The following is a 72089-nucleotide window of genomic DNA, read 5'->3' as shown; positions in this document are numbered from 1 at the left end:
AACTTGTGACATATCAAGATTAATAGCATGTGGTGGTGTTGCAAGTCTACTCAAAACAGAAGGTGAATCAAGTGCAGAGTGTGATGGCAGTTCCTTTCCTCCCCTCGTCCTAGAGGGAACGATCTTGGTCTTTGTATTCTTCATAATGATAAATAAATAATAATCCCAAGTGACTCGACAAATATAGCTATGCTCCCCGGTAATGGCGCGAGAAAAAAGTCTTCATAACCCACAAGTATAGGGGATCGCAACAGTTTCCGAGGGTAGAGTATTCAACCCAAATTTATAGATTCGACACAAGGTGAGCCAAAGAATATGTGCAAGTATTAGCAGCTGAGTTGTCAATTCAACCACACCTGGAGATTAATTATCTGCAGCAAGATGACCAGCAGCAAAGTAATATGATAGTTTTGATAGTAGTAGCAGCAGTAGCGGTAACGGTAACAATGATAGTAATGATTTTGTAGCAGTTGTGACAGCAGCAATAGCAATAGTAACTTAGCAGAAACAATATGTGGAAAATTCGTAGGATTTGGATCAGTGAATTTGTTGGATGATATTCATCATATAACAGTCATAACCTAGGGTGATACAAAACTAGCTCCAGTTCATAAATACAATATAGGCATGTATTCCGTAAATAGTCATATGTGATTATGGAAAGAACTTGCATGACATGTTTTGTCCTACCCTCCCGTGGCAGCGGGGTCCATAAGGAAACTAAGGGATATTAAGGCCTCCTTTTAATAGAGAACCAGAACAAAGCACTAGCACATAGTGAATACATGAACTCCTCAAATTACGGTCATCACCGGAAAGTATCCCGACTATTGTCACTCCGGGGTTTACGAATCATAACACGTAATAGGTGACTATAACTTGCAAGATCGGATCTAGAACATAGATATAATGATGATAACATAAACGGTTCAGATCTGAAATCATGGCACCCGGGCCCAAAGTGACAAGCATTAAGCATGGAAAAGTCATAGCAACATCAATCTCAGAACATAATTGATACTAGGGATCAAGCTCTAACAAAACTAACTCAATTACATGATGAATCTCATCAAACTCCCTCACCGACCAGCGAGCCTACGAATGAATTACTCACTCTTGGTGGGGAGCATCATGGAATTGGCGATGGAGAAGGGTTGGTGATGACGAAGATCAAAGGCCCCCCTCTCCGGAGCCTCAAAGGGTTCCAGATCGGGCCTCCCGATGAAGAACAGGAGGTGGTAGCGGGTCCGTCTCGTGAAATGCGATAATTCTTTCTCCCTGATTTTTCTCCGAAAATAGGATTTTATAGCGTTGGAGATAGGGTTAGCGGGGCCACCAGGTGGGCACAACCCACCAGGGCGCGCCAGGAGGGGAGGGCGTGCCCTGGTGGGTTGTGCTCCACCAAGGACCCCCCCTCTGGTGGTTCTTGGCTCTAATATTCTTCTTTTATTGTATAAAAATTCTCCAAAAAGTTTCGTTCCATTTTGAGAACTTTTATTTCTGCACAAAAACAACACCATGGTAGTTCTGCTGAAAACAGCGTCAGTCCGGGTTAGTTTCATTCAAATCATGCAAATTAGAGTCCAAAACAAGAGTAAAAGCATTAGGAAAAGTAGATACGACAGAGACGTATCAATTATCATCGTCGGCCATGCGATTCTAACTATTGTGAACTGTAATTTGCTTAGGAGAAGGCAGAAAAACACGACAAAAATAGCACATGATTTGCAAAGATTTGAACAAACAAAATTAATGATCACAATATACATAACAAATGAAAACAACATATGTAATTTCCCCAGGCAATAAACCAGCACACCTATATGGCCCTACCCCCTCCCACTGGCAACACACAAAAATGTCTACCGCATTTTCAAGCCAAATAAAAATTCCCCTTGATTTTGCCATATTGATGGCCCGGTGAATTCGCCATCTATTATGTGAAAGCATGGCAACAATCCACGAGTGTATGGCAAAATTCACCAAAAAGTGAACAAGCAAACCCCAAGACTCGCTGCAAAATTTTCTACCTATTTATGAACAAAATGGCAAACAATCAATGGATACATGGCAACTTTCACCTAAAAGCATCATGGAAACCAGCTATATGAACAAAAAAGGCACAATCAACATCCAAAAAAGGCCAACCAACACCCCAACCCTTTCCGAGAATAAGAAATCACCCTGCATTTTAATGTAGATGAGAATGTCGCGAGAATGTGCCATCTATGTGAACACACAACAACAAAATGCATCTTATAGTGGGAAATTCTCTATTAGTAAACAACCCCAGACCACCCTATAATTACCATCTATTAGATAGAACAGGGCAACAATCAATAAATACATGGAAAAAATCAGAGTAGTAGCATGAAACCTCCTATCAACAAGTTTCAAACCTACTCATCATCTCGGCTCTGCACTGCATCATGTGGCCACCATAAAACTACCAACCAAAACACATGAAACTCTCGGCAACAGCCACAAAACCGCCACCCAAAATTGGAAATAGAGACTGCCGTGAGAATCTCCTATCACGGAGAGCGAGAGGGGGAGAGACGACTGATACGTCCATTTTGCATCATGCTTTTATATCAATATTTATTGCATTATGGGCTGTTATTACACGTTATGTCACAATACTTATGCCTATTCTCTCTTATTTTACAAGGTTTACATGAGGAGGGAGAATGCCGGCAGCTGGAATTATGGGCTGGAAAAGGAGCAAATATTAGAGACCTATTCTGCACAACTCCAAAAGTCCTGAAACTCCACGAAAGTTATTTTTGGAAATAATAAAAAATATTAAGCGGAAGAAGTACGTCAGATGGGGCCCCACCTGGCCACGAGGGTGGGGGGCACGCCCTACCCCCCAGGGCGCGCCCCCTGCCTCGTGGGCCCCCTGTTGGCTCTCCGGTGGCCATCTTCTGCTATATGAAGTCTTTCGTCAAGGGAAAAATCATAAGCAACCTTTCGGGACGAGACTCCGCCGCCACGAGGCGGAACCTTGGCGGAACCAATCTAGGGCTCCGGCAGAGCTGTTCTGCCGGGGACACTTCCCTCCGGGAGGGGGAAATCATCGCCATCGTCATCACCAACGCTCCTCTCATCGGGAGAGGGAAATCTCCATCAACATCTTCACCAGCACCATCTCCTCTCAAAACCGTAGTTCATCTCTTGTACCCAATTCTCGTCTCCAAGTCCGGGATTGGTACTAGTAGGTTGCTAGTAGTGTTGATTACTCCTTGTAGTTGATGCTAGTTGGTTTATTTGGTGGAAGATCATATGTTCAGATCCTATATGCATATTAATACCCCTCTGATTATGAACATGAATATGCTTTGTGAGTAGTTACGTTTGTTCCTGAGGACATGGGAGAAGTCTTGCTATTAGTAGTCATGTGAATTTGGTATTCGTTCAATATTTTGATGAGATGTATGTTGTCTATCCTCTAGTGGTGTTATGTGAACGTCGACTACATAACACTTCACCATTATTTGGGCCTAGAGGAAGGCATTGGGAAGTAATAAGTAGATGATGGGTTGCTAGAGTGACAGAAGCTTAAACCCTAGTTTATGCGTTGCTTCGTAAGGGGCTGATTTGGATCCATATGTTTCATGCTATGGTTAGGTTTACCTTAATACTTTTGTTGTAGTTGCGGATGCTTGCAATAGAGGTTAATCATAAGTGGGATGCTTGTTCAAGTAAGAACAGCACCCAAGCACCGGTCCACCCACATATCAAATTATCAAAGTACCGAACGCGAATCATATGAACGTGATGAAAACTAGCTTGACGATAATTCCCATGTGTCCTCGGGAGCGCTTTTCTCTATATAAGAGTTTGTCCAGGCTTGTCCTTTGCTACAAAAAGGATTGGGCCACCTTGCTGCACTTTATTTACTTTTGTTACTTGTTGCTCGTTACAAATTATCCTATCACAAAACTATCTGTTACCACTTATTTTAGTACTTGCAGAGAATACCTTGCTGAAAACCGCTTATCATTTCCTTCTGCTCCTCGTTGGGTTCGACACTCTTACTTATCGAAAGGACTACGATAGATCCCCTATACTTGTGGGTCATCAAGACTCTTTTCTGGTGCCGTTGCCGGGGAGTGAAGCGCCTTTGGTAGGTGGAATTTGGTAAGGAAAATTTATATAGTGTGCTGAAATTTACTGTCACTTGTTACTATGGAAAGTAATCCTCTGAGGGGCTTGTTTGGGGTATCTTCACCCCGACCAGTAGAGCAAAGAGTTGCTCCTCAACCTACTGAACCTACTGAAAATGAAAATGTTCCCTTTGAAGTTCCTTCGGGTATGTTAGAAAAACTGCTAGCTAATCCTTTTGCAGGAGATGGAACAAAGCATCCTGATGAGCACCTAATCTATGTGGATGAAGTTTGTGGATTATTTAAGCTTGCAGGTATACCCGATGATGTTGTTAAGAAGAAGGTCTTCCCTTTATCTTTGAAGGGAGATGCATCGACATGGTATAGGCTATGTGATGATACGGGGTCATGGAACTACAAACGATTGAAATTGGAATTTCATCAGAAGTTTTATCCTATGCATCTTGTTCATCGTGATCGCAATTATATATATAATTTTTGGCCTCGCGAAGGAGAAAGCATCGCTCAAGCTTGGGGGAGGCTTAAATCAATGTTATATTCATGCCCCAATCATGAGCTCCCAAGAGAAATAATTATTCAAAGTTTTTATGCTCGGCTTTCTGAAAACAATCGCACCATGCTCGATACTTCTTGTGCTGGATCTTTTATGATGAAGACTATTGAATTCAAATGGAGTTTATTGGATAGAATTAAACGCAACTCTGAAGATTGGGATCTCGACGAAGGTAAGGAGTCAGGTATGACACCTAAGTTTGATTGTGTTAAATCTTTTATGGATACCGATGTTTTCCGTAAATTTAGCACTAAATATGGACTTGACTCTGAGATAGTTGCTTCTTTCTGTGAATCTTTTGCTACTTATGTTGATCTCCCAAAGGAGAAGTGGTTTAAATATCATCCTCCCATAGAAGTAAAAGTAGCTGCACCTATTAAAGTTGAAGAAAAGACTATCACTTATAATGATCCTGTTGTTCCTACTTCTTATGTTGAGAAACCACCTTTCCCTGTTAGGATAAAGGATCATGCTAAAGCTTCAACTGTGGTTCGTAAAAGCAATATTAGAACTTATACACCTCCTGAGCAGATTAAAGTTGAACCTAATATTGCTATTGTTAAAGATCTCTTGGCTGATAATATTGATGGGCATGTTATTTATTTCTGCGGTGAAACTGCTAGAATTGCCAAACCTTGTGCTAAAGATAAACATAGACCTGTGGTAGGCATGCCTGTTATTTCTGTTAAAATAGGAGATCATTGTTATCATGGCTTATGTGATATGGGTGCTAGTGCTAGTGCTATACCTCATGACCTATACAAAGAAATTATGCATGAAATTGCACCTGCTGAGATAGAAGGTATTGATGTTACCATCAAACTTGCTAATAGAGATACAATATCACCCATTGGAATTGTTAGAGATGTTGAAGTCTTGTGTGGGAAAACTAAATACCCTGCTGATTTCTTGTTCTTGGTTCCCCACAAGATAGCTTTTGTCCCATTATATTTGGTAGACCCTTCTTGAACACAGTTAATGCTAGGATAGACTGCGAAAAGAGTGTTGTTACTATTGGCTTGGGTGATATGTCTCATGAGTTTAATTTCTCTAAATTTAGTAGACAACACCGTGAAGAAGAATTACCTAGTAAGGATGAAATTATTGGTCTTGCTTCTATTGCCGTACCTCCTAGTGATCCTTTAGAACAATATTTGCTAGACCATGAAAATGATATGTTCATGAATGAAAGAAGGGAAATAGATGAAGTATTCTTTAAACAGGAACCCATTCTGAAACACAATTTGCCTGTTGAAATCCTAGGGGATCCTCCTCCACCCAACGGTGATCCCGTGTTTGAGCTTAAACCGTTGCCTGATACTCTTAAATATGCTTATCTTGATGAGAAAAAGATATATCCTGTTATTGAAAATTCTGAAGAAGCACCGAGCTGCTATTGGATATACTCTTGATGATCTTAAGGGCATTAGTCCCACTCTATGTCAACATAAAATAAATTTGGAAGAAGATGCCAAACCAGTTCATGATCATCAACGACGGCTGAATCCTAAGATGAAAGAAGTGGTAAGAAAGGAAATACTAAAGCTCCTTGAGGCAGGTATAATTTATCCCGTTGCTGATAGTCAGTGAGTAAGTCCTGTCCATTGTGTCCCTAAGAAGGGAGGTATTACTGTCGTTCCTAATGATAAAGATGAATTGATTCCGCAAAGAATTATTACAGGTTATAGGATGGTACTTGATTTCCGCAAATTAAATAAAGCTACTAAGAAAGATCATTACCCCTTACCTTTTATCGATCAAATGCTAGAAAGATTATCTAAACATACACATTTCTGCTTTCTAGATGGTTATTCTGGTTTCTCTCAAATACCTGTGTTAGCCAATGATCAATCAAAGACTACTTTTACTTGCCCTTTTGGTACTTTTTCTTATAGACGTATGCCTTTTGGTTTATGTAATGCACCTGCTACCTTTCAAAGATGCATGATGGCTATATTCTCTGACTTTTGTGAAAAGATTTGCGAGGTTTTCATGGACGATTTCTCCGTCTACGGATCCTCTTTTGATGATTGCTTGAGCAACCTTGATCGAGTTTTGCAGAGATGTGAAGAAACTAATCTTGCCTTGAATTGGGAAAAGTGCCACTTTATGATTAATGAAGGTATTGTCTTGGGGCATAAAGTCTCTGAAAGAGGTATTGAAGCTGATAAAGCCAAGGTTGATGCTATTGAAAAGATGCCATGTCCCAAGGACATCAAAGGTATAAGAAGTTTCCTTGGTCACGCCGGATTTTATAGGAGGTTCATTAAGGACTTCTCAAAAATTTCTCGGCCTCTGACTAATTTATTACAAAAAGATATACCATTTGTCTTTGATGATGATTGTGTAGAAGCATTTGAAATACTTAAGAAAGCATTGATCTCTGCACCTATTGTTCAGCCACCTGATTGGAATTTACCCTTTGAAATTATGTGTGATGCTAGTGATTATGCTGTAGGTGCTGTTCTAGGGCAAAGAGTTGATAAGAAATTAAATGTTATTCAATATGCTAGTAAGACTCTAGACAATGCTCAGAGAAATTATGCTACTACTGAAAAAGAATTCTTAGCAGTCGTATTTGCTTGTGATAAGTTCAGACCTTATATTGTTGATTCTAAAGTAACTATTCACACGGATCATGCTGCTATTAAATATCTTATGGAAAAGAAAGATGCTAAACCTAGACTTATTAGATGGGTTCTCTTGCTACAAGAATTTGATTTGCATATTGTTGATAGAAAGGGAGCTGAGAACCCCGTTGCAGACAACTTGTCTAGGTTAGAAAATGTTCTTGATGACCCACTACCTATTGATGATAGCTTTCCTGATGAGCAATTAAATGTCATAAATGCTTCTCGTACTACTCCATGGTATGCTGATTATGCTAATTACATTGTTGCTAAATTTATACCACCTAGTTTCACATACCAGCAAAAGAAAAAGTTTTTCTATGACTTGAGACATTACTTTTGGGATGACCCACATCTTTATAAAGAAGGAGTAGATGGTGTTATTAGACGTTGTGTACCTGAGCATGAACAGGAACAGATCCTACGCAAGTGTCACTCCGAAGCTTATGGAGGACACCACGCTGGAGATAGAACTGCACATAAGGTATTGCAATCCGGTTTTTATTGGCCTACTCTCTTCAAGGATGCCCGTAAGTTTGTCTTATCTTGTGATGAATGTCAAAGAATTGGTAATATTAGTAGACGTCAAGAAATGCCTATGAACTATTCACTTGTTATTGAACCATTTGATGTTTGGGGCTTTGATTATATGGGACCTTTTCCTGCCTCTAATGGATACACACATATTTTAGTTGCTGTTGATTACGTTACTAAGTGGGTAGAAGCTATTCCAACTAGTAGTGCTGATCATAACACTTCTATTAAGATGCTTAAAGAAGTTATTTTTCCGAGGTTTGGAGTCCCTAGATATTTAATGACTGATGGTGGTTCACATTTTATTCATGGTGCTTTCCGTAAAATGCTTGCTAAGTATGATGTTAATCATAGAATTGCATCTCCTTATCACCCACAGTCTAGTGGTCAAGTAGAATTGAGTAATAGAGAGCTCAAATTAATTTTGCAAAAGACTGTTAATAGATCTAGAAAGAATTGGTCCAAGAAACTTGATGATGCATTATGGGCCTATAGAACTGCATATAAAAATCCTATGGGTATGTCTCCGTATAAAATGGTTTATGGAAAAGCATGTCACTTACCTCTCGAACTAGAACATAAGGCATATTGGGCTATTAAAGAGCTCAACTATGATTTCAAACTTGCCGGTGAGAAGAGGTTATTTGATATTAGCTCACTTGATGAATGGAGAACCCAAGCTTATGAAAATGCCAAGTTGTTTAAAGAAAAAGTTAAAAGATGGCATGACAAAAGGATACAAAAGCGTGAGTTTAATGTAGGTGATTATGTATTGCTATACAACTCTCGTTTAAGATTTTTTGCAGGAAAACTTCTCTCTAAATGGGAAGGCCCCTACGTTATCGAGGAGGTCTATCGTTCCGGTGCCATAAAAATCAACAACTTCGAAGGCACAAATCCGAAGGTGGTGAACGGTCAAAGAATCAAACATTATATCTCAGGTAATCCCATAAATGTTGAAACCAATGTTATTGAAACCGTAACCCCGGAGGAATACATAAGGGACACTTTCCGGAACGTTTCAGACTCCGAAAAGGAATAGGTATGTGGTACGGTAAGTAAACCGACTCCAAAACAGTTTTTAAGGCAATATTTCTCCGTTTTGGAATATTTAGAAAAATAGAAAAATAAGAAGCAGTCCGGGAAGGACACGAGGGCTCCACGAGGGTGGAGGGCGCGCCCTACCCTACTGGGCGCGCCCCCCTACCTCGTGGGCACCTCGTGTGCTCTCCGGACTTCGTTTTCTTGCACGATACGTATTTTGGTCGGTAAAAGTTCATTATATAATCTCCCGAAGGTTTTGACTCCCGTATCACGCAATTATCCTCTGTTCTTGTTTCGAGCTGTTTTCTGTCAGGGTTGTCAAGGCAGGCATCATGTCGTCCCCCTCCTCCAACAATGGTGACAACGATGCTTGGCTAATGAAGATAGAGCTAAAGAGGGAAGAACCCATGGAGATCAACAAGGATGAAGGGATCAAGAAGGCCACAAGGGATCAAACTCCGGCAGCAGAAGACATCCTTCAACTTGATCATAATCTTCTTACCCCAACTGAGATTGAAGCTTTCAAGATGATTAAGTTAGCTCGTATACAGAACAAGTATCTCACACGTGAAAATATTTTGTTGAAGGAGCATATCGTTGCACTCAAGGGCATTATCCGCAAGCTACAGGACCTCTTATGTTCGATGTGCGACTATCCATCATCACCTCCACCTTCCTCACCAGCAAAGGAGACATAATCACATGGGTATGGGAACTCCCCTTGGCAACTGCCAAGCTTGGGGGAGATGCCCCGGTATCGTATCACAACCACACTCCTATCTTTACCGTTTTTCTTAGTTCGATCATATTAGTAGTATCTTGATCTAGTAGAATAAAGTTTATGGCATGATCTAGTTTTGAGTTTTGCTTTATGATCTCTCTATGTAATCGAGTCCGTGAGCTATATAATAAAGATTAGTGTTGAGTAAAGGGCTTGATTATCTTGCTATGATCTTGAGTGAATAAAAGAAAGAATAAAAAGAAACAAAGAGGTCATATTGATCTTATCGAGAGTAATGACTTCACATAGAAAGAGTATGATGATTAAAAATTGTTGAGAGTTGGCAAACATAGCTTTGGTCATCGTTGCAATTAATAGGAAGTAATAAGGAAAGAGAGGTTTCACATATAAATATACTATCTTGGACATCTTTTATGATTGGGAGCACTCATTAAAATATGACATGCTAAAGAGTTGATGTTGGACAAGGAAGACAACGTAATGGGTTATGTTTTCTTATATCTGAGATAAAGTATATTGTCATGGATCATCCAACATGTTGAGCTTGCCTTTCCCCCTCATGCTAGCCAAATTCTTAGCACCAAGTAGAGATACTACTTGTGCTTCCAAAAACCCTTAAACCAGTTTTGCCATGAGAGTCCACCATATCTACCTATGGATTGAGTAAGATCCTTCAAGTAAGTTGTCATCGGTGCAAGCAATAAAAATTGCTCTCTAAATATGTATGATTGATTGGTGTGGAGGAAATAAGCTTTATACGATCTTGTGATGTGGAAGAAATAAAAGCGACGGACTGCATAATAAAGGTTCATATCACAAGGGGCAATATAAAGTGACGTTCTTTCGCATTAAGATTTTGTGCATCCAACCATAAAAGCGCATGGCAACCTCTGCTTCCCTCTGCGAAGGGCCTATCTTTTATTATTATCTTCTACCTTATGCAAGAGTCATGGTGATCTTCACCTTTCCTTTTTACATTTTATCCTTTGGCAAGCACAGGGTGTTGGAAAGATCCTGATAGATATATCTAATTGGATGTAAGTCAGCATGAGTTATTATTGTTGACATTACCCTTGAGGTAAAAGGTTGGGAGGCGAAACTATAAGCCCCTATCTTTCTCTGTGTCCGATTAAAACTCCGTAACCACAAGTATTGCGTGAGTGTTAGCAATTATGAAAGACTAAATGATAGTTGAGTATGTGGACTTGCTAGAAAGCTCTGACATAGACTCTTTCTGATGTTATGATAAATTGCAATTGCTTCAATGACTGAGATTATAGTTTGTTAGTTCTCAATAAAGTTTCTGATTCATACTTTGCATTGTGAATAGATTATTACTTGAGCATAAGAAATCATATGACAATATCCATATATGTTGCTGTTATGAGAATAATCATGATGCCCTCATGTCCGTATTTTATTTTATCGACACCTCTACCTCTAAACATGTGGACATATTTATCGTTATCGGCTTCCGCTTGAGGACAAGCGAGGTCTAAGCTTGGGGGAGTTGATACGTCCATTTTGCATCATGCTTTTATATCGATATTTATTGCATTATGGGCTGTTATTACACGTTATGTCACAATACTTATGCCTATTCTCTCTTATTTTACAAGGTTTACATAAGGAGGGAGAATGCCGGCAGCTGGAATTCTGGGCTGGAAAAGGAGCAAATATTAGAGACCTATTCTGCACAACTCCAAAAGTCCTGAAACTCCACGAAAGTTATTTTTGGAAATAATAAAAAATATTGAGCGGAAGAAGTACGTCAGAGGGGGCCCCACCTGGCCACGAGGGTGGGGGCGTGCCCTACCCCCAGGGCGCGCCCCCTGCCTCGTGGGCCCCATGTTGGCTCTTCGGTGGCCATCTTCTGCTATATGAAGTCTTTCGTCAAGGGAAAAATCATAAGCAACCTTTCGGGACGAGACTCCGCCGCCACGAGGCGGAACCTTGGCGGAACCAATCTAGGGCTCCGGCAGAGCTGTTCTGCCGGGGACACTTCCCTCCGGGAGGGGGAAATCATCGCCATCGTCATCACCAACGCTCCTCTCATCGGGAGAGGGCAATCTCCATCAACATCTTCACCAACACCATCTCCTCTCAAAACCCTAGTTCATCTCTTGTATCCAATTCTTGTCTCCAAGTCCGGGATTGGTACTAGTAGGTTGCTAGTAGTGTTGATTACTCCTTGTAGTTGATGCTAGTTGGTTTATTTGGTGGAAGATCATATGTTCAGATCCTATATGCATATTAATACCCCTCTGATTATGAACATGAATATGCTTTGTGAGTAGTTACGTTTGTTCCTGAGGACATGGGAGAAGTCTTGCTATTAGTAGTCATGTGAATTTGGTATTCGTTCGATATTTTGATGAGATGTATGTTGTCTATCCTCTAGTGGTGTTATGTGAACGTCGACTACATAACACTTCACCATTATTTGGGCCTAGAGGAAGGCATTGGGAAGTAATAAGTAGATGATGGGTTGCTAGAGTGACAGAAGCTTAAACCCTAGTTTATGCGTTGCTTCGTAAGGGGCTGATTTGGATCCATATGTTTCATGCTATGGTTAGGTTTACCTTAATACTTTTGTTGTAGTTGCGGATGCTTGCAATAGAGGTTAATCATAAGTGGGATGCTTGTCCAAGTAAGAACAGCACCCAAGCACCGGTCCACCCACATATCAAATTATCAAAGTACCGAACGCGAATCATATGAACGTGATGAAAACTAGCTTGACGATAATTCCCATGTGTCCTCGGGAGTGCTTTTCTCTATATAAGAGTTTGTCCAGGCTTGTCCTTTGCTACAAAAAGGATTGGGCCACCTTGCTGCATTTTATTTACTTTTGTTACTTGTTGCTCGTTATAAATTATCCTATCACAAAACTATCGGTTACCTCTTATTTCAGTACTTGCAGAGAATACCTTGCTGAAAACCGCTTGTCATTTCCTTCTGCTCCTCGTTGGGTTCGACACTCTTACTTATCGAAAGGACTACGATAGATCCCCTATACTTGTGGGTCATCAACGACTGGGAGGAGGAACGACCTAGTTAAGGGGCCCATCCGTGCGGTTGTCCGTCCAGGTGAACGGTTGCTAGCCGTGACGTGGCAACGCTCCCTGCGCCAAGATTCCTGCAAGTCAATCGACAACACAGAGAGCGTTGCTTTGATTCGTCTGAAAGCTGACGTCAGTGAGCATCTATGGTTGTACTGTGCTCTCATGGCTAACTATGTTATTGCTTCCTCCCAAAAGTCCACCACAAAAAGGGGGGGTTGGACTCGCCCACTTGTGAATTTTTGTAAAACTTAATGTTGATGCATCTTTTGATCAAGATTTTCTTGGGGCCCAGCGGGGGCGGTCCTGAGGGACGACAAAGGTAGATTTATTGCTTGGGGAACAAAATTGACTACTGTGTGGACGTCTTGACGGCTGAAACTTTGTCACTCAAGTTTGATTTATCCATTGCGCAAATGGCGGGTTGCAATCAAATTTTTATTAATTCTGATAACTTGGAGGTCATTGATGCCATGAAGATTGGAGCTTGATCTACCGAAGCGATTGCGGCAATTTACGACTATTTTGTTATATTGCTTGTAATTTTTCTATTTCTAGATTCAAACATTATAATAGAGAAGCTAATAAGGTTTCTCATGAGCTTTCTAGATTGGCTAGATTTTCTTTGACTAGTGATTGGTTTGAGGAGCCTCGTAAACGATTTAACTGTTGTTTCAAATGAATAAAGTTTCAGTTGTTAAGAAAAAAGGACCAGTCCTTCTGTACCGCCAAAGTTCTTGTCAAAGACGGTGTTGAATTTTTTTTATGATGAGTACAAGCTCACGATAGCAAGTGAATACTTCAAAACCCTATTCGGACAGACCTCTCCTTCTATACCAGGAGTCGATATCTCGACACTTTATGATCTAGTTGACCTAAGTTTGCTAGAGGAGCAGTTTTCATGGGCCGAGGTTGTGTTGGCAATCAATCGTTCCCCAAACAACCATAGCCCTGGGCTAGATGGTTTCACGAACGAGTTCTACAAATACTTTTAGGAAACTCTGAAATCTAATCCGCTGAAGTTTTTCAATGACTTTCATGCCAACAATGTTAATCTCTCAGGCGTCAACTCTGCATCAGTAGTGTTGCTGCCTAAAAAAGACATCTCAATGGATATACAAGACTTCTGGCCTATATCTTGGGTGCATAGCCTCCCCAAGCTAGCCACAAAGGTCTTAACTACTAGGCTCCAACTATGGATACCGAGACTGGTGCATCCACTCCAATATGGTTTTCTCGCAGTAGATGCATTCCCGAGAACTTTGCCCTTGCTGCGGAGCTTGTCCAATATGCCAAAAAGAAGAAGAAGCCAATGATTGTCCGGAAGCTAGACTTCAAGAAAGCCTTTGATAGTGTTAGCTGGGATGGCCTGTTTGCAGTTCTGGCTACCGGGGGTTTTGGGCAGAAATGGATCCTTTGGATCAAGAAACTGCTCTCTACAAGCTCATCGAGGGTTGCTTTGAATGGATAACTGGGTGAGCCAATCTTCTTGAAGTGTGGCCTCCGGCAAGGAGATACATTATCGCCCTACCTATTTATTCTAGTGGTAGATGTGCTACAACAGATGTGTTGTGAAGAGTTCAAGAGAGGCAATTTTCTACACCCATTGGGAATTGATTCCTTTTTCCCAGTGCTATAGTACGCCGACGACACTTCGATGCTCATAAAAGGGACCGTGCAACAAGCTACAATTGTCAAGAGGCTGCTTAATCTTTTTTCTGACTTTACTAGTCTACAGATCAACTTCAATAAAAGCACTTTTGTGCCCATCGGCATGGATCAATCTCTTAGCCAACAGATTTATGAGCTGCTAGAGTGTCCGGCCTCAGCCTTTCCTTGTAACTACTTGCGCCTGCCGCTCTCAATGAACAAGATCACTATGCAATGTTGATGGCAGTCATACATCAAGTGGACAATAGACTCTCTGGCTGGCTGGCAACCTTTTTGTCTTGGGGAGGAAGGCTGACTATGATAAACTCCGTGATGGCAGCTATACCAAATTATTATATGGCTTGTTTTCTCTAGCCATAGGAGTCGCTGGAAAAACTTGAGCAAATCCCAGGGGCCTTTTTGTGGCAAGGAAAGAAATCTGCCCTTGTGGGACAATGCTTGGTGGTCCGGGATATTGTAACCCTCCCCAGGACAGTGGGAGGCTTGGAATCAGAGATCTTCTTGCACATAATTTGGCCATGATCTGTCGCTTCACCACAAGAGTGTTGTAAGTGTTGGGAACGTAGTATTTCAAAAAAATTCCTACGATCACGCAAAATCTATCTAGGAGAAGCATAGCAACGAGCGGGAGAGTGTGTCCACGTACCCTCGTAGACCGAAAGCGGAAGTGTTTAGTAATGCGGTTGATGTAGTCGAGCGTCTTCGCGATCCAACCGATCCAAGTACCGAACGCACGGCACCTCCGCGATCTGCACACGTTCAGCTCGGTGATGTCCCTTGAACTCTTGATCCAGTTGAGGCCGAGGGAGGGTTTTGTCAGCATGACGGCGTGGTGATAGTGATGATGAAGTTACCGACGCATGGCTTCGCCTAAGCACTACGACAATATGACCGAGGTGGAAAACTTTGGAGGGGGGCACTGCACACGGCTAAAGATTAACTTGTGTGTCTATGGGGTGCCCCGCTCCCCTGTATATAAAGGAGGGGAGGAGGAGGCCGGCCGTCCACAAGGGGCACGCCCAAGGGGGGGGGAATCCTACTCCAAGTAGGAATTGGTCCCCCCCTTTCCTAGTCCAAGTAGGAGAAGAAGGAAGGAGAGGGAGAGGGAGAGGGAAAGAGGGGCCATGCCCCCTCCCCTAGTCCTATTCGGACTCCCCTTGGGGGGGGGGGCGCCACCTCCTGGCTGCTGCCCTCTCTCTCCCCTAAGGCCCACTAAGGCCCATTACTTCCCGAGGGGGTTCCGGTAACCCCTCCGGCACTCCGGTTTTATTCGATACTACCCGGAACACTTCCGGTGTCCGAATAACATGGTCCAATATATCAATCTTTATGTCTCGACCATTTCGAGACTCCTCGTCATGTCTGCGATCTCATCCGGGACTCCGAACAACATTCAGTCATCAAATCACATAAACTCATAATACAAATTGTCACCGAACGTTAAGCGTGCGGACCCTACGGGTTCGAGAACTATGTAGACATGACCGAGACACGTCTCCGGTCAATAACCAATAGCGGAACCTCGATGTTCATATTGGCTCCTACATATTCTACGAAGATCTTTATCGGTCAAACCGCATAACAACATACGTTGTTCCCTTTGTCATCGGTATGTTACTTGCCCGAGATTCGATCGTCGGTATCATCATACCTAGTTCAATCTCGTTACCGGCAAGTCTCTTTACTCGTTCCGTAATGCATCTTCCCACAACTAACTCATTAGTCACATTGCTTGCAAGGCTTATAGTGATGTGCATTACCGAGAGGGCCCAGAGATACCTCTCCGACAATCGGAGTGACAAATCCTAAACTCGATCTATGTCAACTCAACAAACACCATCGGAGACACCTGTAGAGCATCTTTATAATCACCCAGTTACATTGTGACGTTGATAGCACACTAAGTGTTCCTCCGATATTCAGGAGTTGCATAATCTCATAGTCATAGGAACATGTATAAGTCATGAAGGAAGCAATAGCAATAAACTAAACGATCATAGTGCTAAGCTAACGGATGGGTCTTGTCCATCACATCATTCTCTAATGATGTGATCCTGTTCATCAAATGACAACACATGTCTATGGCTAGGAAACTTAACCATCTTTGATTAACGAGCTAGTCTAGTAGAGGCATACTAGTGACACACTGTTTGTCTATGCATTCACACATGTACTAAGTTTCCGATTAATACAATTCTAGCATGAACAATAAACATTTATCATGATATAAGAAATATAAATAACAACTTTACTATTGCCTCTAGGGTTTATTTCCTTCAGTCTCCCACTTGCACTAGAGTCAATAATCTAGATTACACAGTAATGATTCTAACACACATGGAGTCTTGGTGGTGATCATGTTTTGCTCGTGAGAGAGGCTTAGCCAACGGGTCTGCAACATTCAGATCCGTATGTATCTTGCAAATCTCTATGTCTCCCTCCTTGACTTGATCGCGGATGGAATTGAAGCGTCTCTTGATGTGCTTGGTTCTCTTGTGAAATCTGGATTCCTTTGCCAAGGCAATTGCACCAGTATTGTCACAAAATATTTTCATTGGACCCGATGCACTAGGTATGACACTTAGATCGGATATGAACTCCTTCATCCAGACTCCTTCATTTGCTGCTTCCGAAGCAGCTATGTACTACGCTTCACACATGTATCCGATTTGTGACTTAGAGTCATCCGGATCAGTGTCAAAGCTTGCATCAACGTAACCATTTACGACGAGCTCTCTGTCACCTCCATAAACAAGAAACATATCCTTAGTCCTTTTCAGGTATTTCAGGATGTTCTTGACCGCTGTCCAGTGATCCACTCCTGGATTACTTTGGTACCTCCCTGCTAAACTAATGGCAAGGCACACATCAGGTCTGGTACACAACATTGCATACATGATAGAACCTATGGCTGAAGCATAGGGAATGACTTTCATTTTCTCTCTATCTTCTGCAGTGGTCGGCCATTGAGTCTGACTCAACTTCACACCTTGTAACACAGGCAAGAACCCTTTCTTTGCTTGATCCATTTTGAAATTCTTCAAAACTTTATCAAGGTATGTGCTTTGTGAAAGTCCAATTAAGCGTCTTGATCTATCTCTATAGATCTTGATGCCCAATATATAAGCAGCTTCACCGAGGTCTTTCATTGAAAAATTCTTATTCAAGTATACTTTTATGCTATCTAGAAATTCAGTATCATTTCCGATCAACAATATGTCATCCACATATAATATCAGAAATGCTATAGAGCTCCCACTCACTTTCTTGTAAATACAGGCTTCTCCAAAAGTCTGTATAAAACCATATGCTTTGATCACACTATCAAAGCATATATTCCAACTCCGACATGCTTGCACCAGTCCATGAATGGATCGCTAGAGCTTGCACACTTTGTTAGCACCTTTTGGATCGACAAAACCTTCTGGTTGCATCATATACAACTCCTCTTTAATGTATCCATTAAGGAATGCAGTTTTGACATCCATTTGCCAAATTTCATAATCATAAAATCCGGCAATTGCTAACATGATTCGGACGGACTTAAGCATCGCTACGGGTGAGAAGGTCTCATCGTAGTCAACTCCTTGAACTTGTCGAAAACCTTTCGCAACAAGTCGAGCTTTGTAGACAGTAACATTACCGCCAGCGTCAGTCTTCTTCTTGAAGATCAATTTATTCTCTATGGCTTGCCGATCATCGGGCAAGTCAACCAAAGTCCAAACTTTGTTCTCATACATGGATCCCATCTCAGATTTCATGGCCTCAAGCCATTTCGTGGAATCTGGGCTCATCATCACTTCCTCATAGTTCGTAGGTTCGTCATGGTCAAGTAACATGACTTCCAGAACAGGAATACCGTGCCACTCTGGTGCGGATCTTACTCTGGTTGACCTACGAGGTTCGGTAGTAACTTGATCAGAAGTTTCATGATCATCATCACTAGCTTCCTCACTAATTGGTGTAGGAATCGCTGGAACTGATTTCTGTGATGAACTACTTTCCAATAAGGGAGCAGGTACAATTACCTCATCAAGTTACTTTCCTCCCACTCACTTCTTTCGAGAGAAACTCTTTCTCTAGAAAGGATCCATTCTTAGCAACGAATATCTTGCCTTCGGATCTGTGATAGAGGGTGTAACCAACAGTCTCCTTTGGGTATCCTATGAAGACACATTTCTCCGATTTGGGTTTGAGCTTATCAGGTTGAAGCTTTTTCACATAAGCATCGCAGCCCCAAACTTTAAGAAACGACAACTTGGGTTTCTTGCCAAACCACAGTTCATATGGTGTCGTATCAACGGATTTAGATGGTGCCCTATTTAACGTGAATGCAGTCATGTCCAAAGCATAACCCCAAAATGACAGTGGTAAATCAGTAAGAGAAATCATAGATCGCACCATATCTAATAAAGTACGATTACGACGTTCGGACACACCATTACGCTGTGGTGTTCCGGGTGGCGTTAGTTGCGAAACTATTCCGCATTGTTTCAAATGAAGACCAAACTCGTAACTCAAATATTCACCTCCACGACCAGATCGTAGAAACTTTATTTTCTTGTTATGATGATTTTCCACTTCACTCTGAAATTCTTTGAACTTTTCAAATGTTTCAGATTTATGTTTCATCAAGTAGATATACCCATACCTGCTTAAATCATCTGTGAAGGTCAGAAAAAAACGATACCCGCTGCGAGCATCAACACTCATCGGACCGCATACATCAGTATGTATTATTTCCAATAAGTCTGTTGCTCGCTCCATTGTTCCGGAGAACGGAGTCTTAGTCATCTTGCCCATGAGGCATGGTTCGCAAGCATCAAGTGATTCATAATCAACTGATTCCAAAAGCCCATCAACATGGAGTTTCTTCATGCGCTTTACACCAATATGATCTAAACGGCAGTGCCACACATAAGTTGCATTATCATTATTAAACTTATATCTTTTGGCTTCAATACTATGGATATGTGTATCACTACTATCGAGATTCAACAAAAATAGACCACTCATCAAGGGTGCCTGACCATAAAAGATATTACTCATATAAATAGAATAACCATTATTCTCTGATTTAAATGAATAGTCGTCTCGCATCAAACAAGATCCAGATATAATGTTCATGCTTAACGCTGGCACCAAATAACAATTATTCAGGTCTAAAACTAATCCCGAAGGTAGATGTAGAAGTAGCGTGCTGACGGTGATCACATCGAATTTGGAACCATTTCCCACGCGCATCGTCACCTCGTCCTTAGCCAATCTTCGCTTAATCCGTAACCCCTGTTTCGAGTTGCAAATGTGAGCAACAGAACCAGTATCAAATACCCAGGCGCTACTACGAGCATTAGTAAGGTACACATCAATAACATGTATATCAAACATACCTTTCACTTTGTCATCCTTCTTATCCGCCAAATACTTGGGGCAGTTCCGCTTCCAGTGACCAGTCCCTTTGCAGTAGAAGCACTCAGTCTCAGGGTTAGGTCTAGACTTGGGCTTCTTCGCTTGAGCAGCAACTTGCTTGTCGTTCTTCTTGAAGTTCCCCTTCTTCCCTTTGCCCTTTTTCTTGAAACTAGTGGTCTTGTTAACCATCAACACTTGATGCTCCTTCTTGATTTCTACCTCCGCAGCCTTTAGCATCGCGAAGAGCTCGGGAATTGTCTTATCCATCCCTTGCATATTATAGTTCATCACGAAGCTTTTGTAGCTTGGTGGCAGTGATTGAAGAACTCTGTCAATGACACTATCAACCGGAAGATTAACTCCCAGCTGAGTCAAGTGATTGTGGTACCCAGACATTCTGAGTATATGCTCACTGGCAGAACTATTCTCGTCCATTTTGCAGCTGTAGAACTTATTGGAGACTTGATATCTCTCAATCCGGGCATTTGCTTGAAATATGAACTTCAACTCCTGGAACATCTCATATGCTCCATGACGTTCAAAATGTCGTTGAAGTCCCGGTTCTAAGCCATAAAGCATGGCACACTGAACTATCGAGTAGTCATCAGCTTCGCTCTGCCAGGAGTTCACAACGTCTGGTGTTGCTCCTACAGCGGGTCTTGCACCTAACGGTGCTTCCAGGACGTAATTGTTCTGTGCAGCAATGAGGATAATCCTCAAGTTACGGACCCAGTCCGTGTAGTTGCTGTTGGAAATATGCCCTAGAGGCAATAATAAAATGGTTATTATTGTATTTCCTTGTTCATGATAATTGTCTATTGTTCATGCTATAATTGTATTAACTGGAAACCGTAATACATGTGTGAATACATAGACCACAACATGTCCCTAGTAAGCCTCTAGTTGACTAGCTCGTTGATCAATAGATGGTTATGGTTTCCTGACCATGGACATTGGATGTCATTGATAACGGGATCACATCATTAGGAGAATGATGTGATGGACAAGACCCAATCCTAAGCATAGCACAAGATCGTGTAGTTCGTTTGCTAGAGCTTTTCTAATGTCAAGTATCATTTCCTTAGACCATGAGATTGTGCAACTCCCGGATACCGTAGGAATGCTTTGGGTGTACCAAACGTCACAACGTAACAGGGTGGCTATAAAGGTGCACTACAGGTATATCCGAAAGTGTCTGTTGGGTTGGCACGAATCGAGACTGGGATTTGTCACTCCGTATGACGGAGAGGTATCTCTGGGCCCACTCGGTAATGCATCATCATAATGAGCTCAATGTGACCAAGTGTTTGGTCACGGGATCATGCATTACGGTACGAGTAAAGTGACTTGCCGGTAACGAGATTGAACAAGGTATTGGGATACCGACGATCGAATCTCGGGCAAGTAACGTACCGATTGACAAAGGGAATTGTATACGGGATTGATTCAATCCTCGACATCGTGGTTCATCCGATGAGATCATCGTGGAACATGTGGGAGCCAACATGGGTATCCAGATCCCGTTGTTGGTTATTGACCGGAGAGTCGTCTCGGTCATGTCTGCATGTCTCCCGAACCCGTAGGGTCTACACACTTAAGGTTCGGTGACGCTAGGGTTGTAGAGATATTAGTATGCGGTTAACCGAGAGTTGTTCGGAGTCCCGGATGAGATCCCGGACGTCACGAGGAGTTCCGGAATGGTCCGGAGGTAAAGATTTATATATGGGAAGTCCTATTTTGGCCACCGGAAAATGTTCGGGATTTTCCGGTATTGTACCGGGAAGGTTCTAGAAGGTTCCGAAGTGGGGCCCACCTGCATGGGGGGACCCACATGAACGTGGGTAGTGGGGGCAAGGCCGCACACCCCTGGTCAAGGCGCACCAAGATCCCACCTTAGAAGGAATAAGATCAAGATCCCTAAAAAAGGGGGATAACAATCGGTGGGGAAGGGAAATGATGGGATTTCTTTCCCCCACCTTTGCCAACGCCCCAATGGACTTGGAGGGCAAGAAACCAGCCCCCTCCACCCCTATATATAGTGGGGAGGCACATGGGAGCAGCACCCCAAGCCCTGGCGCCTCCCTCCCTCCCGTGACACCTCTTCCTCCCCGCTTGCGCTTGGCGAAGCTCTGCCGGGATCCCGCTACTTCCACCACCACGCCGTCGTGCTGCTGGATCTCCATCAACTTCTCCTCCCCCCTTGCTGGATCAAGAAGGAGGAGACGTCCCCGCTCCGTACGTGTGTTGAACGCGGAGGTGCCGTCCGTTCGGCGCTAGGATCATCGGTGATTTGGATCACGACGAGTACGACTCCATCAACCCCGTTCTCTTGAACGCTTCCGCGCGCGATCTACAAGGGTATGTAGATGCACTCCCCTCTCTCTCGTTGCTAGATGACTCCATAGATTGATCTTGGTGATACGTAGGAAATTTTAAATTTCTGCTACGATCCCCAACAGTTGCTACCATCATCTTTCAACTTAGCTTTCTTTAGGAACGCATTAAAATTCAACGGAACAGTAGCACGGGCCATTTATCTACAATAACATAGACATGCAAAAACTATCAGGTACTAGGTTCATGATAAATTAAAGTTTAATTAAACATATTACTTAAGAACTCCCACTTAGATAGACATCCCTCTAATCATCTAAGTGATCACGTGATCTATATCAACTAAACCATGTCCAATCATCACGTGAGATGGAGTAGTTTTCAATGGTGAACATCACTATGTTGATCATATCTACTATATGATTCACGCTCAACCTTTCGGTCTCAGTGTTCCGAGGCCATATCTGCATATGCTAGGCTCATCAAGTTTAACCCGAGTATTCTGCGTGTGCAAAACTGGCTTGCACCCGTATGTGAACGTAGAGCTTATCACACCCGATCATCACCTGGTGTCTCGGCACGACGAACTGTAGCAATGATGCATACTCAGGGAGAACACTTGCATCTTGAAATTTAGTGAGAGATCATCTTATAATGCTACCGCCGTACTAAGCAAAATAAGATGCATAAAAGATAAACATCACATGCAATCAAATAAGTGATATGATATGGCCATCATCATCTTGTGCCTTTGATCTGCATCTCCAAAGCACCGTCATGATCACCATCGTCACCGGCTTGACACCTTTGATCTCCATGGAAGCATCGTTGTCGTCTCGCCAACTATTACTTCTACGACTATCGCTACCACTTAGTGATAAAGTAAAGCAATTACATGGCAATTGCATTTCATACAATAAAACGACAACCATATGGCTCCTGCCAGTTGCCGATAACTATTACAAAACATGATCATCTCATACAACAAATTATATATCATCACGTCCTGACCATATCACATCACAACAAGCCCTGCAAAAACAAGTTAGACGTCCTCTACTTTGTTGTTGCAAGTTTTACGTGGCTGCTATGGGCTTAGCAAGAACCGTTCTTACCTACGCATCAAAACCACAACGATTTTTTGTCAAGTGTGATGTTTTAACCTTCAACAAGGACCGGGCGTAGTCACACTCGATTCAACTAAAGTTGGAGAAACAGACACCCACTAGCCACCTGTGTGCAAAGCACGACGGTAGAACCAGTCTCATGAACACGGTCATGTAATGTCGGTCTGGGCCGCTTCATCCAACAATATCGCCGAATCAAAGTATGACATGCTGGTAAGCAGTATGACAATTATCGCCCACAACTCTTTGTGTTCTACTCGTGCATATAACATCCACGCATAGACCTGGCTCGGATGCCACTGTTGAGGAACGTAGTATTTCAAAAAAAATCCTACGATCACGCAAGGTCTATCTAAGAGAAGCATAGCAACGAGTGGGGAGAGTGTGTCCACGTACCCTCGTAAACCGAAAGCAGAATCGTTTAGTAACGCGGTTGATGTAGTCGAACGTCTTCGCGATCCAACCGATCCAAGTACCGAACGCACGGCACCTCCGCGATCTGCACACGTTCAGGTCGGTGACGTCCCTCGAACTCTTGATCCAGTTGAGGCCGAGGGAGAGTTTCGTCAGCATGACAGCGTGGTGACGGTGATGATGAAGTTACCGACGCAGGGCTTCGCCTAAGCACTACGACAATATGGCCGAGGTGGAAAACTGTGGAGGGGGGCACCACACACGGCTAAAGATTAACTTGTGTGTCTATGTGGTGCCCCCTCCCCCGTATATAAAGGAGGGGAGGAGGAGGTCAGCCGGCCACAAGGGGCGCGCTCAAGGGGGGGTCCTACTCCAAGTAGGAATCGCCCCCCCCCCCTTTCCTAGTCCAAGTAGGAGAAGAAGGAATGAGAGGGAGAGGGACCGCGCCCCCTCCGCTAGTCCTATCCGGACTCCCCTTGGGGGGGCGCCACCTCCTGGCTGCTGCCCTCTCTCTCCCCTAAGGTCAACTAAGGCCCACTGCTTCCCCGGGGGTTCCGGTAACCCCTCCGGCACTCCAGTTTTATCCGATACTACCCGGAACACTTCCGGTGTCCGAATAACATGGTCCAATATATCAATCTTTATGTCTTGACCATTTCGAGACTCCTCGTCATGTCCGTGATCTCATCCGGGACTCCAAACAACATTCGGTCATCAAATCACATAAACTCATAATACAAATCATCATCGAACGTTAAGCGTGCGGACCTTAGGGTTCGAGAACTATGTAGACATGACCGAGACACATCTCCGGTCAATAACCAATAGCAGAACCTAGATGCTCATATTGGCTCCTACATATTCTACGAAGATCTTTATCGGTCAAACCGCATAACAACATACGTTGTTCCCTTTGTCATCGGTATGTTACTTGCCCGAGATTCGATCGTCGGTATCATCATACCTAGTTCAATCTCGTTACCGGCAAGTCTCTTTACTAGTTCTGTAATGCATCATCCAGCAACTAACTCATTAGTCACATTGCTTGCAAGGCTTATAGTGATGTGCATTACCGAGAGGGCCCAGAGATACCTCTCCGACAATCGGAGTGACAAATCCTAATCTCGATCTATGCCAACTCAACAAACACCACCGGAGACACCTGTAGAGCATCTTTATAATCACCCAGTTACGTTGTGACGTTTGATAGCACACTAAGTGTTCCTCCGGTATTCGGGAGTTGCATAATCTCATAGTCATAGGAACATGTATAAGTCATGAAGGAAGCAATAGCAATAAACTAAACGATCATAGTGCTAAGCTAACAGATGGGTCTTCTCCATCACATCATTCTCTAATGATGTGATCCCATTCATCAAATGACAACACATGTCTATGGCTAGAAAACTTAACCATCTTTGATTAATGAGCTAGTCTAGTAGAGGCATACTAGGGACACTCTGTTTGTCTATGTATTCTCACATGTACTAAGTTTCCGGTTAATACAATTCTAGCATGAATAATAAATATTTATCATGATATAAGGAAATATAAATAACAACTTTATTATTGTCTCTAGGGCATATTTCCTTCAGTAATATAGTGAAGTGCCCTGCTTTACTTGGTTTGGGCGACAATATTGTGAAAACACCACCCCAATAGTGGCCAACAATGGTGACATAGCCATGTGGAGATGTCTGAAAAGCTGGATGCCTCTGGTCATTAACGCGACAAAGTGTTCGCTAGGGGACGGCTCCAAGATTTCTTTCTGGTTCGATAATTGGTCAGGTAATGGCCGGCTAAGGGACTCCTTTCCTGCGCTTTTCACTTTTGTCGGGAAAAAGTTGTGCACGGTGGCCTCTCAGTATGCTGGACAATGGAACATTCAATTGCATCCCAACCTCTCTATGACCGCTATACAACAACTGGCTACCCTGCTGAAGAAACTATGTAACATAAGACGGACCTAGCACACAACGATAAGAGGCTTTCCTCTGTTTATAAGGGTGAAGCAACAATGGCGTACTTTTACGACTTGCTAACTTTCAGAGGTATGAATTGGCCACATGCTTCTTTCAATGGGACAACATCATTCTCATGCGACACAGAGTTTTCTCTGCCTGGCCTTCCATGGAAGGTTGAATACTCGAGATAACATGGTTAAAAATAAGTGAAAAGCTATTGCATCACATGACGGATGTGATGTTTGACCTGCCACTTAATCCATTACCCATCTGGTGCTGAGATGCAAGGCTACAGATGTCCTTTGGAGAAAATCGGGGTGCTAGACTTGGCTGTGAAGGCAAATAGCCTCTTTGATTTTGTCTCATCACCACAAGCTTCGTGCAAAATTGACAAGCTATGGCATATGCTTTTTGCTGCATGCGTAGTTATATTATGGAGCCCTAGAAATGCCCGAGTATTTGATAACAAACGATGGCCTAATGCTCTCATACTCTGTGAGGTCTCAAAGACGATTCATCTATGGCATCACCTGTCATGCTTCGCTGGGTGGAGAGTTTTAGATAGGTTCTCATGTACCTTCACAAGTACTCCTACTCCTCTGTTTCTAACTTAGCATGGTTTGGTAATGGCCAGTTGCACCTTTCGTGCAGCGCTAACGTTGCCTTCATGTAGTTGACCTCGGTCACTCAGGTTTCATACCTATTTTGAAAGAGGTAATATCACCCAAAGTCATAGAACTTGCGTCGTATGTTCAGTTTGGTGCTAGAACTTTGAAAATACGGTATTGTAGTCATCTAACTTGACTCAAACGTGCAAATATGGTCATAGCACGCGTATACAAGTGTATCCATATGTATAGACCCACCTGCGAGTGAACAATTTTACTGAGTATGAGGATAGTATGCGGTCGTCGGAGCTCAGTTTTGACAAACTCCAGATGTGGGCTAGGGTTTTGAACCTTCCCTTCAACATGCAAAATGAAGTCAGGGGTTTGGCGGTGGCAAAACAGATTGATAAACAGGTGAAGTCAGTACAGTTTGATCCCGTGGGAGGGGGGTTTCTGAGAACCCATGTTACAATTGATGTATCTAAACCCTTGCGGCAATGGATCTTAATTGACTCTGCAAAGAGACAGGGTAGGGACTGGTATGATGTGCAGTATGAGCAAGTCCCCAATTTTTGTTTTTCCTGTGGTAGACTTGGCCACGTGGATATTGTCTGTCCTACGCCTGGTACTCGAGATGAGAATGGAGATTTGCCGTTTAATACAAGTCTGAGAGCACCGGAGGACAAGAAACCTGCTGCCTCAGGGGATAGTGCATCAAAAGAGCAGCAGAGCTCAAATAACTGCAGGACTGATGCAAATGCGCCAAAGAAGAAAGCTATGGGTTCAGCTGAGGTTACTTCCCCAGTAAAGTATAGAGAGAATACAAATAAAAAAAAGGGAGGCCCACAGCAGAATAAGGTCTACAGGAGGGTGGATCCAGAGGCATTGGCGGACGGTGCAAAAGATCATGGTACTGGCACAGTTGCGCAAATGGATATAGTGGTTTTCAATTCAGGTGGAAAGGCCAATAACGTAGGGCCAAAGGTTGGGGAGGATTCTGCAGTTGAGCCTGATCCAAAGAAGAAGAAACCTACGCCCCTAACTTCGGAAGACTCGGCAGCGGCTGATAGTCAGCCCTGCCGGAGCCAATGAATTGTTTAAGCTGGAACTGCCGGGGGCTTGGGAACCCCGAGGCAGTTCGAGAGCTTCGCAAAATTGTGAAGCAAGAAGGGCCTTCCCTAGTTTTTGTTATGGAGACAAAGATTAGGGCGAAGAGAGTGGAAAGATTACAGCAAACACTTAGGCTTGCGGGATGTTTTGCGGTGGATAGTAATGGGCTTAGTGGTGGAATTGGACTGTTTTGGTCCAAAGACATGATAGTTGATCTCAAAAACTTCAGTTCTGGTCATATCGATGCTATGGTCCGGAAAGCTGATAATAGTGCTCCGGAATGGAGATTTACGGGGTTCTATGGAGCTCCAAGAAGTGAGGATAGGCATCAAAGCTGGAGATGTCTATGCACACTGCACGCTATTCAACATCAGGCATGGATGTGTGTTGGAGATTTTAACGAGACGTTGTATGGCACTGAGCACTTCAGTCGAGCAGCTAGACCGGAGTGGCAGATGCGGGCGTTTCGAGAGGCTCTGGAAGAGTGCGCTCTGCAGGACATGGGCTTCTCAGGCGTACCCTTCACATGGGATAATAGGCAGGCGGGTGGAGCTAATGTTAAAGCCCGTCTTGATCGAGGTGTAGCAAATGCTGTATATCTGCAAAGATACGAGCTTTCTCGTGTACGTCATATTAGTTCTATAGAGTCAGACCATTGCTTTGTACTTGTTGAAACTCGTGATTCTTTGAATATAAGGGGACCAAAGCAATTTCGTTATGAGGATGTATGGCAGTCTCATGCGGAGTATGACAATGTTGTAGCAGAAATGTGGCGACGGAACCATACCGAGCATGGTCTTGCATCGATATCAGCTACTTTGCAGTGTATGCAGAGGGAGCTGGGTTCTTGGGGAGCAAGGGAGTTTGGTTGCCTAGCGAGAACTGTAAGGAAATTACAGAAAAAAACTTGAGATGGTTCGGAGGCAGTCTGTTGGCAAGGGACCCTCCGAGGAGGAGAAATCTATCGTTGTTAAATTGCGGGAGGCTCTCCGGCAGGGGGAAGTGTGGTTACGACAGAGGTCGAGGGTGCCATGGCTGCGTGAGGGCGATCGCAACACAAAATATTACCAGGCCCAAGCAGCTCAGCGTAAGCGTATGAACAGAATTTCCAACCTTTAGCGAGCGGACGGTTCAGTCTGTACTTCTGAAGATGAGGACAAAAGTGAGGTACAATCGTTCTACCAAGCGTTGTATACCTCGCAAGGTTTCATGTAATGGATGAACTGCTACAGTTTGTTCCTGAACGGGTTACGATGGAGATGAACACCTCCCTGGATAAACCGTTTGAGGCAGATGAGGCACGGACATCACTCTTTCAGATGTCGCCATCCAAAGCTCCGGGTGTTGATGGATTCACCGCGGGGTTTTTTCAGAGGCATTGGGAACTCATACAAGATGATCTGGTGCCGGCGATACTTGATTTTGTTAACGGAGGGGAACTTCCACCAGGCTTTAATGATACATCAATTACCCTCATACCGAAGGTACGTCACCCTAGCCCATTACACAGTACCGTCCTATATCCTTGTGCTCAGTTCCCTATAAAATTGCTGCGAAGATGATTACTAATCGTCTCAAAGTATTGATGGATATAGTTGGGGGTGAGGAGCAACGTGCGTTTGTTCCTGGTCGTCTGATCACAGATAATGTGCTTGTTGCATTTGAGAGTGTACATACGATGAGGAGACGAAAGAAAGGGAAAAACTATTCGTGTGCAGTTAAGTTAGACATGATGAAGGCTTATGACCGTGTGGAATGGCATTATCTAGAAGCAATCATGTTGAAACTTGGCTTCAGTGCAAATTTTGTGCGGCTGGTTATGAAATGTGTTTCATCAGTGAGATACACAGTTAGAGTTAATGGCGAGCTGCTGCCTTTTTTCACACCTTCAAGGGGTTTCCGACAGGGGGATCCAGTGTCACCCTTTTTGTTCCTTCTTTGTGTTGAAGGGCTTACTTCTCTACTGAAGTTCTATGGAGGTGATCATATTGACAGAGGTATATGGGTGTCCTTCAGAGCTCCTTGGGTTAACCATTTACTGTTTGCAGATGATTGCTTAGTATTCATCAGTGCAACTATGGATAGCGCAGATAGACTCAATAGAATCTTACGGATCTATGCCTCATGTTCGGGGCAGGCAGTCAGCCGTGACAAAAGTGCCATATTTTTCTCTCCCAATATGCCTACTAACAGGCGAGAGGCAATTAAGCAAGTTCTAAGTATTCTGGTGGAAACGTTCAGTGATAGATATTTGGGCCTTCCTACTGCAGTCGGGAGGATCACCAGTGATACGTTTGAGCATATTGGTGAAAAATCAAGAAGCAAAATGCATGGATGGGCTGAACGGTTGTTAGCTTGTGCAGGGAGAGAGATCCTTATAAAATCAATTATTCAGGCTATTCCAACCTTCAGCATGAGCTGTTTCAAATTGACGAAGAAGGTTTGCAAACAGCCGACGTCTTGCATGGCGAAATTCTGGTGGAGTGGTTCCCTTGATAGACGATCCTTGCACTGGATATCATGGGACAGTCTCGCATCTCCAAAAGTTAATGGTGGCATGGGCTTTCGAGATTTGCAACTGTTTAACTTGGCTCTACTTGGAAAACATGGATGGTGTTTCATCTCCAATCCAGATTCCCTATGTGGTCGTGTTATGAAGGGACGTTATTTCCCTGATGGAGAGTTCATGGATGCCGCTGTTCCGCGCTCATCTTCAGCTGTGTGGAGAGCCATTGTGGCAGGCCGTGAAGCTCTTGAGGAAGGCTTAGTGAAACGTGTGGGGACTGGTACTACCATCTCCATATGGGAAGACCGATGGGTCCCGGGGCTGTCATCTCTCGGGCCAACTGTTATACCTGGTGGGACTACTCTAGCATGGGTGAGTGACCTTATAGATGAAGAGAATTGGTCTTGGAAGAGAGACTTGATTCGGGACGTGTTCATCCCCCCGGAAGCAGAATCTATACTTAATATGCCGCTGCGTCACGGAGGAGGCCATGATTTCCTTGCTTGGGCCCATGAAAGGAATGGCAACTACTCTGGCAAACCTGCGTACCGTGCTCTCGTGACTTGCAAAGAGCGTGTAGCTCTAGAGGAAGGGACGGCTACAAGTACCTCACAGACTGATGGACAGATGTGGAAGCGATTATGGAAGCTTAAGGTTTTGCCAAAAGTGCGTGTATTCTGGTGGCGAGTTGTGCGGGAAATATTACCAGATGAATGCACTCTGAGGCGTAGACATATACAAGAAATTGGAAGATGCAAAGTGTGTTTGGCAATGGATGAGGATTTGATGCACGCTCTAGTGCATTGCTCCCATGCAAAAATGTTCTGGGAGGAAGCTTATGCTTGGCTGGGTGTGCGCCGGCCTCAGCTTCATCCCGATACGTGGGCGCGAGACATCTTGTCTGACCCACAGTTCACGGATATGCAAAGATCTCAGATGATTTCCGTTATGTGGGCGATCTGGTATTCAAGAAACAGAATTACACATGACGGAGAGAAGCTGGACCCAGTAATGACTATTAGGCGGATCAAGGATGATCTGGCCGTTTTGGATATACCCCAAGCTGCAGATGTTATACTACCAGGATACGGTTGGATTCCTCCGGATCCGGGAGTGATTAAGATTAATAAAGATGCAGCAATGAGTTTGGTCTTGGTAAGGTGTGGTGCAGGAGGAGTTGCTCGTTCTGACAATCGCTTGCTGGGTTCTTGGAGTAAACCTCATCATGGGGTTACAGATCCGTTCATTGGTGAAGCACTAGCACTGAGGGATGGTGTTATTTTTGCAAGTTTGCGTGGGTTTTCACACGTGATCATGGAGACCGACTGCCTGGAGGTAGTGAACCTCTGGACATCTCGCCACAATAATCGCTCTGTTGTGGCACCTTTACTTGTAGAAATTGAAGAGCTAGCGGCAAATTTTACTTCCTTTTGTATTCAATATGTAAGCAGGTCAGCCAATGTACCGGCCCATCTTTGTGCTAAGCATGCATGCTCACTGATGGTAACCGAGAGTTGGACTGACACTAGACCTTCCTTCCTGCTCACTAGCCTAATGGCTGATGATGGCAGGTTTTCTTCAGTTGAATAAAGCTCTCAAGTTTGAACGCAAAAAAAATGATGTATTTTTATTAAAAAAACACCAACATTTTTTAAAATTTACGGAAAAGTCTACTTGCGACCCATTTATGCAAAGCGACCAATTCTAACAGGGAACGCTCTAGCCGCTCCAACCTTCAAGTCTTTATATCTTTTTTTCAGCGGTTCAAGTATGTATATCTAATATTGATAACGATTGTGTTACACATGTGGAGCTTAAATGGGCTGCGTATATCGCCGCCTATTTTGCACGTGCTATTTTTTAAAGATATTTGTAAAACTGTGTGTTATATAAATGTGTTTATTACATACTTTTGCACATAAATATTTCCGCATAATAAATAAAGCATGTTTGGACTCAAAGAACATACTTTTGCACATGTTTTTATATATAAATGGATGATCCCTCAAAAACATATTTTCGCACTTATTTTTTAAGATAAAATTATTTACTGAATATTTTAGAAACCTGAGTATTATATAAATCAGTGTGTTATATAAATGTGTGTATTACATATTTAGTTTTCAAAATATAATTCAGAAATATTATTTTAATTATTTAAACATTTAAATAATGGTACACACATTTGTATAGTTCAATGTTTGTATAATTAAAAATATTTATAATTTAAAATTTAAACTATTAATATGGACATTCAATCATGGCTAATATTTAATTTATATATTTTTCCATATAAGTGTTGAGTAAAATTTATACACAAGTAAATGTTTGTATTCGTCATTTTATATAATTTAAATATAACCCGCAAGTTCATATTTTTTTAGATGCATTAAGCATACTTATTTTATATAATATACAGATTTATATTTAAATGTTTTTTACTAAATAATCATGGTTTGCATGTATAGTATTTTTAACACGCAAACATTTGAACATAATTTTATTACTTATGGTTTTACAAATATCTTAAATATATTTATTGCTTACGTTTTACTAAATATTTCATATATAATACACAGGTTTATATTTAAATGTTTTTATTTACTAATCATCATCTGTATGTATAGCACATAAATATTTGAATATAATTTTATTACTTATCATCTACAGGTATCTAAAAAAATAGCGCGTGCAAAGTGGGCCGCAGTATGCGCAGCCCATTAAAGCTCCACATTTAAATATAAGTTTTTTTTTGTTTCACATTAGATATAAGTTATTTAACGTGCGTACTGGCCTGGCTCTTGTAGTAGCTAGATCGTCCGATTCTCAAAGAAAAATGCTAGATCGTCCCGTATTAGAAGTCTTGGTTGTTGGTTCGAGTCCCACCGAGGCACCGACCCTGTTTTTGTTGTCAATTTTCCGGCAGCACTGTGGTCAGGGTTTTTCTGTAAATAAAAAATGTGAATATTTTGTGCAAATATGTGTCCCGGTGGTTGACTTTTTGTTCAACTAAAAAAATATGAGGGTGTTTTTTTTGTAAAGCTATGTCGCGCCTAGTGCTATCACTCACTGATAGGTGGGGTCATATACATGGATACGACTGCATATGCATACTGTGACCGTATTTGCACGCTTGAGTCAAGTTAGGTGACCATAAAAACATATTTTTGAAAGTTCTAGCACCAAACTAACATGCGATGCAAATTGTGTGACTCCGGATGATATTACCTCGTTTTGAAATGCATAGGGCAGAAACTGCTTGCCTTTTCTTTAAATAAAAAAGAGAAAGAAGAAAAAAGGACGCCGATAACGCGCGTACGTTCGGCCTGGAGGCACCCCATCCCGAACAAATCGTTCGTACTGGAAGGGTGCTGGAACGAACAAACTCGTTCGGTAGAAGTACCCCTCCAGCCCGAACGATCCCGCATCGCACAAACTTGTCGCTAGCGATCTAGCTCCTCCCCTCCAGCGAACCAGCCCAAAATGGGACAAGCCCAGAAACATCATTGCCTTCAAGAATTAAAAAAACAAAGAATTACAATATTGAAGGCCCAAAACTGCTTTTGTCCCAAAAAAAAGAGAACACACGAAAAGGCCTAAAAATGCACTTGATGAAGAAAAATACTGCCTGAAAAAAATCCAGAAACAAAAAGTTGCCATCCTTTAATGAACAAAACTACCATATGATCATGAAAAAAAAGTATATTACAGAAATGATTTGCGATGATGTTCATGCACCCTTCATGGCAAATGAGTGTGAAAAATTTGCCATGATATTATGAAAAACACAAAAAAAGAAAGAAAAAATGGCCATATAAGATAGAACAAAAAAGATTTGTATAAAAATTGCCATTGTGCATGTATAGAAAAAATTGGACCGCGAGAACCACCGACCATTCGGTCTAGGGGCATCCCAAACCGAACCTTTTGTTCGGTAAATCAGCTCCCTCGCGACAAACGTGTTTGTTTGATCGAAAGAGCTCTCCTTCCCGAATGACCTCCCTCCCTCCCCTCCAGCGAACCAGCCCAGCCCAAAAACACAATTGCCTTCAAGAATTTTAAACAAATTACAATATTTGTAGGCCTAAAAACTGCCATGTTTTTGTACATATTAATTTGCCTTGTTTTTTGAACATCTTAATTTGCCATGGCAAGTTTGCCATGTTTTTGAGCATATTAAGTTGACATGGCAAGTTTGCCATGTTTTTGAATATCTATAAACTTTGCCATGTTTCTGAAAATCATATCTTGCCATGGTAAATTTACCATATTTTCAAATAAAAAGGTGCCACCGCAAATCACATGAATTTTGTCATATAGAGCCTTATACAGTATACATTTGCTATTGTTTATGAACAAGGACAGAGATAAAATTGCCATGAACTTTGCAAATATCAACTACACAACATCCTGAACCAAGGTATATTATCCATGGCAAATAAATAGTGAAACTTGCCATGGCAATAAAAGTTCAATATTTCCATGGCGATTTAGGTAAAACTTGCCATGGCAATAAAAGTTAAATATTGCCATGGGGACTTAGGTGAATTTGCCATGTTAATAAAGGTAAATTTGCCATGGAAAATAAATAGTAAAACTTGCCATGGCAATAAAGTGTTAAAATTGCCATGAGGATGTAGGTAATTTTGCCATGTTAATGAAGGTGAAATAATTAGTAAAACTTGCCATGGCAATATTCGCCATTTTGTGTTGTTTTCGACAATTTAAAGAATTGCCGCGAAAATTTAAAAAATCAAAAGTTGCCATGGCAAGGAAGCAATGAATTCGCCATGATTCGAGAACTAAATTTGCCATGATTCGATAACTATGTTTGCCATCTTACAGGAAGCAAGTTTGCTATGATGCGTAAACTAAATTTTGTCAGGATCAATCAACTAATTTTTTGATGTTTACATGGCAAAAAGTATAAGATTAGTTGCCATGGTAGAAAACAGTAAATTTGCGCCATGATCCAAAATCGAAAGTTGCCATGGCAAGAAAGCAATGATTTTTCCATGATCCGAGAACTGAATTTACCATCATTTGATAACTATATTTCCCATCTTTCAGGAAAAATTAAAAAAATATCTACAGTGAGACGGCAAATTTAAGAACAAATATATCGTACAGTACATGTTTAGTCCTGAATCATTCTCTCTAAATGAAAAGCAAGCTTTGGTTACTCCATATCCCTTTTCAGTTTAATTATCGCTGATGTTGTTCAACAAGATGACCACAAACTCTAAAAATCCCTTTCCTCACTACAGATTCAGCGCACATAGCCTGATCAATCCAGCCACAAATCATTTATTTTCTTCTCAAAACTCATAGCCTATCACCACTACAACAAAATCTAGGGACACAAAAAATACCATTATGTCCTGGAAGACTAGTATGTATCTCTGTTTTGTTCAGATCACACAAAACAAATGATTTTCAGTCAGTAGAGTGGCAAAACTTGAAAAAATGTTATAAGAACAAATTTTTAACTTGCCATCATACCAATACTAAATAATCTATAGCAATTGCCACGACTATAAACCATTTTACTATCATTTTTGTCAATGAACGATACATCAGCTATGGGATGTTTTCCTCCCCACCTATACATACAAAACAAATCTGAAGTGGTGGCACATTTTTTGTTCTTTTATTTGTTGTAATATAGCATAATGTACAAAATCCCAGAATTGTTAACATTACATTTCACTGCCCAACTATGCAAATTTGCCATGGATTTTGATTCAAATTGGTTATATTTCAAAAATGCAAGGCAAACAATTTCTAAATCTTGCCATCTGATATTTGCCATTGAAATATAGAACGTGTTGCCAACATTTTGACATGAAATTGATCGAAAGCCCTAACTCCACACTCTACCAGAACCAGATGAGCTTCTCACACGCTCGGTAGATGCGCGAACTTGTAATCTCCATGGTCAAGAGTTATGCACAATTCGTATGAAAACAACCGAGAAACATGGCATACCTCAGGACACCATCTCTTCGTTGACAGCCGGCTCGGGCACCATTGGTAGTAGACATGGCATGGCTAGTCCAGCGAGCCGCCCCGTCCTTGCGTAGTTCAAACTCGTGAACGCCAAGGTGGAGCTCCGTGGTGACCACCAGGAAGTGCGCGGCCAGTGCCGACGGAAGCAGTGCCACCACGCAGCATAGATCTCCGGCTGCATCTCGACACCCGCCGCACCTAAATGCGGCAATCGCCAGCGCAGCTCCTTCGCCGCGCCTCCTTTCCGTCGCCCCCGCCGCACCTAAGCGCGGCCATCTCCATCACAGATCCTTCGCCGGGCCTCCTCTCCGCCTGCCCCCGCCACACCTAAGCCCGACCACCTCCATCACAGCTCCTTCGTCCGCGCCTCCTCTCCGTCGCCACCGCTGCAACCGGTGGTTCCTCCCCATGCTAGCGCTCGGGCTCTCCATCTGGGATCCGTCGGAGCACAACTAGGGGGCCTCCTCAGCCTCCTCCCCCGTGGCCGCAAGCCGCAACACCTCGAGGACAGCGCAGCCTGCCTCGTCTCCGCCGCGGGACACCCCCGATGTTGGGTCCGGTGGAGCTGCTAGATGGCGTTCTTCCACCTCCTCGCCTCCGTCGCCCCCTGGCTCCTTTCCGACGTCGCATGCCTCGTCACCGGCGCAAGACAGTTCTCCGCAAGGCGAGTGTGTGGGATGCGAGTGAGCGGTGGAGAAGGGACTGGGAGAGGATAAGATAGCGACAGGCGTTCGGGACAAGTCGTTGTTCTACCGAACGAAAAAGAATGTGACGTGGCTAATATCCACGCTATAAGATTTGTGCTAGAAATCAAACGGCTCAGGAGGCGTTCGGGCCAAAACGCCAGAATACGGTGCGTTCGGTACCTACCTATATCTATTATCTATTATCTATTATTACCTACTATTAAAGGGAGGTGATATTTTTGGTTTCGTCTCGTGATTAGTTTTTTTCCGTTAGTTTCGGTCACGTACTCGTGGTCCGACCATCACGTACGAGGTGGTACTATTAAACGCTGATCGATCTAAATTTGCGTCCGGCGCCTGGGCCTCAGCCTGCTTGGTACATATACAGACCTGGGCCAAAAGTATTAATGTGGGCCTTTAATGTGCTTCCTATATTACATTAAAAAAATGGCCTAAGGTGGGATCGAGCTTAGGACCTTGCTCGTCCGTTCACACGTATGTCTCCAGCCAATCAGCCATATTTTTTTTTACTCCTGTCCAACTCCAATACGGACAGGATTTCGCAAGTAGACTTGTAACGCCCACGATGCGGCTATATCTCCCACGTGTTGAGGCACGACTTAGAGGCATAATCGCATTGTGGTTTGTCGCAAGAAGGGTCATCTTCACACAATCCCATGTAATGAACAAGAATGGGATAAGGAGTTGGCTTACAATCGCCACTTCACACAATACATAAATAAATCATACATCAATCAGAGTACACACATAGGTCCGACTACGGAACCAAAAGAAAAGAAGACAACCCAACTGCTAGATCCCCGATCGTCCCAACTGGGCACCACTACTGAACAACATGAAAAGAAACAACACAACGAGCAAGATCTTCATCGAGCTCCCACTTGAGCTCAACTGCGTCACCTGCACTGGTATCATCGGCACCTGCAACTGTTTTGGAAGTATCTGTGAGTCATGAGGACTCAGCAATCTCACACCCGCGAGATCAAGACTATTTAAGCTTAAAGGAAAGGATGGGGTAATGAGGTGGAGCTGCAGCAAGCACTAAGCTTATATGGTGGCTAACATACACAAATGAGAGCGAGAAGAGAAGCAACGGAACGGTCGTGAACTAGCAATGATCAAGAAGTGATCCTGAACTCCTACTTACGTCAAACATAACCCAAAAGCCGTGTTCACTTCCCGGACTCCGCCGAAAAGAGACCATCACGGCTACACACGCGGTTGATATATTTTAATTAAGGTCAAGTGTCAAGTTCTCTACCACCGGATATTAATAAATTCCCATCTGCCACATAACCGCGGGCACGGCTTTCGAAAGATAATACCCTGCAGGGGTGTCCCAACTTAGCCCATTATAAGCTCTCACGGTCAACGAAGGATATTCCTTCTCCCGGGAAGACCCGATCAGTCTCGGAATCCCGGTTACAAGACATTTCGACAATGGTAAAACAAAACCAGCAAAGCCGCCCGGATGTGCCGACAAATCCCGATAGGAGCTGCACATATCTCGTTCTCAGGGCACACCGGATGAGACAGACGTCGGGTTGGCATAGACCCTGATTGCCCAGGGGGCGCCGGACATCGCTCGGTTTGGACCAGCACTTGGAGAAGCACTGGCCCGGGGGGTTAAAATAAAGATGACCCTCGGGATGCGCAACTCCCAAGGGAAAAAGGCTAGGTGAGGCAAATGTAAAACCAAGGTTGGGCCTTGCTGGAAGAGTTTTATTCAAAGCGAACTGTCAAGGGGGTCCCATAAATCACCCAACCGCGTAAGGGACGCAAAATCAAGGAACATAAAACCGGTATGACGGAAACTAGGGCGGTAAGAGTGAAACAAAACACCAGGCATAAGGCCGAGCCTTCCACCCTTTACCAAGTATATAGATGCATTAATTAAATAAGAGATATTGTGATATCCCAACATAAACATAATCCAACATGGAGCAATCTTCATCTTCACCTGCAACTAGCAACGCTATAAGAGGGGTTAAGCAAAAGCGGTAACATAGCCAAACAACGGTTTGCTAGGAAGGGTGACAAAGGTTAGAGGTGGTTTCATGGCAATTTGGGAGGCAAGATATAGCAAGTGGTAGGTAACGCGGCATAGCAATAGAGCGAACAACTAGCAAGCAAAGATAGAAGTGATTTCGAGGGTATGGCCATCTTGCCTGAAATCCCGCTAGGAAGAAGAACGAGTCCATGAAGAAGACAAACAGACGGAGTCGAACGAATCCTCCCAACTCCGGAAAGAAACCGAAGCTAACGAGAGAAGCAACCCGGAAAGAAACAAACAACATAGTAAACAACCACCACATACACATGGCATGATGCACAGTCAAGTATGATGCATGTCCGATTTAATGAGCATGGCATGGCAAAGTGCAACAAACAACACTACAAATTAAATGGAGCTCAATATGCAACGAGTTGCATATTGACGAAACACCATATTTAATTATTTGGTTCCCTCCCGTTTATGTACCCAACAATATTAAATGTTGATTATCATGGCAAGAGGTGAAGCATAAGTAAACTAACTATCTAGACAATTTAAATGAGGCCGGAACAACAAACAATAATTCCGAAAAATCCTCATGTCAATTAGCAATTTAAAGCAAACAACAATTTTAAACATTTGAATGTTGTTATCATGATGCGGATGACAATGCAAGTTTTAAGCAATTTTTTTATGAAAATGTTGACATGAGCATGATACGAGGCATTTGTCACCGTGGCGGAAGGAAAAGGGTGCCACGGCAACGAATCCGAAAATGATGCCACGGCAACATATCGGTTCTGATAGCTCACGGAGATACCGGTGCAAAAGAGCAAGTGTGCGGATGTGCGGAACATGCAAAAGATGGTGGGGTGATCCCGGTTACCGGGTTCCCACAGGTCGACGGCATGGCAACCGAGGAGGAACGTGCATGAAGCAAACGGGCACGGTGCAAACATACGGTTCATCTCAGACAACATGCATTCGTACACGGGCGGTCGTCTCGTCATTATACCTTTGAAGCGTACGTCTCGGGGCGGACGGGTTCGAAGTGTAAGTAGTTGTTCATGGGTCGTCGTGGGAAGTAGTGGCACTCGCGGGCTGGCGACGTTAGTTGTACACGTTTGAAGACGATCGAGTCATTGGTAGAAGAACTTGGCGGTCCATGGGGTCGACGGTAGTGGAACTTGACGCATCGCCGTGTGTAGTCATACTCTGTGTCCTCGGGGCATCGGCTGTAGTCAAAGTACTTGGCGTGCATCAACTGTTGACCAACAGTGTACAGGAGGCAGCAAGGCATGGCCGACTTGGTGTGCAACCAAAGATGTACTCCGGGCGTCTGGCTTGACTTGGCCACGACAAAGGCAGCAGGGCCAACGGGGCAGCCAGCTCGTCTTGGAAGGGAGCCCTATCGGACAGAGCAGCTCGCGAGGACATCGGCGGCTCGCGAGGCACCCACAGCAGCAGGACGAGGCATGAAAAACCGACAGCACAGCAACCATGAAGGAGGCGCACGTGGTCGTGGTGGCTCGGGCAGAAGGCCATGGAGGTGAGGCGCGGGGCATGTGTGTGCCGCGCAGGAGGAAGGCGGAGAGGACGGCTCGGGCAGCGGGGCGACGCGAGGTCGTGGGGGAGGCGAGCGACGGAGCAAGGTGGTGGTGGTGGCAGCAGCAGTGGCTTGTCCTTGCAGAGGAGGTCGACGCAGTCGGCCACCAGGGAGACGAAGGCGAGCTTGATGACAAGGCAGCCATGGTCGCGGGCGCGCGAGGAAGAGAAGAAGGAGGTGAGCGGGAGGTGGCTGGCGGAGGAGAGCATCTCACGCGCGGGGAAGGAGGAGGCAGAGGCAGGGCTTGCCGGCAGCGTTGCAGCACGAGGACGGCGGCGCCGGAGCATGGGCTCGCCGGCCGGAGCGGCGGCGGGGTCGCGGGGCGAGGCGAGGTCGAAGAAGCAAGAGGGAGCAGGCAGGCGAAGGGGGCGCGCGCTAGGAGATAGAGAGGGTGAGGAGGAGATCGAGCGGAGGGAGATGGGGATCGGGGCTCCTGGCGGCGCTGGATGGGGCATTGAGGGAGAGAGCGAGGGGATCGGGAGGAGGCTAGGGTTAAGATGGGGATGACTGGGCTGTTGGAGGCCAACGCCTGGGCCTGTGGGGATGGGTCGGCCTGGTTCTCTCTTTCACCCTACTCTCTTATTTTCTAAAACAGAAAATAACAAAGAAGAAAAGAAGAAGAAAGGAGGTGTTGGGGAAGAAGTTGGACACGCGGATAATTTTTCCAGACTCACAACAATGTGCTTGTTTCGAGAAAATAGAAAAGGCCATGATTGAAAGATTTAAATTCAAACTCATTTGATTTAAATTCAAATGATTTGAATAGGAAGTGAGGGTTGGTAAGGTCCAAAAATGTTCGGATTTTTGGTGGAGCTCCGGAATATGATGAAAGAATAAATGGCAAGGTTGGAGACCAAGAATTAAGATAACAAAGGCATTGGGATATTTGCAAGTGTGTTATGGTGAACTCCAATTAGTGGAATATTTTAATATAGCTCCCTAACAATATTGGGAGGATATATGTTATAAAGAGAAATCACCATGTGCATTTCCCTCGATTTAAATGGATCGAAGATCCATGCAATTTACTTAGTTGAGTTTTTTAAAAATTAAATGACATGATGGCATGATGACATGATGCAATGCAAAAATAAAAGAGCAAGCACCAAAAGAAACACACGGTGATCACGAAAAATATGGAAGTCTTCTGAAGCGTCGGTCTTGGGGCGTTACAACACTCCACCACTACAAAAGGATCTCGTCCCGAGATCTAGGATGGCACCGGAGAGAAGCAGAAAAGGAAGAGGAGAGGTAAACTGAGTTGCTTCTTTGACAAACGAGTGAAACCACGAACCGTTGAACGAATTAAAAGAGAGAAAACAACGAAGATGAACAAAGTTGAAAACAAACCGTTAGAAAAAAGGAACAAGGAACATTACGGGTTACAATGGACAAGAAGTACATGCAAGCACTCCGGTTGAAAAGAGATGTACAAGGAACGATAAGGATCCATTACGACAACACTCCGGTTGGAAAATGGAAAGCATAGAATATGAACTTGGCAAAATGAAAGCACTTGGATGAGACTCCGGTTAGAAGAGGAATGATATACACAACACTCCAGTTAAAACAAGATAAAGAAGGAATAAGAATGATATAATTTGGACAGCACTCCGACTGTAAATGGAAGGAATTGAACATGATCTTGACAAGATGAGAGGATACTCGATGAAATTAACAACACATTTCCTCCGGAACTAATGAAAGAATGTCACAAGGGGTAGGAAAGATTTCAGACAGCACTCCGGTTGAAAAGGAGACAAAACTTGATAAGATGAGAGAACTCGAATGAAAACACGACGCTCCGGCTAAACGGATAAGAAAGGAAAAGTACACATGATCTTGACAAAACAAGATGATTGGTCGAAGAGAGCAACATCACAAAGCCTCCGGAAACAATGCATGATAGTTAGATAGTTGGAGTGAATAGAACGAAGAGTGAAACCAACATCTCCTACCATAAATGAATTTTAAAGAGCATCCTTACGAAGTAGGATTGAACGGAGTTGTTGGAAACCAACAGCGAAAAGAAAAAGCTTGTAGTGGGCTTATGGAAACATCTCAACATTATGAGGTGACAAACTGCCACTAACGGAAACAATGATTGATTGAATTGGGATCAACAAGGAGATGAAAACTTCTTCACCAAGAGGATAGGAGAAAATTTGGATCATTGATAAACACCACAAATAGCTACATTCCTTAGGGGAGGCTATAGGTGAAATATAACCCAATACAACTCCAACAAAAAGATTGATTGGTTGAAAAGACCTCTTGAACGAAGACAAAATGATGGATTTAGATATGTCACTCTTGAAAACTTTGTGAATCATGAACCCGAAGGGAAATTATCCAGAATGACATAGCACCATCTCAAACGATAAGGTAGAAAGAATTGCACTTTGGAATGCGAGATGAAGAATGCTTGAACTCCTCAAGAGAGACATGTGTTAAGCACCATGTTTATTTTAGAGTATAGCTTGACGGATCTTGACTCCGAGAGAAATCTTGAAGAACAATTGAAGAATGAAAGGAATCCTTGACGAAGCACCATGTAGAGCCTCCATGAAGAACTCCGGTATACAAAAGGATGATAGAAAGAAAGAGAAGTTGACAACACAAGGTGAAGCCTTGCAATGATTTAGATGAAGCTTTGATATGATATAACCGAGAAAAACTTGGAACTCCGGAAAGAAAAATGAACAAATGAAATCAAGAATTTTGATGAACCTCCGGAATAAGGAGTTGAATTTACTCGATGAAACAAAAATAAGAATTACATTATGCTCGTCCTTCACCAATTAATTGATGGCAAGCAATGGATTTGTCATACTACTTATTCTCGTCGAAAGGATTAAAGAGGGATATTGCTCAACTTAGGAAGGTCTTCATCGAACCACCGGTAGGATTTGGAAACAACGAATGAATTGATATGATAACGAGGGAAGAGAAATCTTGAACGAACCACCGCGAGAATTGAAAATGAAAGTAGCAAAGGCACAATTCAACAGAAAGAATTAGAAAATGAATGAAGATACTTGACAGAATTTAGATACACGAGAACGAAGCGATCATGAACTGATTAGAGGATATTTGAGTGATGCACCGGTATGATTTGGAGAACGAGAGCTGAAAGCTTGAATGAATAATTCTTTCTGAAATGATGGCCTTTGGATGATCAAGAAATGAAAACAACTCTGAAATGCTTCGGATGGGTAAGAAAAGAATTCTCACAATCGAAAACAATTATGAGAGGATGGCATAAGCTAGAACTATGAATCTTCAAGAGAACGGACCAAGATTTAGGAGAAATTGTTCTTCGGTCTTCAAATGTTGAGAATGATGATGAGAAACACCACCATGAATTATTGAGGCACTCCGGAATGACAATTAGAAAGATTGAACCAACAATGAAAAGAATTTGAAAGATCTTGGAGAAAGACATTTGACTGATGATAATTCATTCTTACGTCACTTTGCAATGAATTTGAGAATGACTCCAGAAAGATTAGAAGAGTCAGGTAAGATTCTGGGAAAATACCTGTGGGTTAGGGCCCACTCAAGAGAAACACCGTTGAACAATTTAAAAGAGAGATTAAGCCGGTTGAATTAAATGGCTTGAAAGAGATAACAACCTCGAGAAAGCTTGAACGGATTGGGAATGGCAATGCGAGAGGTGAATGATTAAGAGATACACCGGCATGAGAAAAACATTTGAAACGAGGAAAAGAATACGATCAACACTGAAAGCTTGACTTGAGTCCACCGGAGAAGAAAAAGAACGAAGAATAATAAACTTGAAGCTCCGTTAGTATCTTCATGAGAAAATCACCGGATAAGAACATTGAAAGAAAAGAATAAAGAGACTTCGTATCAATAAAAATGATACTTGATTAAGAAATCTGAGTCCTTGAAGAAAGAGGATGGGAGGGCGGAAAAACAAAGGCAACTTGGGGCAGATGGAATGGATACCGTTGAGAAAACTTAGAATTGATCTCGCGAATGTTGAAACGATCGGATCCGCTTGAAGAGAAGCACACCGGTTGAAAAGAATTGAAAAGACAACCTTGAAGATGAAGAAGGATTAGCATCCACATATAAATATGAGAACACCACTTAGGATAAGGTATGGAATCAACACTTGTCATTGAAGCAACTCGAAAACCACAAAACAAAACAAAACAAAAAACAAAGGATTTGGCTTGCAGAATAAGCCGGAACAAACATATGATAGAGATCTCGTCCGAAGTTTTCGTGGTGGGGCCCACACGGGCTCGATCGTACAGCACCATCATGTACAAGGCAGTGCACATGACATACGAAGCGTCCCCGAGTCGGCATAGCCAAGGACTCTTTAAGACACTACGAGACCACTGTAAAACCAACCGTGGAAAGGCGGATCACTAGACGTCGAACCCCAATCTCATATCATGCATCTGTCGGAAAGATATCCTAGGAGCTACTTGAATTCCCACTTATAAACTCCCGAAACTTTCTGGTTATGCAATCAGATGTTGGGGATACAGGGGACACAAAATATATCACCCAAACTAACAATACCTAGATCCAGCTGTATCCATCCTTCAACACATAACCAAGAAACCTTCGAAAATCATTTACCTCAACCTTCGAAAAGCATCCGTTATACGAGTTATGGCAATACTCCCGAACTCCCGCCCCAGTACTGGATGGCGTCGAGGTGATCTCACCAACAACTGCATAAAAGAGATTTCGATGTCGGCGAAACTCAGGTATTCCAGAACTGCAACGATAAAATTGTGACGACAACACCTCGGAGCTCAACTCCCCGGGACACTGCCACAACCCCTAAATGTCAGGAGGCACCAAGAACAATGTTCTCGTCACAAAACCATCGAAGCGATTCCAAGATGCCCGCGTGATCCTAAATTTTTTTTAGTGAAATTTGAGGAGAGAAAAGTCAAAATTTCTACGTCAGGAGGCCTCACCAGAGCGACGAAGGGACTGAGGAGTAAAAAGAATCCTACTCTCTGATATATATAATCCTAAGACTCAAAATATTTTTGTTCTAGACTCAACAACGCCAGCGATTCGATCAAGCAGGGGGGCTCCTAAGTCAGGGATGGCTCTGATTACCAACTTGTAACGCCCACGATACGGCTATATCTCCCACGTGTCGAGGCACGACTTAGAGGCATAACCGCATTATGGTTTTGTCGCAAGAAGGGTCATCTTCACACAATCTCATGTAATGAACAAGAATGGGATAAAGAGTTGGCTTACAATCGCCACTTCACACAATACATAAATAAATCATACATCAATCAGAGTACACACATAGGTCCGACTACAGAACCAAAAGAAAAGAAGACAACCCAACTGCTAGATCCCCGATCGTCCCAACTGGGCACCACTACTGAACAACATGAAAAGAAACAACACAAAGAGCAAGATCTTCATCGAGCTCCCACTTGAGCTCAGCTGCGTCACCTGCACTGGTATCATCGGCACCTGCAACTATTTTGGAAGTATCTGTGAGTCACGAGGACTCAGCAATCTCACACCCGCGAGATCAAGACTATTTAAACTTAAAGGAATGGATGGGGTAATGAGGTGGAGCTACAGCAAGCACTAAGCTTATATGGTGGCTAACATACGCAAATGAGAGCGAGAAGAGAAGCAACGGAACGGTCGTGAACTAGCAATGATCAAGAAGTGATCCTGAACTCCTACTTACGTCAAACATAACCCAAAAGCCGTGTTCACTTCCCGGACTCCGCCGAAAAGAGACCATCACAGCTACACACGCGGTTGATGTATTTTAATTAAGGTCAAGTGTCAAGTTCTCTACCACCGGATATTAACAAATTCTCATCTGCCACATAACCGCGGGCACGGCTTTCGAAAGATAACACCCTGCAGGGGTGTCCCAACTTAGCCCATTATAAGCTCTCACGGTCAACGAAGGATATTCCTTCTCCCGGGAAGACCCGATCAGTCTCGAAATCCCGGTTACAAGACATTTCGACACTCCACATAAATTGCATTGCAAATTCTCCTCAAGTCCACCCAATGTCTCCTCCGCCGACTTCGCCGGAAAGCAAGACGTCATCCGACAAATTCTGTCCACCTTCGCCGGTAGTCCGCCCACTATCGCCTTCGCAGACTTCGCCAGAAAACAAGACGACGTCCGACAAAATATGTCCAATGTTGTCTCCGCCTACTTCGCCGGAAAACCGTCCAATGTTGCCTCGTTAGACTTCGACAGAAAACATACTGGCTTCCAACAGTGCTCCACAGTTCACCGGAAATTTGTCGGCCGATCCTACGCTTGAGGTATGTCCACAAAGAGTTGAAATCATGGTCTTTGTTTTCCACGCCTCGCCACCATCGGTGAGCGTAGCCGTTACTGCTCCACCGCGCCGCCTGCTAGAGTTGTTCTTCTGAGCCTCCCTTCGCTCTGCTGCTCGCTCCTACAACTCTATGGCTCGTCTTCGCCTCCGCCGCAAGCACAGATGCATGTATATTGTACAGTGGTAGACAAAATATGCAATATCTAACAGTGATGTAGATAGTTTGATCAGACTCAGCTTGCTGGTATCGAGCTCCCAATAATTTAGATGAATAATAACCTTAAGTTTCCTGCATCCGGATGTTACTGTGTACTGTTCCGTTGAAATGGTGTACTTGCTGGGTTTATAAGAGCTTAATGCAAGTTATTTTCCTGCATTTGGATTTCCCTGTGTACTGTTTTGTTGGAATACTATACATATTCAGTTTAAGAGCTTCATACTACTGTGGCCTGGAAAAGAATTTATGACAACACCATTTATGGAACAATGATTTTGTAAGTAATCAGTAAGCTCACTAAGTAATGATGTGAGTGTGATCTCAAATCTCTTGGGAGCTTTGATGATTGGTTAGACAATAAAGAAGCAATTGAGTTTTCTGGCAACAAAGAAGAAGCAATTGAGGTCGCACGCACCCAACTATGACGCACTATGTAATCTAAGTGCTATCATCCAAACCTCAGATTAGTTACTCTTCTTTTTAGTGTTTACATGCTCTGAGCAATACATGTTTTTTTACACTCTGCTCCTGGTCGTACTACTCTACTACTCATCTGCAGCTTGTAGCTAAGTGATTACTGGATGCTCATGATAAACGTCAAGCATGTTCTAACTTCTAATTGCATCATGTATTGGCTCTGCATTGGGATGATCGGCACAGGTCTTGGGAGAAACTCTTATTGAACTAACCCATGTTATCTTTTATCAAGGCGATGGACCTGAGATTCAGTTAGCTCTTGCTGAATGGACTGGGCAGAGGACTGTTCTCAATGTCTTCATTAATGGGGAACACATTGGTGGCTGTGACGGTGAGCTGATTTGCTTACTAAAACTTTGTTGAACTTATGATTGGAATTATGGTTCTATGAACAAGCAGCAAATTGCATTGTGCAAGCTTGCTTTCTTGAATTGGATTACTTTCTGACAGTTACTTACATGTCATTGAAGAAGATGCTCGGCACACATTTGGAGCAGAGAGTCTGCAGATTTGGAGCAGAGACAATTGAACCATCATCGAGTGAGGCGAGGTTACCACTAAATCTACCAATTGCGACCAAAGCGGTTCTAAAACGCTAAACCAGATCTAATATGTAATTAATTAATCAAAGTGAATTCTACTCGTATGCCACAAGAGGGCTGAGCGGAAAGGAGGACTAACCAGTCAAAAATTGAAGCCGAGGCCGCAGTGCGCGCCTAATCAACCAGCCGGCCCGCCACAGGTGCATACGCGGGAGCACCGCTTCACCCAAAGGGCAGTGGCTCGCCGGTGTCGGGACTTGCTGGCGCGGAGGCGGCGTGACGGAAGCAGGGCGAGGCGGAGGGAAGCCAGGCGCGGGGGAGAATGGGGAGGCCAGCGACTGCTGTCGGGAGGCTCTCCCGGACGGCAGCAAGGTGGCTGCGCTGATATGTGAAGCGGCGGGCACCGCACACGCGAGGTCGTCCAGGAGGAGGCACTCTGCAGAGATCTAGGAGAGGAGGAGGTCGACGGGAGGAGAGCGAGCGGCGTCGTGGTGGTCTCGCCACTGAGCGACGGCAGGAGGACGGCGAGCTGAGGCAAAGGAGAGCGAGTCGGCTGTGTGCAGGTGGCTCCCAGGCGGATCGGGGAGACGGTGCGAGGAGAAAGTGAGCAGAAGCGTGCCCCCGCTGTTCACCATCGAGGAGGAGGAGAGAGCAATGGAAGAGCTGGCATTCTTTATTTATTTTTTGCGAGAAGAGGCTGGCATTGGGGCTGTGCCGGCTACCTTAGTGGGCTTAAAGAAAGATGGGTCGGGGCTGGCTCTTGAGTGATATCCTACTTTTAATCGTTTTTCCCTACTTTGTGGTTACTCAAACTGAAACAATTTTATTTTCAGTAAATAGAGACTTCTTGGCCGGGATTTAACAGAGGTTCAAATATTTTTAAGTTTTTATAAACTTTCATGAAAACTTAGTTGGAACTATTACATATTAATATTATCATCATCTTTAGTCGTTATTAAATCTTATTATTCTCATCCTTTTTTTGAGAAATATTCACATCTTTTTCTAAGAGTGTGCGTGCACCACCACTCTTTCATCGGATGAAAGTGCGGAGCTGAAATACATCATGACAAACAATGTTAGAGAGGCTTTTGCTGAAAAGTGATACTCAAGAATGCCTATGTACTGATGCTCGTCAAAATTAAAGGTAATAAGTGTTGTGGAATGACAAGGCCCATGTTCTATTAATTTAATCGTCCGTTGCAACGCACGGGTATTTGTACAAAACAGTTCATTTTGAGTTGTGTGAAATAACTAACGGGGGAGTAGTTGATTCGAAAAAAAAAAGTACCAGTCGGTCAGTCGTGGTAGCCCTTCCGCGCAACTACCAGGAAGAACCCAAACAAAGAATCCATCCCCTCACGTACGCGGTAGCCGGCCTTCTTCTCCCACGCCCCACCGCCCCTCCTCGATTCCTCCCGGCGGCGAGCGCACCGAGGAAGCGATGAATCCCTTCGCGAAGAAGCCAACGCCGCGAGGTACGACTCAACCCCTCCCCATCCCCACCGTTCAAAATTTCACCTAATTTGGCCTCGGCTCACGCGATCCTTTCCAATTTGCGCTTCGCGCGCCGGCGCTGCGTAGCTCGAGTTCTGATCGATCGGATTGCTTTCGGGGACGATCCTAGGGTTCCGTACGCCTGTGTCTAGCTCAATCGTTGTGCCCTGAGCTCTGAATCCCTGATTGCGGTTTCTGCTGTGCAGAGGCGATCAGGAACAGCAAGCGGGAGCTGACGAACGCGACAAGAGGTGAGTAGTTTGTGCTCCGGCACACTTGGCGCTCAAGTGGATTGCCATTTTTAAATGCTAGTTATTAGGTCAGAGTATACCAAGTTACATGTGCTAGCTGTAGTTTGAACCTAATTAATGCAAGTTGAATCAAAGGCTGGTTCATTATATTCGATTGTTTCTGATCAACTGTTCGAGGCAATTGTAGTTTCCATCTAGGTTATCTTCTGATTTAAGGTTCAATCCCTGTTATTTTGTGTAAATTGAATGCTCGAAATTTGATTGAAATTGAATATTATGTACTCACAGCCCTTGGCTGTTGTATAGCACGGTTTGACATACCATCTGTGATTCCTTACATTCTACGGTATCATAATACACATACGCTCCAAGCTTTTGCATGTTTGCTAAAAAAGTTGTTGAAACTCGAGGAGTTGAGGTTTGACTGAATTATGAAACATGGAGGGAAATACTATTCTGCATCCTGTCCTAGAAACGACATGTTGAGAATTTCGGTTAATGTCAACTATGACATTTTATAGAAAACCATGTTAGCCATGCTTTCTCCCAATAGTTCAACTATGCAGGTTTCGAGATGATCTAATTCCTGACATGTGTCATCTGTAGGTATTGAGAGGGACATCGGGACATTACAACAAGAGGTCTGTATGTTTAATCACATACCCTGTCTTTTGTGGTTAATGAGAAAAAAAATGCTCAGGATACCTGCCAATGGAATGACTTTATACGTTCAGTCATTTGACAAGTTGTTAAAGCCTGCTCCATGTAGTTCTTCACATATTTCACGCTCCATATGACGCACACATATTTTCTTGCTGTGTTTCTCTATTTTATTTGTACCAGTTGAATAAGCAGTAACCACAGCTTCACCTTGTTTTTTGTTCCAATTAGGAAAAGAGACTAGTTGCTGAAATCAAAAGGACTGCAAAAACTGGCAATGAGGTTTTATTTCTTATATTTCGGTTTGACGCACTAATTTTGTTCTAAATCATGCAGTATGGTTCTCCTGATACCCTTCTATTTGGCAGGCCGCAACTAAAATTCTGGCCCGTCAACTGATCAGGTTAAGACAAAAAATATCTACTTTACAAGGTAGTCGAGCTCAGATTCGTGGCATCGCGACACACACACAGGTGAATATTTTCCTTTCTTTTCTTTCTTCGACACATGGTGGTGAGTTAATTTTCTTGTTTTGTTGCCGTACTCTGTCCTTAGGCGATGCAGGCCAACACTTCAGTGTCTGCTGGCATGCAAAGTGCGAGTAAAGCGATGGGAGCTATGAACAAGGTAATAGCCTACCAAACTTATTGGCATGATACATTCCAGGTGTTTAAAATTTTAAAAACCAAGTGTATACTAACACAGTATCTTTGAACTTAAATCTTACAGTAGTAACTTCTGTGTGTCTTTGTTCTGGGATGTAGAACACAATTTTGTAAGAATCGGAACACATGTTCTACTATAAATTTTGTTTTATTTTTGCTGCAGCAAATGGATCCCGCCAAGCAAATGAAAGTAATGCAAGAATTCCAAAAGCAGTCAGCACAAATGGATAGGACGGTATGCAACTTATGGCCATCCTACTTTCATAGAATGATTGCTTTCAATTTGACAAGATTTTACATTGTTTTCCTGGGAAGCTCACAAGCATGTGATGGGTTCCTGTGTATTAGATTATGACAAAGTGTATGCACTGATTATCCTTGTTATTTGTGCAGAACGAGATGATGTCAGACTCAATCGACAATGTCTTAGACGATGACCAGGCTGAGGACGAAACTGAAGAGCTTGCTAACCAGGTTATTTCCAGTGTCCAACCTCAATCCAAATTGGTAGCATCTCTTTGAAAGACTCTTCCTAGCATGTTTCTTCGATTATTCATTCTTTTCAATGTCTCTTTTAGGTGCTCGACGAGATTGGTGTTGACGTTGCCTCACAGGTAGTTGAAGCTACCAGTGCAACCCCTTTTTCATTACTATGATTCTAACTCTTGTTCGAAATTTCTCTTGTCCTGACACTGTTTTGCAGTTGTCCTCGGCTCCCAAAGGAAGAATTGCTGGAAAGAAGGTTCAGGCTGATGAGAGGTATGCAGGATCCTGGATCTTTAGTCATTTATTTTCTTCATTTTTATACCCCCCTTGGACCCTTCATACCTTGTTAAGGAATCCAGGTTACTACTCCCTCCGTCCCAAAAAGCTTGTCTTAGATTTGTCTAGATACGGATGTATCTAGACACGTTAGATACATCCGTATCTAGACAGATCTAAGACAAGCTTTTTGGTACGGAGGTAATATATTTTTTGAACTTCAAACTGCGATGGGCCAAGACTACCTTAGCTCCCCACTGTTATCCTTATGCAACACATCGGAATAGTTAATAAATCCTATTTAAAAAGAGTAAACTCTTAGAGTCGTAATCACACTCCCTTCGTCTCAAAATAAGTGTCTCAACCTTAGTACAATTTTGTACTAAAATTACTACAAAGTTGAGACACTTATTTTGGGACGGAGGGAGTATGTTTTTGTGTACCGAATAAAAAAGAAGGATAAAGTAGTTTCGAAGTAGAACATTTACTTTGATTTTGTATTCATGATATTTTGTCTGCATTTCTTTAAAAGAATTAAACATGATCTGGTGTAGGATCTTATTACTTCGACCATTGCTGACGCACACTTATCTCCAACAGCTATTTATGTACTCTTGATCTTTTTTCCACTCAATATTGGGCTTACGACTGCTCCCCTTGCTTCCATGAATCTACACCTATACCTGATATAAGTTGCCATGTTAATGACACTGGTTACCTTGTTTACAGTTCGGAATTGGAAGAGCTCGAGCAGAGGCTGGCTGCTCTGAAAAATCCATAAAGTGACTCCCCTTTGCAACCCTCTCTCCACGCAGAGTGCCTAGGCTTCAAATTCTTGTTGGGGACCTGAAAGACATTTTGCATTTGTGAATATTGGATGGGGGATGGTTTACTAGAAAGTGAGGGGCAGATGACGCCGCCAGAGTTTGATCTTAAGGGAGTCCTGTAAAAAGATTGATTGCTTGGCTATTACTGTAGCCATGCAGGCTGGAACTGATGAGTTTATGCTTCGATGGAGTGATTTGTTTGGGTAGTTACAATGCTTAGTGTAAAAAGTCTAGAGATATTTCATATAGTATCTCTTTGCTCGTAAGGTTTAATGTGCTTCTTTTACAAGCTAGTTTCATTTTCTTCTTTGAGGTGGTTACACATTAAATTTCGTTTCTGGACCAAAAGTATGGCAAACGGGCACAACCCAGTCCAGGACCAAAATTACACATTAATGGTGGCGTTATGCCAGCCCCCCCACCCCCACTAGGGCTGGACCACACACAGAGATTTATCAGTTTTGACCTATTTGTCACTTGGTTTTGCATGTTTGCGGTGAATGGTATGGCTCATGTATGAGATGCAGTCATGGGTTTGTCAAGTCGGCTAGAGCCTAAGCGCTATCATTATAATGTACTACAACCTACATGTCGGCTTGTGATTCTCTGTAATTCATTACTAGTTGTAGTAACTGAAGGACATAGAACAACCGCGTTACTCGGATGGAGATCCAGGCGTCCCGGCCTGACGAACAGGATGGAGATCCGACCATGCTATTGGAGTCGCCGGAGGACCTTCATGGAGGAGACATACTATTCAAGAAATATTTATTTGTTTGTGATTGACATTGGTTCTATTTCTATGCATGTTGAATGGTAGAAATATCCCTCGTAAATATCAAGCACATTTGCCACCCCAGATGTTGCACCTTCAGATATTGCACCTTCGCATGTCTTGTACGTCTAGCACTGGGCTCACCAAATTATTTCTATGCATGTTGAATGGTAGAAAGACCCCTCATAAATATCAAGCACATTTGCCATTCCAGATGTTACACCTTCGCATGTCTTGTACGTCTAGCAGTGGGCTCATGACATTGGGGTGCTGCTAGGTGTCCTTGAATTAGAGGGTTTGTGTCGGACACGAACATACACGCCATCATGTTTGTTCATAAGGCTATCCAAACAATTTTGGGTCTTGTGGCAAAAATAGATCGGGAGACGGGGTATGAGATACCTCCCAATTGATAGGAGCTGGGGTATGAGATACCTCCTCTACGATGCTACAGTAGGTAGCAACGGTGGCCCCGCTAGCCAGACAACGGGCGAGGATCTAAATCTGTTTGGAACTTGATGAGAATTTTTATTATTTCAGGTGTTCGCTGTACTATAATGATTAAAGATGAATAGACCGAAAGTTTTCTAGCAGAAAAAAAGTCACTGATACCTGCACACAAAACACAACATAAACTTGTCCTCAACACGTGAAGAAGGTTTTCAAGTTTCTCGTCCTGCTAGTTCCAAGATTAAATTGCATGGAATGGTAGGAATTGATAAACAAATACTCCCTCCGTTCTAAAATTCTTGTCTTAAATTTGTCTAAATATGGATATTAGATACATCTTCTTGTCTTAGATTTGTCTAGATACGAACAAGAATTTTGGAACGAAGGGAGTAAAATAAAAGAAACGGTACAACAAATTGTATTTTTTTATGAGGTTTTCTAGGAGAGGATGGCAAGCGAACGCATCTTTTTAGCAGTTTTAGTTGCAACGCAAGAATAAATGGTGGCAGTTTTAGGAGAAAAATGCCTTTCTCTGAAGAAAAAGCTAATCCTACGAAGAAATTCTTACGTTAAGAAAATATCATGCGAATCTAAAGAAACTGCTAGCAAAAAGTTCGCAAATGCCATTCCTCCCACCGAATGTTCGCTAGCTATTGCAGTCCAGAAAGAATGCTATCCTCCAAACAATTATAAACAATCACCATGTTTATCCTTTCTTCCGAAGACCCCTAGGTAGCTTTTCCAATCGTTTTTGCATGTGCAGTATCAACCCCTCCAGCTAATCCGGTTTGAAATAACACTACGAGCTAGATGGACGCATAACGACGTACATACATAGATCAATCCAAGGGAACAGCACCGACTTGATGACATAGCGTAAAGGTCCAGAGTACACAAAGGGAAAGAATCGATGCTGTCGTTAATCCGTTGGTAAGGCGAGGCTGGGCTTGTCGGCGGAGGGGGACGGCAAGCTGAGGCTCCTCGTCAGCTCGGGCTCGGGCTCCGTCTTCCGGTTCCGGACGCTGCCTTCGCCGTCATCGTCGTCTTCGCCGGACGCTTGCTGCTCCTCCTCTCCGTCAGGCTCATCTACGTGATTATAGCAGCATAAGTTTTTCGTCAAGAGAAACATATCACAGCTGAGCACGAGAATGGTGCGTACCGAAGAGGGATTTGACGCTTGGTCTCTTCGCCTTCTCCTTCTTCTTCAGACCAGCTGTGTGCGCGCGCAGTGGGTTAAACAAGGCATTGTTAGTGAGCAAGAAAATGGTAACGGTATAGCATGGCACTGTTTATGGCTGTTCGTAAATTTCCTCAGAATTTCCTGAAACTCTGAAGATTCAGACTTTCAGAGTCACTATTTAAATAAGAAGGTCAAGTCTTGAAAGGTTGTTATGTCGTCTAAGGTTTCGAAAAAAAATCTTAAACTACTCATGGAGATGTAAAAAAAATTCTCGAATACAACTACTCATGGGGATGGAGAGTGCTATGAAGAACAAAGGAAACAAATTCAACTAATAAGATCATTGTATTCCACACACAAAAAAAAAGGGATTCTCTCGTAAACATTCCAATATTTGGAGGAATGTTTGCGGTTTCTAATTTCATATAATTCCATACATCCTAAATCACTTTTAACATTTGTGACAGGTGTAATGAAACTACTTTTCAAAGCCAGATTAGGGTTCATGTTAGACGGGATTAGAAAGTTTTGGGTTCATATTGATTGATTCATAGTTTAAGGCTCAAGTCAGACCAAGCACAGCAGTTCATGATTCAAAATAGATTTGTTTCTACCTAAAAAATAACTTGTGGCATAACAAACTCATGAATTTTGAAAATTGACACAAGATGAATAACTTCAACATGTTCACACAGTTCGAATCATGGTATATCTGCTTATATAATCGGCTATAACAAGAACAAATGGTGGCAATGGAAGAGGCAAACATAGTTATTTAAAGAAAGTCGAAAGTACACAGTACCCATTTCAAGAACTTCATCATCATTCACAAGTTCAAAGTTCTTGTAAGTATAGCCCACGAAATTCAGGTCCTTTGATGAAAGCATCTGCAAGGCAAATGACAGAATAGATGGGGGAAAAGGCGGTCCAAATTATTGCATACATAGGTTGAAATTTGTAATGTTAACGAAAGAGTTTATATATAAATGCAAATTACCTTCCTCCAAGGGCCTGTCTTTGATGAAGCTTGAGAATGATCGGAAGACTGCAAATACAACATAATTAAAAAAAAATTGTACTGACTTCTGGAGATGAAGAAGAACATAATTTAGAAGAAAACCAACTGCCCACCTCTTCAAATTTCTCAAAATTCTGAGTGTCCAACTCATCCGTTACTTGAGGTAAGTATGCAGCTTCGGTTTCATACAATTTCTCCCAGTCTACTTCATTAAACCAGATGTGCTCCTAATATTGAACATGCAAAGTAGTATGAAGAAAAATTCGGTAGTGGCACCATTTTTTTCTTTTCTTTTTAAAGGACTCAGATATTTGATTGGAGGCATGTTTCAAGGCATTCTTAAAGGACACATAACAACCTTAATTTCCTCTGCACCTTTTGTACCGAGGCGTTGGTCAACGCTGCATAAGAGTCTACTTATTAGATCTTTTGCATCCAGCGTTAGCCGTGCTTCTTCCGGAAATTTAAGGTGAGTTCTCCAGTTCACAATCTGTCGTGGCCCACATATGCGCAACGAGAACAAAATTGCATAAGATGAAAGCAGAGAACAATAAAACTTGGAAATCCGAGTAGAATGGGGGATACCCATGACTACCTTTCTGCAAGTTGTCATAGGTTCGTCCGAGTAGAATGGGGGATACCCCACTAGCATTTCATACATGATAGCACCAAGTGACCACCTAAACAAAGTGGGAAACCATTTTGTATTTGAGTGAAACTCAACAGATGCAATGGCATGTGATATACCGAAAATTATGCTTACCAGTCGCACTCCATCCCATAACCTTTCTTCAGAAGAACTTCTGGAGCAATGTAGTCGGGTGTACCAACAGTGGAGTAAGCCTGCAATCATTTAAGGGCATGTCAGAAACATGGAAACAGTTCAAAAGCGGCCGAACGAACTGTTAAGATATTCCTATCAACCAACTATCCCAAAAGACCGATTTGATAGGAAGAGGAGATATAATATACTTAACAACCCCCCCCCCTTCACATCCGACGTGGATATGGAATGATCAACACCTCCCCCCACACCCGACGTGGGCGTGGATAAATGATTGGGGAAAATGCAGGGATTGAGACTTGAACACAAGATCTCAGGTCTGATACCATGTTAAGATATTCCTATCAACCAACTATTCCAAAAGACGTGGATAGGAAGAGGAGATATAATATACTTAACACGAACAACAATGCCCGCTCTCTCATAGTTTATTTATGGATAAGCTACTAATGATTAATGATCAGTTCAATAAGGTGTAGGTAATACTGACCAAAGTTCTTCTGTTCTTTTGCCAGTGCTCCAGCTGTTCTTGTTGTGTGCGTTTCGGCGTAGTTTGTTGTCTTCCATCACCATGAGCCGATGATGTTCTATTAGGCGTGACATCCTTCTCATTCAAGTCAGGGAAGGCTGCATAGTCAAGTGGTTTGCATAGCCCAAAATCGGATAGTCTCAAGTGGCCATATCTATCTAGGAGCAGATTATCAGGCTTGATATCTCTGGAAGATCAAGTACCAAGTTCATAAGGAAATCTCCAAAATACCAAGTATAATTTATAGGTTCCCGCAAAAAAAAGTACCATTTATAGGAGCCGAACACATACCTGTGGATGTAGCTGTGCTTGTGGATTGCTTCTATCGCGAGAACCGTTTCGCCAACATAGAACCTAGCCTCGTCCTCGGTCAACGTGTCTTTTCTCATCAGCAATGTCATCATGTCGCCTCCAGGAAGGTACTCCATTATGAGATACAGAAATTCGTTATCTTGGAAAGAACAATACAGCTTCACAATGCAATGGTGGTCCACTTCGGCAAGGAGGTTCCTTTCGGCTCTGACATGCTCAACCTGTGTGAAATCCAAAGTATGATCAGAGACGGAGCGAACAATTCGACGTAAACGCACACCCAGAATTCTTATCACAAGATAGTCATACCTGACCTCGGCGAAGCATTTCTGACTTCTTGAGTTTCTTCATTGCATAGACATTCCCTGTGGTCTTCTCTCTGCAGATCCTAACCTAGAAGGAAAATTTTGCAGAAATTGGGAAGAAAGAACAGATGGAAAGAGGACGTAGAGTGAGCCTACATTTGCATGGAAGTTTTACCTCACCAAATGCTCCTTTCCCTATCACTGTCAGCAGGTCAAAATCCTCGGCACTCATTTTGTGCCTCTGCAAACGCATGTACTCTGTCTCCTTCTTCTCAAATTGCTTCAGGATGTTGTTCTGCTCCTCCTCGGACACATTGGCATCTGCTAGCTTCCTTTCAAAACTATACCGTCTATATTGTGAAACAAAAAAAAATCACCAGTTAAAGCATTATTTCTTGAAATTAAACATGGCCAGCAATGTAAAATCCTATCGCGAACAAAATCATGTTATGAGCATATAATGCTTTAATGGTTCGTAGGATTACATTAATCCACAACTTATACATATAGGACAATTACCACACAAAGTATTCCTGAATTCAATCATTTCTTTTATCAGGGATCACAAGGTTGTACGGAAACGACACGTGAAAGGTCTCACAATTATCATTTTGCATATGGGCAAACATATTACATCATGGGCCGGTAAAATACTAGACCTTATTGACAGTTAAAACTTATGACAATCGGCCAAGATGCGGCACGGATCCTCATTACTTACCTCTCTTTCCTGTCCTGTAGATGTTTCATCTGCTCCTTGTAGTGCTTCTCGATGTACTGCTTTGCCGCGGCAACCCTTTGCTTCGTAGCGCTGGAAGGTGCTTCATCGGTCCCTTCCTTGCCACTTGGAGGCATATCTTTCTTCTTGCCGACGGATTTCTCCCTCGTTTGGAGCTTGTTGAACCAGCTCCTCGCAGAATCCATTGCAAACGGGATAAGAGCAAGAAACTATCAAATGCATAAGCCTATGAGGCACCCTTGTCTAGGAAGAAACTGCATCCAATACTTGTCTTGACTGAGGCAAAATTTGTTTGGGGTAAAAATCCATCTACATGTGAATGAACTGCCCCCGAAGTTAGGATCACAATTTTGTTTGCATGGCTCCAAAATGGTGGGGAATTTTGGCCTGAATTTTAGGCCCGAGCGCGTTGAAATATAGTCGCCAAATGTTTTAGCTGGTGGCACAGAAGCCAGCCTGTAGGCTAGAAACAGGGGATGCTAAAAATACACAGTTGAATGAGTGGCTTTGGTTGAGTGTGTTTCCTAAGGAAAAAAAAAGTACTTCCTCTGATCCATATAAAGTTGTACAAAAGCTGCGGCAATTAATATGGATGAGAGGGACTACAACAATCCATTGACAATCTAACAAACCCAAATTATTGAAGCTGTGATACCGTTTTTATGAGTTTTGTGGCTTTGCTTTACTTCTCTTCATTTGATATGGGCAAAATCATGCTGGCGTCTACTTAAAAATAAAAAATAAAAAACAACGGTGCTGGCGTCCATGTATGGTGAAATGCTCACATATTGCTTGTTTCGTTCCCTTCTGCTAATGGTAATTTTTGTTTTTAAATTTCATTTTGTTAGGGTATACACTTCATATTCAGAATCATTCTTGGGACAACTGTTCAATGTTGCTATTCCAGATGTTTGTATGGTGGTTGTTGCTATAAAACCATCATCAGATCAGCGCAGAGAACAAGCATAACCGTGCTCTAGTTCTCAAACGAATCTTCGCAAATGATAGAATAAAACAAGCTTTTCGCATAAACAGTACTCTCGAATCTTTCAGGACAGAAATACAAGTGGAGGTCAGTATGATTCTTGTATCAGTATATGAGATCTGGCAAACACAAATATGACAAACAAGGAAACCCACACTTCTATTCAGGAAAATATTCAGACTTTCGAAGCTCCCTGAATCCATGCGGGTTGATGCCTTGATAGATAACAGCACCTCCCCAAAGGTTTATTTTTCAAGTACCAAGTGGATGCAGATCGTCATTTTTCACCATGTGATTTCATAGGGTACAAGCTCCAGTGAGTAGAAATTTTGTGTACTTTTTCAGTCACACAATTTTCTTTGTCTGTGACACAGCAGATGGCATTCTGTTGTCAAAATGCTGCCCATCCGGCACCGGTGCTTTTTGTTTGTCCCAGTTCAGTAGACGAGGGTAGGCTTCGCTGCATACCACAGATAATGGAAGTCCGAGAAGAGAGGAGATGTGTAAGCCACCAACACAAGACATAGCAAAATGAGAAGCTGGGCGGGTATCACTTACAATCATATATTGCAAGAAGCGTAGAGATTGTAGTGTAAGTACAAAATTTAATTCTCACCTCTATAGCAGAAATATCTGAAAAGGGGTCGATGCTTTTCTTGGTAGGTTCTTTTGAGGCCCTGGTTCCAGCATTGGGTCCAGAACTCATTCTTGCAGATGCAGAGTCATTAGGGGGAGGTGGGAGCGGAGACCGAAGCTTCCCGGTTGCACCTGGCGGTGGTGCAAGAAGCATGCTTGCTTTAGGTTTTTCAGTGGCCCCACCAGATAAGCCAGCAGAGGAAAGCATGCCACTTCCAGTTGATGGCTTGTTTTTCACGTTTATCCTAATGGTTTCACCTTCCTACAACAGCAGGGACACCATCATCAAAAGGTCAGGAACAGATATACAACCATAGGGGTCATGCATCAGGCAAAAGCATTAGTTCCATTACCCTGATGGCTTAACCTCTTATAGAGACAAACTACTATTAGAGAACATGCATGCATCTTACAAGGATACTGGATAAAGTGTGTCTCAGCTTCAAATTTTTGCATCCATATAAGAAATAATAGACCAAAAAAGTGGTGTATCATATCACAAATATCAACCATGTGATAATAACCAGAAACCTAACTCTATCAAAGCTTCAACCATCTAGGACTGCTAGATGAGCAGAAGTTACATACAAAAAAAAGGGGGGCAGCCCAGTGCATGTAGCTCCCGCTTGCGCAGGGTCCAGGGAAGGGTCCGACCACTTTGGGTCTATTGTACGCAGCCTTTCCCTACATTTCTGTAAGAGGCTGTTTCCAGGACTTGAACCCGTGACCTCATGGTCACAAGGCAGCAGCTTTACCACTGCGCCAAGGCTCCCCTTCAGAAGTTACATACACATGGAGAAAAATGACAATGGACATGGGACGAACAATTCATGTGTAGACTCTAATCCAGTAGAACCTAGATCGCTACATACAAATTTCTGACACCATTTTTGGCCAGCTAAGCCAGTAACCGGGTAATTTTCACCTATATGTGCAATCTAACAACGCCTTACTAAATTTTGCGGTGGTTTGGTTCGATGTTTTCTCATCTTCATGGCATGCCTGTTATGTTAAAAACCAAATTCATTGCATCTATAGCAGCCTTCACTTCATGCGGTCTTAATATATCCCTCAGCAAGACCCTAAGCGGTGTGCAAGTGGGTCCTATCAAGACTAGGGATGCACGCAGACGGCGTCCGCATGCCGTGACTGTTCGCATACCCATAATTAAAACTAGCACGGTTATTAAAGTAATTAGGATTAGTGCAATTTCGGCCGCGCGGACACGTCTGCCTGCATATAGTCAGGACGGCCCACCAACACCCATCATTGTTCTTTTGCTTGACCATGAATGCAAGGATATATGCACAAAGTGAACCGACAATCAAGAGCATCTTCAATAGATGATGTAAAATACATCACCAAATTGTGCTTCGAGTAAAATTTACATCACCAAAAAGTGGTTTTTTACATCACCAAAAACCTCCAACTCCAACAGATGATGTAAAATAGGGTACTAGTGCTCCAATAACTGATGTAAAACAGGGCAGCCACACAACAACCGCTCCACAATTTCATACATATTTCAACCAAATAACATCAAAATCATCTCCAATAAATCCTAAATCATCTTAAAATCACAAATCATCTCAAACAAATCATCATCAATATTCGAAGATGGTAGTCGCGCCAGTCATAGAGCCTCTCCTCTGCCTCGTTGACGCGTGCCAGTAGGGGGCTGCCCGTAATTTCGGCGAGGCGGCACCCGCGATGCCGACCGAAGCAGCAGCTGCTCGGCTTGGTCACAGCGGTTGCGCACCTGCCCGTGGTAGCTCCGGCGGCTAGAAGACCTACGACAGACAACGACCACGAGCTCCGCGAGCCATCACAGGCGTCGGCACTCCGGCCAACAGCCGAATCGGCCGAAACACTACGCAGCGGCGGATCCAAATCGGCACGGCTACACCTCCGGCAGCAATCCGGGGTAACGGGGGTGGGGAAGCGGGGTCGCGGCAAACTCAGAGGAGGACGGACGAGCGGCAGCCGCAGCCTTGCCGACCGAAATCGCCGGCGGCGGTGGTCGGTGGGGAGCGGGCACGCGGCGGGAACGTTTCGCGTGGCAGTTGAGGCTGCGCACGTTTTGCTCACGTTTTGCTCGAGCGGCCCAAGTGATGCAAATTGCATCACTTGGTGCCCTATTTTACATCATGGAGAAAACTCGAGCAAAAGTTTTTTTTATTTGCATCTACATCATCTATTGGGCACCGTTTTTGTGCCTTCGTGAAGTAAAAATCAGTTATTTTTACATCTACATCATCCATTGGAGATGCTCTAAGTGGGAGATAGAGTAATAATGAAGTGGGCAAGTAAGCTATATCACCAAATGTCATACTCCCTCCGTAAAGAAATATAAGAGCGTTTAGATCACTAAGCGCTCTTATATTTCTTTACAGAGGAAGTACAAAGCAATTAGTAACATATCTGTGATTGTTCATTTGGTCATTATGTAACTTTCTACTGGCCCTTATTATTTTGAAGGAAGAAGTCGACATTTTGTAGCAGCATAGTAGATACTTCACCTACTTGGATAAACAGTTTGTATCAGAACACATTTTCAATTCATTTATGAAAAATTGTGAACATATTTCAGATAAGGAGCAACTAATTTGGCAGTGAAAAATGTAGCCTTTGATCAATCAGATTACACTATAGCTGAGCAATAGCAAAGAGAGAAGCTGGGCATTTTTCTGTTACCTTGAGCCGGCGATTCACTGCCGGGTGGATGTCAATCTGGCTGTCGTCTGCCTCCTCGCCACCGGTCTCCTTATCTTGCTCCCTCTTGACATACTTCTCGTGATCCGACAGGGCCACGTTGAAGTCGAAGGCCTCATTGCGCTCGCCGAAGCCCAGGCCGACGAAGGCATGCTTCCCCCTGCCGTCCTCGATGCGGAGCACGAAGTAGCGCGACGAGTCGAGCACGGTCTCGACGGCGCTGTCCCTCTGGCCGGGCAGCACGAAGCAGGCGGCGAAGAGGTCCCCGGAGCCCGGGTCCTCGAGCCGGATCTCGCAGCGGTCGCCGCACGACACCACGCGGAGGCGGCCCGTCCAGATCTTGTCCGTCTGCAGCCACTCGCCGCACTTGTAGCCGCCGCTGGTGGTGCGCGGCGGGATCTTGAACACCGACACCTCGCGCACCACCAGCAGCGTGTGCTCGAAGGCCTCCTCCTCCTCTGGCAACGACGCCATGGTCCCTCCTCGCCGCTCGCCGCTCTACTTCACTGCTACAATCGAATAGACAATGGCCGCCGAGATCAGATTAGGAGAGGGTGCTAACATACGACCAAAGATCCGGATCATCTCACCTCGGCGGGTAGTGGCGGATTCTGGGCTTGATCTGACGCAAAATGAAACCTCTTGGGGAATCGCTTGGGATTCGTTCGAAGCTGAGGTTTGGATTGGGTTCTTGATGGGGAGAAGGTAGAGAAGGAGAAGACGTGGTATCGAAGGGTGGAAGGTGCGAGGAGGAGGAGCAGCAGCAGCAGCAGCAGCAGAAATCAGAATGTTACGCTTAACGATTTGCCCCTCTGATCGGGATACTTTTCTGTTTCGGGGTCTCCTTTGCAAACGTTCAGTCGAGCGCGCCTGCGCCGTCAGACTTCACATCAACTACCCTAATTTTAATTATTTTTTAAAAACTACCCTAACTTTATATTATATCTCCTAGGCACCATGGAATACCTGGGCTCATATCGGTTCATGATACTATCCGGCTACGCGTCCGTCGGATGATAATCCTAAAAGATCAACCGCCTGAACTGTTGTTCGATGGAGCCACGGACAGCAGTTGGATCCCTTAGGTGAGTTGTTGGGCCTTTGCAACAAGATTATGTTGTTCTCGATGTTTTGTAACACGAGCCTTGTTGCAATCCCCGATGAATAATTTTTTATTCTACGCCAATTATTTGTAAAATCTTGCAAAAGTCCAGTCGAGTGTGATTGGACTGTCAGATTTGACATCAACGACTGTAATTTCATATCCTTCCTAGGCCTGGCACCCACGTTTTGAGCGTTTAATTTCGCCCTGATGACACGGGTCAAACGGAGTTTCCATTTCCTTTCAATAAGAGCTTTCATTTTCATGGATGAGAGAAAGTGAGTTTAACGTCTGTGATGCATTCGTCAATCTTAAAAGTTGTTAGATCCGCCTATCAAACGCATCTATAGGAGAATGTGTGTATATGTTCACAGGTTGAGTGTGTGTGCATGTATGTGAGCATATGCACTTGTTATGTGTTTATCAAAGAAAAAAGTGATGATACCATGAATAGATGAACCAAAAATCGCTATTATTTGAGATCTTGCTTGCTAGTTGTTGTTCAACCTTGTGCCCACAATTTTTTTTTCAAAGAATCTCTTAATACATTTTAGGTGGCAGGTCAAAAGTAAGGTCTGCAATTAGCAAATAACGTATATCAATCTTAAGTTTGGTGTTACATGAGTAGTTCTTTAGAGCATCCACAACCACGATTGGCAAATTGTGCCTCCCAAACACCCACGAGCGCGTCTGGCCGCGTCCGCTGCCGATGCCCGGGCAGTTGCCATTCCGCCCTCCCCAGAACCACGTACCTCAAATGTCCTACACCTTTTTCATACAAACACATGCAAGTACGTAGACGACATACAAACATAGAACATAGCATTTCGGTCATCGGACATTCATCCAAAAGGGTCGACGGAGTTCAAATTCAATCTAAATACACTATAAAAACAACTAAAAATATGAACATAGCAGCTCGGGGTGGCCGGAATTCACCACTTCCTGGCCGGGCCCTTGCCCTTGCGGTCGGCGACGCGGCGGTCCATCTCCTCCATGTAGGCGTCCGCAGTGGGAGGATTGTCGTTGCCGTCGTTCGTGGTGGTGCTGCTCTCCTCCGACGAGGGGATGTACCCGAAGAGGCAGTGGAGAAGTGATACGTCTCCAACGTATCTATAATTTATGAAATATTCATGCTATTATATTATCCATCTTAGATGTTTTATATGCATTTATATGCTATTCTATATGATTTTTGGGACTAACCTATTAACCTAGAGCCCAGTGCCAGTTTCTGTTTTTTCATTGTTTTTGAGTTTTACAAAAAAGAATATCAAACGGAGTCCAATTGACGTGCCAATTTTTGATGATTTTTTATGGACCAAAAGAAGACCCCGGAGTAAAAGAGTTGGGCCAGGAGAGTCCCGGGGCGCCCACGAGGGTGGGGGGCGCGCCCACCCCCCAGGCGCGTGGGCCTGCTGAAGGAAATATGCCCTAGAGGCAATAATAAAGTTATTATTTATTTCCTTATATCATGATAAATGTTTATTATTCATGCTAGAATTGTATTAACCGGAAACATGATACATGTGTGAATACATAGACAAACAGAGTGTCACTAGTATGCCTCTACTAGACTAGCTCGTTGATCAAAGATGGTTATGTTTCCTAGCCATAGACATGAGTTGTCATTTGATTAACGGGATCACATCATTAGGAGAATGATGTGATTGACTTGACCCATTCCGTTAGCTTAGCACTTGATCGTTTAGTATGTTGCTATTGCTTTCTTCGTGACTTATACATGTTCCTATGACTATGAGATTATGCAACTCCCGTTTATCGGAGGAACACTTTGTGTGCTACCAAACGTCACAACATAACTGGGTGATTATAAAGGTGCTCTACAGGTGTCTCCGAAGGTACTTGTTGGGTTGGTGTATTTCGAGATTATGATTTGTCACTCCGATTGTCGGAGAGGTATCTCTGGGCCCTCTCGGTAATACACATCACTTAAGCCTTGCAAGCATTGCAAATAATGAGTTTGTTGCGAGATGATGTATTACAGAACGAGTAAAGAGACTTGCCGGTAACGAGATTGAACTAGGTATTGAGATACCGACGATCGAATCTCGGGCAAGTAACATACCGATGACAAAGGGAACAACGTATGTTGTTATGCGGTCTGACCGATAAAGATCTTCGTAGAATATGTGGGAGCCAATATGAGCATCCAGGTTCCGCTATTGGTTATTGACCGGAGACGTGTCTCGGTCATGCCTACATAGTTCTCGAACCCGTAGGGTCCGCACGCTTAAAGTTCGATGACGGTTATATTATGAGTTTATGTGTTTTGATGTACCGAAGGTAGTTCGGAGTCCCGGATGTGATCACGGACATGACGAGGAGTCTCGAAATGATCGAGACATAAAGATTGATATATTGGAAGCCTATGTTTGGATATCGGAAGTGTTCCGGGTGAAATCGGGATTTTACCGGAGTACCGGGAGGTTACCGGAACCCCCCGGCAACATAATGGGCCTTAGTGGGCCTAGGTGGAAAAGAGGAGAGGCGGCTAGGGCTGGGCCGCGCGCCCCTCCCCCCTAGTCCGAATAGGACAAGGAGAAGGGGGCGGCGCCCCCCTTCCTTCTTCTCCCTCTCCTCTTTCCCCCCTCCCAAGTCCTAATCCAACTAGGAAAAGGGGGGAGTCCTACTCCCGGTGGGAGTAGGACTCCTCCTGGCGCGCCCCAAGGCTGGCCGCACCTCCCCCCCTTTGATCCTTTATATACAGGGGCAGGGGGGCACCCCATGGACACAACACAATTGATCATTGATCTCTTAGCCGTGTGCGGTGCCCCCCTCCACCATATTACACCTCGATAATATCGTAGCGGTGCTTAGGCAAAGCCCTGCGTCGGTAGAACATCATCATCATCACCACGCCGTCGTGCTGATGAAACTCTCCCTCAACACTCGGCTGGATCGGAGTTCGAGGGACGTCATCGAGCTGAACGTGTGCTGAACTCGGAGGTGCCATACGTTCGGTACTTGATCGGTCGGATCGTGAAGACGTACGACTACATCAACCGCGTTGTGTTAACGCTTCCGCTTTCGGTCTACGAGGGTACGTGGACAACACTCTCTCCTCTCGTTGCTATGCATCACCATGATCTTGCGTGTGCGTAGGAATTTTTTTGAAATTACTACGTTCCCCAACAGTGGCATCCGAGCCTGGTTTTATGCGTAGATGTCATATGCACGAGTAGAACACAAGTGAGTTGTGGGCGATATAAGTCATACTGCTTACCAGCATGTCATACTTTGGTTCGGCGGTATTGTTGGATGAAGCGGCCCGGACCGACATTACGCGTACGCTTACGCGAGACTGGTTCTTCCAACGTGCTTTGCACAGAGGTGGCTGGCAGGTGTCAGTTTCTCCAACTTTAGTTGAACCGAGTGTGGCTACGCCCGGTCCTTGCGAAGGTTAAAACAACACCAACTTGACAAACTATCGTTGTGGTTTTTGATGCGTAGGTAAGAACGGTTCTTGCTAAGCCCGTAGCAGCCACGTAAAACTTGCAACAACAAAGTAGAGGACGTCTAACTTGTTTTTGTAGGGCATGTTGTGATGTGATATGGTCAAGACATGATGCTAAATTTTATTGTATGAGATGATCATGTTTTGTAACCGAGTTATCGGCAACTGGCAGGAGCCATATGGTTGTCACTTTATTGTATGCAATGCAATCGCCCTGTAATGCTTTACTTTATCACTAAGCGGTAGCGATAGTCGTAGAAGCATAAGATTGGCGAGACGACAACGATGCTATGATGGAGATCAAGGTGTCGCGCCGGTGATGGTGGTGATCATGACGGTGCTTCGGAGATGGAGATCACAAGCACAAGATGATGATGGCCATATCATATCACTTATATTGATTGCATGTGATGTTTATCTTTTATGCATCTTATCTTGCTTTGATTGACGGTAGCATTATAAGATGATCCCTCACTAAATTATCAAAGTATAAGTGTTCTTTCTGAGTATGCACCGTTGCGAAAGTTCTTCGTGCTGAGACACCACGTGATGATCGGGTGTGATAGGCTCTACGTTCAAATACAACGGGTGCAAAACAGTTGCACACGCGGAATACTCAGGTTAAGCTTGACGAGCCTTGCATATAACAGATATGGCCTCGGAACACGGAGACCGAAAGGTCGAGCGTGAATCATATAGTAGATATGATCAACATAGTGATGTTCACCGTTGAAACTACTCCATCTCACGTGATGATCGGACATGGTTTAGTTGATATGGATCACGTGATCACTTAGAGGACTAGAGGGATGTCTATCTAAGTGGGAGTTCTTAAGTAATATGATTAATTGAACTTAAATTTATCATGAACTTAGTCTTGATAGTATTTTGCAAATTATGTTGTAGATCAATAGCTCGCGTTGTTACTTCTCTATGTTTATTTTGATATGTTCCTAGAGAAAAATTATGTTGAAAGATGTTAGTAGCAATGATGCAGATTGGATCCGTGATCTGAGGATTATCCTCATTGCTACACAGAAGATTTATGTCCTTGATGCACCGCTAGGTGACAGACCTATTGCAGGAGCAGATGCAGACGTTATGAACGTTTGGCTAGCTCAATATGATGACTACTTGATAGTTTAGTGTTGGGGATCGTAGCAGAATTTGAAAATTTTCTACGCATCACCAAGATCCATCTATGGAGTATACTAGCAACGAGGGGAAAGGAGTGCATCTACATACCCTTGTAGATCGCGAGCGGAAGCGTTCCAATGAACGAGGTTGATGGAGTCGTACTCGCCGTGATCCAAATCACCGATGACCGAGTGCCGAACGGACGGCACCTCCGCGTTCAACACACGTACGGTGCAGCGACGTCTCCTCCTTCTTGACCAGCAAGGGGGAAGGAGAGGTTGATGGAGATCCAGCAGCACGACGGCGTGGTGGTGGATGTAGCGGGATCTCGGCAGGGCTTCGCCGAGCTTTCTGCGAGAGGGAGAGGTGTAGCAGGGGAGGAGGGAGGCACCCAAGGCTGTAGCGTTCTGCCCTCCCTCCCCCCCTTTATATAGGCCCCCTGGGAGGGGGGGCGCCGGCCAAGACCCATCTACATGGGGGGGCAAGGGGAAGGGGGGGTGGCTTCCCCCCCAAGTCAAGTGGGGCGCCCCCCCACCCTAGGGTTTCCAACCCTAGGCGCAAGGGGGAGGCCCATGGGGGGCGCCTCAGCCCACTAAGGGCTGGTTCCCTTCCCACTTCAGCCCATGGGGCCCTCCGGGATAGGTGGCCCCACCCGGTGGACCCCCGGGACCCTTCCGGTGGTCCCGGTACAATACCGATAACCCCCGAAACTTTCCCGGTGGCCAAAACTGGACTTCCTATATATAATTCTTCACCTCCGGACCATTCCGGAACTCCTCGTGATGTCCGGGATCTCATCTGGGACTCCGAACAACTTTCGGGTTTCCGCATACTCATATCTCTACAACCCTAGCGTCACCGAACCTTAAGTGTGTAGACCCTACGGGTTCGGGAGACATGCAGAACATGACCGAGACGCCTCTCCGGTCAATAACCAACAGCGGGATCTGGATACCCATGTTGGCTCCCACATGTTCCACGATGATCTCATCGGATGAACCACGATGTCGAGGATTCAATCAATCCCGTATACAATTCCCTTTGTCAATCGGTATGTTACTTGCCCGAGATTCGATCGTCGGTATCCCAATACCTTGTTCAATCTCGTTACCGGCAAGTCTCTTTACTCGTACCGCAATGCATGATCCCGTGACTAACTCCTTAGTCACATTGAGCTCATTATGATGATGCATTACCGAGTGGGCCCAGAGATACCTCTCCGTCATACGGAGTGACAAATCCCAGTCTCGATCCGTGCCAACCCAACAGACACTTTCGGAGATACCCGTAGTGTACCTTTATAGTCACCCAGTTACGTTGTGACGTTTGGCACACCCAAAGCACTCCTACGGTATCCGGGAGTTGCACGATCTCATGGTCTAAGGAGAAGATACTTGACATTGGAAAAGCTCTAGCAAACGAACTACACGATCTTTGAGCTATGCTTAGGATTGGGTCTTGTCCATCACATCATTCTCCTAATGATGTGATCCCGTTATCAATGACATCCAATGTCCATAGTCAGGAAACCATGACTATCTGTTGATCAACGAGCTAGTCAACTAGAGGCTTACTAGGGACACGTTGTGGTCTATGTATTCACACATGTATTACGATTTCTGGATAACACAATTATAGCATGAACAATAGACAATTACCATGAACAAAGAAATATAATAATAACCATTTATTATTGCCTCTAGGGCATATTTCCAACAGTCTCCCACTTGCACTAGAGTCAATAATCTAGTTACATTGTGATGAATCGAACACCCATTGCGTCCTGGTGTTGATCATGTTTTGCTCTAGGGAGAGGTTTAGTCAACGGATCTGCTACATTCAGGTCCGTATGTACTTTACAAATATCTATGTCTCCATTTTGAACACTTTCACGAATGGAGTTGAAGCGACGCTTGATATGCCTAGTCTTCCTGTGAAACCTGGGCTCCTTCGCAAGGGCAATAGCTCCAGTGTTGTCACAGAAGAGAGTCATCGGGCCCGACGCATTGGGAATCACCCCTAGGTCGGTAATGAACTCCTTCATCCAGACTGCTTCCTGTGCTGCCTCCGAGGCTGCCATGTACTCCGCTTCACATGTAGATCCCGCCATGACGCTTTGCTTGCAACTGCACCAGCTTACTGCTCCTCCATTCAAAATATACACGTATCCGGTTTGTGACTTCGAGTCATCCAGATCTGTGTCGAAGCTAGCGTCGACGTAACCCTTTACGACGAGCTCTTCGTCACCTCCATAAACGAGAAACATATCCTTAGTCCTCTTCAGGTACTTCAGGATATTCTTGACCGCTGTCCAGTGTTCCATGCCGGGATTACTTTGGTACCTTCCTACCAAACTTACGGCAAGGTTTACATCAGGTCTGGTACACAGCATGGCATACATAATAGACCCTATGGCCGAGGCATAGGGGATGACACTCATCTTTTCTCTATCTTCTGCCGTGGTCGGGCATTGAGCCGTGCTCAATTGCACACCTTGCAATACAGGCAAGAACCCCTTCTTGGACTGATCCATATTGAACTTCTTCAATATCTTGTCAAGGTACGTACTCTGTGAAAGACCAATGAGGCGTCTCGATCTATCTCTATAGATCTTGATGCCTAATATATAAGCAGCTTCTCCAAGGTCCTTCATTGAAAAACACTTATTCAAATAGGCCTTAATACTTTCCAAGAATTCTATATCATTTCCCATCAATAGTATGTCATCCACATATAATATGAGAAATGCTACAGAGCTCCCACTCACTTTCTTGTAAACACAGGCTTCTCCATAAGTCTGTGTAAACCCAAACGCTTTGATCATCTCATCAAAGCGAATGTTCCAACTCCGAGATGCTTGCACCAGCCCATAGATTGAGCGCTGGAGCTTGCATACTTTGTTAGCATTCTTAGGATCGACAAAACCTTCCGGCTGCATCATATACAACTCTTCCTTAAGGAAGCCGTTAAGGAATGCCGTTTTGACGTCCATCTGCCATATCTCATAATCATAGTATGCGGCAATTGCTAACATGATTCGGACGGACTTCAGCTTCGCTACTTGGAATTGGCGCAACTGGAGCAATTATCCGAGATGCGGCGGGCATGTTCATTGCGGCCTGCAGTGTTATGCTCCCTCGGGCAATTGACGCGACATCAGCGGAAGCAAAGTGGTGAGAAAGTCTCATCGTAGTCAACCCCTTGAACTTGTCGAGAACCCTTAGCGACAAGTCGAGCTTTATAGATGGTCACATTACCATCTGCGTCTGTCTTCTTCTTAAAGATCCATTTGTTTTCTATGGCTCGCCGATCATCGGGCAAGTCAGTCAAAGTCCATACTTCGTTTTCATACATGGATCCTATCTCGGATTTCATGGCTTCTAGCCATTTGTCGGAATCTGGGCCCGCCATCGCTTCTTCATAGTTCGCAGGTTCACCGTTGTCTAACAACATGATTTCCAGGACAGGGTTACCGTACCACTCTGGTGCGGAACGTGTCCTTGTGGACCTACGAAGTTCAGTAGTAACTTGATCTGAAGTTTCATGATCATCATCATTAAC

General features: G+C 43.7%; 3 protein-coding genes and 1 long non-coding RNA gene across 5 annotated transcripts; 1 reads left to right on the top strand and 3 right to left on the bottom strand.

Annotated features, from left to right (window-relative positions):
* Positions 1-26605: 26605 nt before the first annotated feature.
* LOC123181064 (uncharacterized) lies at positions 26606-36582 on the bottom strand. Its single transcript, XR_006491479.1, has 2 exons — positions 35827-36582; positions 26606-33348 (listed from the first exon to the last, which is right to left on the bottom strand). It is a non-coding gene; the product is annotated as an uncharacterized lncRNA (long non-coding RNA).
* Positions 36583-49023: 12441 nt separating this feature from the next.
* LOC123181063 (vacuolar protein sorting-associated protein 2 homolog 3) lies at positions 49024-52679 on the top strand. The gene is made up of 11 exons (XM_044593278.1): positions 49024-49202; positions 49428-49472; positions 50079-50113; positions 50364-50414; positions 50501-50605; positions 50688-50759; positions 50961-51032; positions 51191-51271; positions 51376-51411; positions 51501-51556; positions 52289-52679. The coding sequence occupies exons 1-11, from the start codon at positions 49169-49171 to the stop codon at positions 52338-52340; spliced, it is 639 nt and encodes a 212-aa protein (XP_044449213.1). The 5' UTR covers positions 49024-49168; the 3' UTR covers positions 52341-52679.
* Positions 52680-54293: 1614 nt separating this feature from the next.
* On the bottom strand, positions 54294-58976 carry LOC123181061 (serine/threonine-protein kinase tricornered). Its single transcript, XM_044593275.1, has 13 exons — positions 58461-58976; positions 57915-58089; positions 57744-57827; positions 57414-57655; positions 57084-57309; positions 56573-56652; positions 56405-56489; positions 56168-56299; positions 55923-56036; positions 55789-55836; positions 55594-55678; positions 54771-54824; positions 54294-54697 (listed from the first exon to the last, which is right to left on the bottom strand). Exons 1-13 carry the CDS (start codon positions 58661-58663, stop codon positions 54531-54533), a joined length of 1695 nt encoding a protein of 564 aa, XP_044449210.1. The 5' UTR covers positions 58664-58976; the 3' UTR covers positions 54294-54530.
* A 509-nt stretch (positions 58977-59485) lies between these two features.
* LOC123181062 (uncharacterized protein At1g03900) lies at positions 59486-63661 on the bottom strand. 2 transcript variants are annotated; one of them, XM_044593276.1, is made up of 4 exons: positions 63402-63661; positions 62794-63317; positions 60080-60361; positions 59486-59923 (listed from the first exon to the last, which is right to left on the bottom strand). In XM_044593276.1, exons 2-4 carry the CDS (start codon positions 63283-63285, stop codon positions 59855-59857), a joined length of 843 nt encoding a protein of 280 aa, XP_044449211.1. In that variant the 5' UTR covers positions 63286-63317; positions 63402-63661; the 3' UTR covers positions 59486-59854. The 2 variants fall into 2 exon arrangements, with proteins under 2 accessions (XP_044449211.1, XP_044449212.1); XM_044593277.1 differs by having other exon boundaries at positions 62794-63320; positions 63402-63637.
* Between the last annotated feature and the right edge of the window lie 8428 nt (positions 63662-72089).

This window comes from Triticum aestivum, chromosome 1D, assembly GCF_018294505.1.
Source record: "Triticum aestivum cultivar Chinese Spring chromosome 1D, IWGSC CS RefSeq v2.1, whole genome shotgun sequence".
Taxonomy (NCBI): Eukaryota; Viridiplantae; Streptophyta; class Magnoliopsida; order Poales; family Poaceae; genus Triticum; species Triticum aestivum.
The sequence above is the reverse complement of the archived record's forward strand: the minus strand, read 5'-3'. Positions and strand labels throughout refer to the sequence as shown.

Excerpts from the sequence above, each read along its gene's own strand:
- LOC123181061 (XM_044593275.1), bottom strand. The coding sequence starts at position 58,663 with ATGGATTCTGCGAGGAGCTGGTTCAACAAGCTCCAAACGAGGGAGAAA. Across the intron at positions 56,300-56,404 it reads CTATGACAACTTGCAGAAAG|ATTGTGAACTGGAGAACTCA; the intron begins GTAGTCATGGGT and ends GGGCCACGACAG. Across the intron at positions 56,037-56,167 it reads AAGGTGCAGAGGAAATTAAG|GAGCACATCTGGTTTAATGA; the intron begins GTTGTTATGTGT and ends GTTCAATATTAG.
- LOC123181063 (XM_044593278.1), top strand. The coding sequence starts at position 49,169 with ATGAATCCCTTCGCGAAGAAGCCAACGCCGCGAG. Across the intron at positions 49,203-49,427 it reads GAAGAAGCCAACGCCGCGAG|AGGCGATCAGGAACAGCAAG; the intron begins GTACGACTCAAC and ends TCTGCTGTGCAG. Across the intron at positions 51,557-52,288 it reads AAGGTTCAGGCTGATGAGAG|TTCGGAATTGGAAGAGCTCG; the intron begins GTATGCAGGATC and ends CCTTGTTTACAG.
- LOC123181062 (XM_044593276.1), bottom strand. The coding sequence starts at position 63,285 with ATGGCGTCGTTGCCAGAGGAGGAGGAGGCCTTCGAGCACACGCTGCTG. Across the intron at positions 60,362-62,793 it reads CAGTGAATCGCCGGCTCAAG|GAAGGTGAAACCATTAGGAT; the intron begins GTAACAGAAAAA and ends CTGCTGTTGTAG. Across the intron at positions 59,924-60,079 it reads CAGATATTTCTGCTATAGAG|CGAAGCCTACCCTCGTCTAC; the intron begins GTGAGAATTAAA and ends TGTGGTATGCAG.